This window comes from Osmerus mordax, chromosome 25, assembly GCF_038355195.1.
Source record: "Osmerus mordax isolate fOsmMor3 chromosome 25, fOsmMor3.pri, whole genome shotgun sequence".
NCBI classification, from domain to species: domain Eukaryota; kingdom Metazoa; phylum Chordata; class Actinopteri; order Osmeriformes; family Osmeridae; genus Osmerus; species Osmerus mordax.
Window position 1 is genome coordinate 7,139,329 of NC_090074.1, and position 68,890 is coordinate 7,208,218.

General features: G+C 43.7%; 3 non-coding genes across 3 annotated transcripts; all 3 read right to left on the bottom strand.

Moving 5' to 3' along the window:
• Positions 1–28,085: 28,085 nt before the first annotated feature.
• On the bottom strand, positions 28,086–28,157 carry trnap-ugg (transfer RNA proline (anticodon UGG)). The gene has a single exon. It is a non-coding gene; the product is annotated as a tRNA-Pro (tRNA).
• A 1,112-nt stretch (positions 28,158–29,269) lies between these two features.
• Positions 29,270–29,341, bottom strand: trnap-ugg (transfer RNA proline (anticodon UGG)). The gene has a single exon. It is a non-coding gene; the product is annotated as a tRNA-Pro (tRNA).
• A 16,434-nt stretch (positions 29,342–45,775) lies between these two features.
• Positions 45,776–45,847, bottom strand: trnap-ugg (transfer RNA proline (anticodon UGG)). The gene has a single exon. It is a non-coding gene; the product is annotated as a tRNA-Pro (tRNA).
• Between the last annotated feature and the right edge of the window lie 23,043 nt (positions 45,848–68,890).

The window sequence follows — 68,890 nt, forward strand, 5'->3', positions numbered from 1 at the left end:
TTTATATCTTATCTGAGACCAGTCTGATAGATCTGACCTGAGACCAGCCTGATAGATCCGACCTGACACCAGCCTTGTAGATCTTATCTGAGACCAGACTGATAGATCTGACCTGAGACCAGCCTGAAAGACCAGCCTTTTATATCTTATCTGAGACAAGTCTGATAGATCTGACTTGAGACCAGCCTGATAGATCTTATCTGAGACAAGTCTGAAAGATCTGACCTGAGACCAGCCTGAAAGACCAGCCTTTTATATCTTATCTGATACCAGTCTGATAGATCTGACCTGAGACCAGCCTGCTAGATCTGACCTGCAACCAGCCTGAAAGACCAGCTTTTTATATCTTATCTGAGACCAGTCTGATAGATCTGTCCTGAGACCAGCCTTTTAGATCTGATCTGAGACCAGCCTGATAGATTTGACCTGAGACAAGCCTGAAAGACCAGCCTTTTTGTATCTTATCTGAGACCAGTCTGATATATCTGAGCTGAGACCAGCCTGATAGATCTGATCTGAGACCAGCCTGAAAGAACCGCATTTTATATCTTATCTGAGTCCAGTCCGATAGATCTGACCTGAGACCAGCCTTTTAGATCTGATCTGAGATCAGCCTGAAAGACAAACATTTTATATCTTATCTGAGACAAGTCTTAAAGATCTGACCTGAGAACAGCCTGATAGATCTGACCTGAGACCAGCCTGAAAGACCAGCAATTTATATCTTATCTGAGACCAGTCTGATAGATCTGACCTGAGACCAGCCTGATAGATCTGATCTGAGACCAGCCTGAAAGACCAGCAATTTATATCTTATCTGAGACCAGTCTGATAGATCTGACCTGAGACCAGCCTGATAGATCCGACCTGAGACCAGCCTTGTAGATCTTATCTGAGACCAGACTGATAGATCTGACCTGAGACCAGCCTGAAAGACCAGCCTTTTATATCTTATCTGAGACAAGTCTGATAGATCTGACTTGAGACCAGCCTGATAGATCTTATCTGAGACAAGTCTGATAGATCTGACCTGAGACCAGCCTGAAAGACCAGCCTTTTATATCTTATCTGATACCAGTCTGATAGATCTGACCTGAGACCAGCCTGCTAGATCTGACCTGCGACCAGCCTGAAAGACCAGCTTTTTATATCTTATCTGAGACCAGTCTGATAGATCTGTCCTGAGACCAGCCTTTTAGATCTGACCTGAGACCAGCCTGATATATCTGACCTGCGACCAGCCTGAAAGACCAGCTTTTTATATCTTATCTGAGACCAGTCTGATAGATCTGTCCTGAGACCAGCCTTTTAGATCTGATCTGAGACCAGCCTTTTATATCTTACCTGAGACCAGCCTGATAGATTTGACCTGAGACAAGCCTGAAAGACCAGCCTTTTTGTATCTTATCTGAGACCAGTCTGATATATCCGACCTGAGACCAGCCTGATAGATCTGATCTGAGACCAGCCTGAAAGAACCGCATTTTATATCTTATCTGAGTCCAGTCCGATAGATCTGACCTGAGACCAGCCTTTTAGATCTGATCTGAGATCAGCCTGAAAGACAACCATTTTATATCTTATCTGAGACAAGTCTTAAAGATCTGACCTGAGAACAGCCTGATAGATCTGACCTGAGACTAGCCTTGTAGATCTTATCTGAGACCAGTCTGATAAATCTGAAATGAGACCAGCCTTTTAGATCTGATCTGAGACCAGTCTGATAGATCTGACTTGAGACCAGCCTGAAAGACCAGCCTGTTTGATCTGATCTGAGACCTGACTGATAGACCAGCGTTTTAGATCTGACCTGAGACCAGCCTGAAAGACCAGCAATTTATATCTTATCTGAGACCAGTCTGATAGATCTGACCTGAGACCAGCCTGATAGATCTGACCTGAGACCAGCCTGAAAGACCAGCTTTTTATATCTTATCTGAGACCAGTCTGATAGATCTGTCCTGAGACCAGCCTTTTAGATCTGACCTGAGACCAGCCTGATATATCTGACCTGCGACCAGCCTGAAAGACCAGCTTTTTATATCTTATCTGAGACCAGTCTGATAGATCTGTCCTGAGACCAGCCTTTTAGATTTGATCTGAGACCAGCCTTTTATATCTTACCTGAGACCAGCCTGATAGATTTGACCTGAGACAAGCCTGAAAGACCAGCCTTTTTGTATCTTATCTGAGACCAGTCTGATATATCTGACCTGAGACCAGCCTGATAGATCTGATCTGAGACCAGCCTGAAAGAACCGCATTTTATATCTTATCTGAGTCCAGTCCGATAGATCTGACCTGAGACCAGCCTTTTAGATCTGATCTGAGATCAGCCTGAAAGACAACCATTTTATATCTTATCTGAGACAAGTCTTAAAGATCTGACCTGAGAACAGCCTGATAGATCTGACCTGAGACTAGCCTTGTAGATCTTACCTGAGACCAGTCTGATAAATCTGAAAAGAGACCAGCCTTTTAGATCTGATCTGAGACCAGTCTGATAGATCTGACTTGAGACCAGCCTGAAAGACCAGCCTGTTTGATCTGATCTGAGACCTGACTGATAGACCAGCGTTTTAGATCTGACCTGAGACCAGCCTGAAAGACCAGCAATTTATATCTTATCTGAGACCAGTCTGATAGATCTGACCTGAGACCAGCCTGATAGATCTGACCTGAGACCAGCCTGAAAGACCAGCTTTTTATATCTTATCTGAGACCAGTCTGATAGATCTGTCCTGAGACCAGCCTTTTAGATCTGATCTGAGACCAGCCTGAAAGACCAGCAATTTATATCTTATCTGAGAACAGTCTGATAGATCTGACCTGAGACCAGCCTGATATTCTGACCTGAACCAGCCTGATAGATCTGACCTGAGACCAGCCTTTTAGATTTGACCTGAGACCAGCCTGCAAGACCAGCCTTTTTGTATCTTATCTGAGACCAGTCTGATAGATCTGACCTAAGACCAGCCTGATAGATCTGATCTGAGACCAGCCTGAAAGACCAGCATTTTATATCGTATCTTAGTCCAGTCCGATAGATCTGACCTGAGACCAGCCTTTTAGATCTGATCTGAGATCAGCCTGAAAGACCACCATTTTATATCTTATCTGAGACCAGTCTGATAGATTGGACCTGAGACCAGCTTGATTGATTTGACCTGAGACCAGCCTTTTAGATCTGACCTGAACCAGCCTGATAGATCTGAAATGAGACCAGCCTTTTAGATCTGATCTGAGACCAGCCTGAAAGACCAGCAATTTATATCTTATCTGAGACCAGTCTGATAGATCTGACCTGAGACAAGCCTGATAGATCTGACCTGAACCAGCCTGATAGATCTGATCTGAGACCAGCCTGAAAGACCAGCAATTTATATCTTATCTGAGAACAGTCTGATAGATCTGACCTGAGACCAGCCTTATAGATCTGACCTGAGACCAGCCTTTTAGATCTGATCTGAGACCAGTCTGATAGATCTGATCTGAGACCAGCCTGATAGATCTGACCTGAGACCAGCCTGAAAGACCAGCAATTTATATCTTATCTGAGACCAGTCTGATAGATCTGACCTGAGACCAGCCTGATAGATCTGATCTGAGACCAGCCTGAAAGACCAGCAATTTATATCTTATCTGAGACCAGTCTGATAGATCTGACCTGAGACCAGCCTGATAGATCCGACCTGAGACCAGCCTTGTAGATCTTATCTGAGACCAGACTGATAGATCTGACCTGAGACCAGCCTGAAAGACCAGCCTTTTATATCTTATCTGAGACAAGTCTGATAGATCTGACTTGAGACCAGCCTGATAGATCTTATCTGAGACAAGTCTGATAGATCTGACCTGAGACCAGCCTGAAAGACCAGCCTTTTATATCTTATCTGATACCAGTCTGATAGATCTGACCTGAGACCAGCCTGCTAGATCTGACCTGCGACCATCCTGAAAGACCAGCTTTTTATATCTTATCTGAGACCAGTCTGATAGATCTGTCCTGAGACCAGACTTTTAGATCTGATCTGAGACCAGCCTGATAGATTTGACCTGAGACAAGCCTGAAAGACCAGCCTTTTTGTATCTTATCTGAGACCAGTCTGATATATCTGACCTGAGACCAGCCTGATAGATCTGATCTGAGACCAGCCTGAAAGAACCGCATTTTATATCTTATCTGAGTCCAGTCCGATAGATCTGACCTGAGACCAGCCTTTTAGATCTGATCTGAGTTCAGCCTGAAAGACAACCATTTTATATCTTATCTGAGACAAGTCTTAAAGATCTGACCTGAGAACAGCCTGATAGATCTGACCTGAGACTAGCCTTGTAGATCTTACCTGAGACCAGTCTGATAAATCTGAAATGAGACCAGCCTTTTAGATCTGATCTGAGACCAGTCTGATAGATCTGACTTGAGACCAGCCTGAAAGACCAGCCTGTTTGATCTGATCTGAGACCTGACTGATAGACCAGCGTTTTAGATCTGACCTGAGACCAGCCTGAAAGACCAGCAATTTATATCTTATCTGAGACCAGTCTGATAGATCTGACCTGAGACCAGCCTGATAGATCTGACCTGAGACCAGCCTGAAAGACCAGCTTTTTATATCTTATCTGAGACCAGTCTGATAGATCTGTCCTGAGACCAGCCTTTTAGATCTGATCTGAGACCAGCCTGAAAGACCAGCAATTTATATCTTATCTGAGAACAGTCTGATAGATCTGACCTGAGACCAGCCTGATATTCTGACCTGAACCAGCCTGATAGATCTGACCTGAGACCAGCCTTTTAGATTTGACCTGAGACCAGCCTGCAAGACCAGCCTTTTTGTATCTTATCTGAGACCAGTCTGATAGATCTGACCTAAGACCAGCCTGATAGATCTGATCTGAGACCAGCCTGAAAGACCAGCATTTTATATCGTATCTTAGTCCAGTCCGATAGATCTGACCTGAGACCAGCCTTTTAGATCTGATCTGAGATCAGCCTGAAAGACCACCATTTTATATCTTATCTGAGACCAGTCTGATAGATTGGACCTGAGACCAGCTTGATTGATTTGACCTGAGACCAGCCTTTTAGATCTGACCTGAACCAGCCTGATAGATCTGAAATGAGACCAGCCTTTTAGATCTGATCTGAGACCAGCCTGAAAGACCAGCAATTTATATCTTATCTGAGACCAGTCTGATAGATCTGACCTGAGACAAGCCTGATAGATCTGACCTGAACCAGCCTGATAGATCTGATCTGAGACCAGCCTGAAAGACCAGCAATTTATATCTTATCTGAGAACAGTCTGATAGATCTGACCTGAGACCAGCCTTATAGATCTGACATGAGACCAGCCTTTTAGATCTGATCTGAGACCAGTCTGATAGATCTGATCTGAGACCAGCCTGATAGATCTGACCTGAGACCAGCCTGAAAGACCAGCAATTTATATCTTATCTGAGACCAGTCTGATAGATCTGACCTGAGACCAGCCTGATAGATCTGATCTGAGACCAGCCTGAAAGACCAGCAATGTATATCTTATCTGAGACCAGTCTGATAGATCTGACCTGAGACCAGCCTGATAGATCCGACCTGAGACCAGCCTTGTAGATCTTATCTGAGACCAGACTGATAGATCTGACCTGAGACCAGCCTGAAAGACCAGCCTTTTATATCTTATCTGAGACAAGTCTGATAGATCTGACTTGAGACCAGCCTGATAGATCTTATCTGAGACAAGTCTGATAGATCTGACCTGAGACCAGCCTGAAAGACCAGCCTTTTATATCTTATCTGATACCAGTCTGATAGATCTGACCTGAGACCAGCCTGCTAGATCTGACCTGCGACCATCCTGAAAGACCAGCTTTTTATATCTTATCTGAGACCAGTCTGATAGATCTGTCCTGAGACCAGACTTTTAGATCTGATCTGAGACCAGCCTGATAGATTTGACCTGAGACAAGCCTGAAAGACCAGCCTTTTTGTATCTTATCTGAGACCAGTCTGATATATCTGACCTGAGACCAGCCTGATAGATCTGATCTGAGACCAGCCTGAAAGAACCGCATTTTATATCTTATCTGAGTCCAGTCCGATAGATCTGACCTGAGACCAGCCTTTTAGATCTGATCTGAGATCAGCCTGAAAGACAACCATTTTATATCTTATCTGAGACAAGTCTTAAAGATCTGACCTGAGAACAGCCTGATAGATCTGACCTGAGACCAGCCTGAAAGACCAGCAATTTATATCTTATCTGAGACCAGTCTGATAGATCTGACCTGAGACCAGCCTGATAGATCTGATCTGAGACCAGCCTGAAAGACGAGCAATTTATATCTTATCTGAGACCAGTCTGATAGATCTGACCTGAGACCAGCCTGATAGATCCGACCTGAGACCAGCCTTGTAGATCTTATCTGAGACCAGTCTGATAGATCTGACCTGAGACCAGCCTGAAAGACCAGCCTTTTATATCTTATCTGAGACAAGTCTGATAGATCTGACTTGAGACCAGCCTGATAGATCTTATCTGAGACAAGTCTGATAGATCTGACCTGAGACCAGCCTGAAAGACCAGCCTTTTATATCTTATCTGATACCAGTCTGATAGATCTGACCTGAGACCAGCCTGCTAGATCTGACCTGCGACCAGCCTGAAAGACCAGCTTTTTATATCTTATCTGAGACCAGTCTGATAGATCTGTCCTGAGACCAGCCTTTTAGATCTGACCTGAGACCAGCCTGATATATCTGACCTGCGACCAGCCTGAAAGACCAGCTTTTTATATCTTATCTGAGACCAGTCTGATAGATCTGTCCTGAGACCAGCCTTTTAGATCTGATCTGAGACCAGCCTTTTATATCTTACCTGAGACCAGCCTGATAGATTTGACCTGAGACAAGCCTGAAAGACCAGCCTTTTTGTATCTTATCTGAGACCAGTCTGATATATCTGACCTGAGACCAGCCTGATAGATCTGATCTGAGACCAGCCTGAAAGAACCGCATTTTATATCTTATCTGAGTCCAGTCCGATAGATCTGACCTGAGACCAGCCTTTTAGATCTGATCTGAGATCAGCCTGAAAGACAACCATTTTATATCTTATCTGAGACAAGTCTTAAAGATCTGACCTGAGAACAGCCTGATAGATCTGACCTGAGACTAGCCTTGTAGATCTTATCTGAGACCAGTCTGATAAATCTGAAATGAGACCAGCCTTTTAGATCTGATCTGAGACCAGTCTGATAGATCTGACTTGAGACCAGCCTGAAAGACCAGCCTGTTTGATCTGATCTGAGACCTGACTGATAGACCAGCGTTTTAGATCTGACCTGAGACCAGCCTGAAAGACCAGCAATTTATATCTTATCTGAGACCAGTCTGATAGATCTGACCTGAGACCAGCCTGATAGATCTGACCTGAGACCAGCCTGAAAGACCAGCTTTTTATATCTTATCTGAGACCAGTCTGATAGATCTATCCTGAGACCAGCCTTTTAGATCTGATCTGAGACCAGCCTGAAAGACCAGCAATTTATATCTTATCTGAGAACAGTCTGATAGATCTGACCTGAGACCAGCCTGATATTCTGACCTGAACCAGCCTGATAGATCTGACCTGAGACCAGCCTTTTAGATTTGACCTGAGACCAGCCTGCAAGACCAGCCTTTTTGTATCTTATCTGAGACCAGTCTGATAGATCTGACCTAAGACCAGCCTGATAGATCTGATCTGAGACCAGCCTGAAAGACCAGCATTTTATATCGTATCTTAGTCCAGTCCGATAGATCTGACCTGAGACCAGCCTTTTAGATCTGATCTGAGATCAGCCTGAAAGACCACCATTTTATATCTTATCTGAGACCAGTCTGATAGATTGGACCTGAGACCAGCTTGATTGATTTGACCTGAGACCAGCCTTTTAGATCTGACCTGAACCAGCCTGATAGATCTGAAATGAGACCAGCCTTTTAGATCTGATCTGAGACCAGCCTGAAAGACCAGCAATTTATATCTTATCTGAGACCAGTCTGATAGATCTGACCTGAGACAAGCCTGATAGATCTGACCTGAACCAGCCTGATAGATCTGATCTGAGACCAGCCTGAAAGACCAGCAATTTATATCTTATCTGAGAACAGTCTGATAGATCTGACCTGAGACCAGCCTTATAGATCTGACATGAGACCAGCCTTTTAGATCTGATCTGAGACCAGTCTGATAGATCTGATCTGAGACCAGCCTGATAGATCTGACCTGAGACCAGCCTGAAAGACCAGCAATTTATATCTTATCTGAGACCAGTCTGATAGATCTGACCTGAGACCAGCCTGATAGATCTGATCTGAGACCAGCCTGAAAGACCAGCAATGTATATCTTATCTGAGACCAGTCTGATAGATCTGACCTGAGACCAGCCTGATAGATCCGACCTGAGACCAGCCTTGTAGATCTTATCTGAGACCAGACTGATAGATCTGACCTGAGACCAGCCTGAAAGACCAGCCTTTTATATCTTATCTGAGACAAGTCTGATAGATCTGACTTGAGACCAGCCTGATAGATCTTATCTGAGACAAGTCTGATAGATCTGACCTGAGACCAGCCTGAAAGACCAGCCTTTTATATCTTATCTGATACCAGTCTGATAGATCTGACCTGAGACCAGCCTGCTAGATCTGACCTGCGACCATCCTGAAAGACCAGCTTTTTATATCTTATCTGAGACCAGTCTGATAGATCTGTCCTGAGACCAGACTTTTAGATCTGATCTGAGACCAGCCTGATAGATTTGACCTGAGACAAGCCTGAAAGACCAGCCTTTTTGTATCTTATCTGAGACCAGTCTGATATATCTGACCTGAGACCAGCCTGATAGATCTGATCTGAGACCAGCCTGAAAGAACCGCATTTTATATCTTATCTGAGTCCAGTCCGATAGATCTGACCTGAGACCAGCCTTTTAGATCTGATCTGAGATCAGCCTGAAAGACAACCATTTTATATCTTATCTGAGACAAGTCTTAAAGATCTGACCTGAGAACAGCCTGATAGATCTGACCTGAGACCAGCCTGAAAGACCAGCAATTTATATCTTATCTGAGACCAGTCTGATAGATCTGACCTGAGACCAGCCTGATAGATCTGATCTGAGACCAGCCTGAAAGACGAGCAATTTATATCTTATCTGAGACCAGTCTGATAGATCTGACCTGAGACCAGCCTGATAGATCCGACCTGAGACCAGCCTTGTAGATCTTATCTGAGACCAGTCTGATAGATCTGACCTGAGACCAGCCTGAAAGACCAGCCTTTTATATCTTATCTGAGACAAGTCTGATAGATCTGACTTGAGACCAGCCTGATAGATCTTATCTGAGACAAGTCTGATAGATCTGACCTGAGACCAGCCTGAAAGACCAGCCTTTTATATCTTATCTGATACCAGTCTGATAGATCTGACCTGAGACCAGCCTGCTAGATCTGACCTGCGACCAGCCTGAAAGACCAGCTTTTTATATCTTATCTGAGACCAGTCTGATAGATCTGTCCTGAGACCAGCCTTTTAGATCTGACCTGAGACCAGCCTGATATATCTGACCTGCGACCAGCCTGAAAGACCAGCTTTTTATATCTTATCTGAGACCAGTCTGATAGATCTGTCCTGAGACCAGCCTTTTAGATCTGATCTGAGACCAGCCTTTTATATCTTACCTGAGACCAGCCTGATAGATTTGACCTGAGACAAGCCTGAAAGACCAGCCTTTTTGTATCTTATCTGAGACCAGTCTGATATATCTGACCTGAGACCAGCCTGATAGATCTGATCTGAGACCAGCCTGAAAGAACCGCATTTTATATCTTATCTGAGTCCAGTCCGATAGATCTGACCTGAGACCAGCCTTTTAGATCTGATCTGAGATCAGCCTGAAAGACAACCATTTTATATCTTATCTGAGACAAGTCTTAAAGATCTGACCTGAGAACAGCCTGATAGATCTGACCTGAGACTAGCCTTGTAGATCTTATCTGAGACCAGTCTGATAAATCTGAAATGAGACCAGCCTTTTAGATCTGATCTGAGACCAGTCTGATAGATCTGACTTGAGACCAGCCTGAAAGACCAGCCTGTTTGATCTGATCTGAGACCTGACTGATAGACCAGCGTTTTAGATCTGACCTGAGACCAGCCTGAAAGACCAGCAATTTATATCTTATCTGAGACCAGTCTGATAGATCTGACCTGAGACCAGCCTGATAGATCTGACCTGAGACCAGCCTGAAAGACCAGCTTTTTATATCTTATCTGAGACCAGTCTGATAGATCTATCCTGAGACCAGCCTTTTAGATCTGATCTGAGACCAGCCTGAAAGACCAGCAATTTATATCTTATCTGAGAACAGTCTGATAGATCTGACCTGAGACCAGCCTGATATTCTGACCTGAACCAGCCTGATAGATCTGACCTGAGACCAGCCTTTTAGATTTGACCTGAGACCAGCCTGCAAGACCAGCCTTTTTGTATCTTATCTGAGACCAGTCTGATAGATCTGACCTAAGACCAGCCTGATAGATCTGATCTGAGACCAGCCTGAAAGACCAGCATTTTATATCGTATCTTAGTCCAGTCCGATAGATCTGACCTGAGACCAGCCTTTTAGATCTGATCTGAGATCAGCCTGAAAGACCACCATTTTATATCTTATCTGAGACCAGTCTGATAGATTGGACCTGAGACCAGCTTGATTGATTTGACCTGAGACCAGCCTTTTAGATCTGACCTGAACCAGCCTGATAGATCTGAAATGAGACCAGCCTTTTAGATCTGATCTGAGACCAGCCTGAAAGACCAGCAATTTATATCTTATCTGAGACCAGTCTGATAGATCTGACCTGAGACAAGCCTGATAGATCTGACCTGAACCAGCCTGATAGATCTGATCTGAGACCAGCCTGAAAGACCAGCAATTTATATCTTATCTGAGAACAGTCTGATAGATCTGACCTGAGACCAGCCTTTATAGATCTGACCTGAGACCAGCCTTTTAGATCTGATCTGAGACCAGTCTGATAGATCTGATCTGAGACCAGCCTGATAAATCTGACCTGAGACCAGCCTGAAAGACCAGCAATTTATATCTTATCTGAGACCAGTCTGATAGATCTGACCTGAGACCAGCCTGATAGATCTGATCTGAGACCAGCCTGAAAGACCAGCAATTTATATCTTATCTGAGACCAGTCTGATAGATCTGACCTGAGACCAGCCTGATAGATCCGACCTGACACCAGCCTTGTAGATCTTATCTGAGACCAGACTGATAGATCTGACCTGAGACCAGCCTGAAAGACCAGCCTTTTATATCTTATCTGAGACAAGTCTGATAGATCTGACTTGAGACCAGCCTGATAGATCTTATCTGAGACAAGTCTGAAAGATCTGACCTGAGACCAGCCTGAAAGACCAGCCTTTTATATCTTATCTGATACCAGTCTGATAGATCTGACCTGAGACCAGCCTGCTAGATCTGACCTGCAACCAGCCTGAAAGACCAGCTTTTTATATCTTATCTGAGACCAGTCTGATAGATCTGTCCTGAGACCAGCCTTTTAGATCTGATCTGAGACCAGCCTGATAGATTTGACCTGAGACTAGCCTGAAAGACCAGCCTTTTTGTATCTTATCTGAGACCAGTCTGATATATCTGAGCTGAGACCAGCCTGATAGATCTGATCTGAGACCAGCCTGAAAGAACCGCATTTTATATCTTATCTGAGTCCAGTCCGATAGATCTGACCTGAGACCAGCCTTTTAGATCTGATCTGAGATCAGCCTGAAAGACAACCATTTTATATCTTATCTGAGACAAGTCTTAAAGATCTGACCTGAGAACAGCCTGATAGATCTGACCTGAGACCAGCCTGAAAGACCAGCAATTTATATCTTATCTGAGACCAGTCTGATAGATCTGACCTGAGACCAGCCTGATAGATCTGATCTGAGACCAGCCTGAAAGACCAGCAATTTATATCTTATCTGAGACCAGTCTGATAGATCTGACCTGAGACCAGCCTGATAGATCCGACCTGAGACCAGCCTTGTAGATCTTATCTGAGACCAGACTGATAGATCTGACCTGAGACCAGCCTGAAAGACCAGCCTTTTATATCTTATCTGAGACAAGTCTGATAGATCTGACTTGAGACCAGCCTGATAGATCTTATCTGAGACAAGTCTGATAGATCTGACCTGAGACCAGCCTGAAAGACCAGCCTTTTATATCTTATCTGATACCAGTCTGATAGATCTGACCTGAGACCAGCCTGCTAGATCTGACCTGCGACCAGCCTGAAAGACCAGCTTTTTATATCTTATCTGAGACCAGTCTGATAGATCTGTCCTGAGACCAGCCTTTTAGATCTGACCTGAGACCAGCCTGATATATCTGACCTGCGACCAGCCTGAAAGACCAGCTTTTTATATCTTATCTGAGACCAGTCTGATAGATCTGTCCTGAGACCAGCCTTTTAGATCTGATCTGAGACCAGCCTTTTATATCTTACCTGAGACCAGCCTGATAGATTTGACCTGAGACAAGCCTGAAAGACCAGCCTTTTTGTATCTTATCTGAGACCAGTCTGATATATCTGACCTGAGACCAGCCTGATAGATCTGATCTGAGACCAGCCTGAAAGAACCGCATTTTATATCTTATCTGAGTCCAGTCCGATAGATCTGACCTGAGACCAGCCTTTTAGATCTGATCTGAGATCAGCCTGAAAGACAACCATTTTATATCTTATCTGAGACAAGTCTTAAAGATCTGACCTGAGAACAGCCTGATAGATCTGACCTGAGACTAGCCTTGTAGATCTTATCTGAGACTAGTCTGATAAATCTGAAATGATACCAGCCTTTTAGATCTGATCTGAGACCAGTCTGATAGATCTGACTTGAGACCAGCCTGAAAGACCAGCCTGTTTGATCTGATCTGAGACCTGACTGATAGACCAGCGTTTTAGATCTGACCTGAGACCAGCCTGAAAGACCAGCAATTTATATCTTATCTGAGACCAGTCTGATAGATCTGACCTGAGACCAGCCTGATAGATCTGACCTGAGACCAGCCTGAAAGACCAGCTTTTTATATCTTATCTGAGACCAGTCTGATAGATCTGTCCTGAGACCAGCCTTTTAGATCTGACCTGAGACCAGCCTGATATATCTGACCTGCGACCAGCCTGAAAGACCAGCTTTTTATATCTTATCTGAGACCAGTCTGATAGATCTGTCCTGAGACCAGCCTTTTAGATCTGATCTGAGACCAGCCTTTTATATCTTACCTGAGACCAGCCTGATAGATTTGACCTGAGACAAGCCTGAAAGACCAGCCTTTTTGTATCTTATCTGAGACCAGTCTGATATATCTGACCTGAGACCAGCCTGATAGATCTGATCTGAGACCAGCCTGAAAGAACCGCATTTTATATCTTATCTGAGTCCAGTCCGATAGATCTGACCTGAGACCAGCCTTTTAGATCTGATCTGAGATCAGCCTGAAAGACAACCATTTTATATCTTATCTGAGACAAGTCTTAAAGATCTGACCTGAGAACAGCCTGATAGATCTGACCTGAGACCAGCCTGAAAGACCAGCAATTTATATCTTATCTGAGACCAGTCTGATAGATCTGACCTGAGACCAGCCTGATAGATCTGATCTGAGACCAGCCTGAAAGACCAGCAATTTATATCTTATCTGAGACCAGTCTGATAGATCTGACCTGAGACCAGCCTGATAGATCCGACCTGAGACCAGCCTTGTAGATCTTATCTGAGACCAGACTGATAGATCTGACCTGAGACCAGCCTGAAAGACCAGCCTTTTATATCTTATCTGAGACAAGTCTGATAGATCTGACTTGAGACCAGCCTGATAGATCTTATCTGAGACAAGTCTGATAGATCTGACCTGAGACCAGCCTGAAAGACCAGCCTTTTATATCTTATCTGATACCAGTCTGATAGATCTGACCTGAGACCAGCCTGCTAGATCTGACCTGCGACCAGCCTGAAAGACCAGCTTTTTATATCTTATCTGAGACCAGTCTGATACATCTGTCCTGAGACCAGCCTTTTAGATCTGACCTGAGACCAGCCTGATATATCTGACCTGCGACCAGCCTGAAAGACCAGCTTTTTATATCTTATCTGAGACCAGTCTGATAGATCTGTCCTGAGACCAGCCTTTTAGATCTGATCTGAGACCAGCCTTTTATATCTTACCTGAGACCAGCCTGATAGATTTGACCTGAGACAAGCCTGAAAGACCAGCCTTTTTGTATCTTATCTGAGACCAGTCTGATATATCTGACCTGAGACCAGCCTGATAGATCTGATCTGAGACCAGCCTGAAAGAACCGCATTTTATATCTTATCTGAGTCCAGTCCGATAGATCTGACCTGAGACCAGCCTTTTAGATCTGATCTGAGATCAGCCTGAAAGACAACCATTTTATATCTTATCTGAGACAAGTCTTAAAGATCTGACCTGAGAACAGCCTGATAGATCTGACCTGAGACTAGCCTTGTAGATCTTATCTGAGACCAGTCTGATAAATCTGAAATGAGACCAGCCTTTTAGATCTGATCTGAGACCAGTCTGATAGATCTGACTTGAGACCAGCCTGAAAGACCAGCCTGTTTGATCTGATCTGAGACCTGACTGATAGACCAGCGTTTTAGATCTGACCTGAGACCAGCCTGAAAGACCAGCAATTTATATCTTATCTGAGACCAGTCTGATAGATCTGACCTGAGACCAGCCTGATAGATCTGACCTGAGACCAGCCTGAAAGACCAGCTTTTTATATCTTATCTGAGACCAGTCTGATAGATCTGTCCTGAGACCAGCCTTTTAGATCTGATCTGAGACCAGCCTGAAAGACCAGCAATTTATATCTTATCTGAGAACAGTCTGATAGATCTGACCTGAGACCAGCCTGATATTCTGACCTGAACCAGCCTGATAGATCTGACCTGAGACCAGCCTTTTAGATTTGACCTGAGACCAGCCTGCAAGACCAGCCTTTTTGTATCTTATCTGAGACCAGTCTGATAGATCTGACCTAAGACCAGCCTGATAGATCTGATCTGAGACCAGCCTGAAAGACCAGCATTTTTGTATCTTATCTGAGACCAGTCTGATATATCTGAGCTGAGACCAGCCTGATAGATCTGATCTGAGACCAGCCTGAAAGAACCGCATTTTATATCTTATCTGAGTCCAGTCCGATAGATCTGACCTGAGACCAGCCTTTTAGATCTGATCTGAGATCAGCCTGAAAGACAACCATTTTATATCTTATCTGAGACAAGTCTTAAAGATCTGACCTGAGAACAGCCTGATAGATCTGACCTGAGACCAGCCTGAAAGACCAGCAATTTATATCTTATCTGAGACCAGTCTGATAGATCTGACCTGAGACCAGCCTGATAGATCTGATCTGAGACCAGCCTGAAAGACCAGCAATTTATATCTTATCTGAGACCAGTCTGATAGATCTGACCTGAGACCAGCCTGATAGATCCGACCTGAGACCAGCCTTGTAGATCTTATCTGAGACCAGACTGATAGATCTGACCTGAGACCAGCCTGAAAGACCAGCCTTTTATATCTTATCTGAGACAAGTCTGATAGATCTGACTTGAGACCAGCCTGATAGATCTTATCTGAGACAAGTCTGATAGATCTGACCTGAGACCAGCCTGAAAGACCAGCCTTTTATATCTTATCTGATACCAGTCTGATAGATCTGACCTGAGACCAGCCTGCTAGATCTGACCTGCGACCAGCCTGAAAGACCAGCTTTTTATATCTTATCTGAGACCAGTCTGATAGATCTGTCCTGAGACCAGCCTTTTAGATCTGACCTGAGACCAGCCTGATATATCTGACCTGCGACCAGCCTGAAAGACCAGCTTTTTATATCTTATCTGAGACCAGTCTGATAGATCTGTCCTGAGACCAGCCTTTTAGATCTGATCTGAGACCAGCCTTTTATATCTTACCTGAGACCAGCCTGATAGATTTGACCTGAGACAAGCCTGAAAGACCAGCCTTTTTGTATCTTATCTGAGACCAGTCTGATATATCTGACCTGAGACCAGCCTGATAGATCTGATCTGAGACCAGCCTGAAAGAACCGCATTTTATATCTTATCTGAGTCCAGTCCGATAGATCTGACCTGAGACCAGCCTTTTAGATCTGATCTGAGATCAGCCTGAAAGACAACCATTTTATATCTTATCTGAGACAAGTCTTAAAGATCTGACCTGAGAACAGCCTGATAGATCTGACCTGAGACTAGCCTTGTAGATCTTATCTGAGACTAGTCTGATAAATCTGAAATGATACCAGCCTTTTAGATCTGATCTGAGACCAGTCTGATAGATCTGACTTGAGACCAGCCTGAAAGACCAGCCTGTTTGATCTGATCTGAGACCTGACTGATAGACCAGCGTTTTAGATCTGACCTGAGACCAGCCTGAAAGACCAGCAATTTATATCTTATCTGAGACCAGTCTGATAGATCTGACCTGAGACCAGCCTGATAGATCTGACCTGAGACCAGCCTGAAAGACCAGCTTTTTATATCTTATCTGAGACCAGTCTGATAGATCTGTCCTGAGACCAGCCTTTTAGATCTGACCTGAGACCAGCCTGATATATCTGACCTGCGACCAGCCTGAAAGACCAGCTTTTTATATCTTATCTGAGACCAGTCTGATAGATCTGTCCTGAGACCAGCCTTTTAGATCTGATCTGAGACCAGCCTTTTATATCTTACCTGAGACCAGCCTGATAGATTTGACCTGAGACAAGCCTGAAAGACCAGCCTTTTTGTATCTTATCTGAGACCAGTCTGATATATCTGACCTGAGACCAGCCTGATAGATCTGATCTGAGACCAGCCTGAAAGAACCGCATTTTATATCTTATCTGAGTCCAGTCCGATAGATCTGACCTGAGACCAGCCTTTTAGATCTGATCTGAGATCAGCCTGAAAGACAACCATTTTATATCTTATCTGAGACAAGTCTTAAAGATCTGACCTGAGAACAGCCTGATAGATCTGACCTGAGACCAGCCTGAAAGACCAGCAATTTATATCTTATCTGAGACCAGTCTGATAGATCTGACCTGAGACCAGCCTGATAGATCTGATCTGAGACCAGCCTGAAAGACCAGCAATTTATATCTTATCTGAGACCAGTCTGATAGATCTGACCTGAGACCAGCCTGATAGATCCGACCTGAGACCAGCCTTGTAGATCTTATCTGAGACCAGACTGATAGATCTGACCTGAGACCAGCCTGAAAGACCAGCCTTTTATATCTTATCTGAGACAAGTCTGATAGATCTGACTTGAGACCAGCCTGATAGATCTTATCTGAGACAAGTCTGATAGATCTGACCTGAGACCAGCCTGAAAGACCAGCCTTTTATATCTTATCTGATACCAGTCTGATAGATCTGACCTGAGACCAGCCTGCTAGATCTGACCTGCGACCAGCCTGAAAGACCAGCTTTTTATATCTTATCTGAGACCAGTCTGATACATCTGTCCTGAGACCAGCCTTTTAGATCTGACCTGAGACCAGCCTGATATATCTGACCTGCGACCAGCCTGAAAGACCAGCTTTTTATATCTTATCTGAGACCAGTCTGATAGATCTGTCCTGAGACCAGCCTTTTAGATCTGATCTGAGACCAGCCTTTTATATCTTACCTGAGACCAGCCTGATAGATTTGACCTGAGACAAGCCTGAAAGACCAGCCTTTTTGTATCTTATCTGAGACCAGTCTGATATATCTGACCTGAGACCAGCCTGATAGATCTGATCTGAGACCAGCCTGAAAGAACCGCATTTTATATCTTATCTGAGTCCAGTCCGATAGATCTGACCTGAGACCAGCCTTTTAGATCTGATCTGAGATCAGCCTGAAAGACAACCATTTTATATCTTATCTGAGACAAGTCTTAAAGATCTGACCTGAGAACAGCCTGATAGATCTGACCTGAGACTAGCCTTGTAGATCTTATCTGAGACCAGTCTGATAAATCTGAAATGAGACCAGCCTTTTAGATCTGATCTGAGACCAGTCTGATAGATCTGACTTGAGACCAGCCTGAAAGACCAGCCTGTTTGATCTGATCTGAGACCTGACTGATAGACCAGCGTTTTAGATCTGACCTGAGACCAGCCTGAAAGACCAGCAATTTATATCTTATCTGAGACCAGTCTGATAGATCTGACCTGAGACCAGCCTGATAGATCTGACCTGAGACCAGCCTGAAAGACCAGCTTTTTATATCTTATCTGAGACCAGTCTGATAGATCTGTCCTGAGACCAGCCTTTTAGATCTGATCTGAGACCAGCCTGAAAGACCAGCAATTTATATCTTATCTGAGAACAGTCTGATAGATCTGACCTGAGACCAGCCTGATATTCTGACCTGAACCAGCCTGATAGATCTGACCTGAGACCAGCCTTTTAGATTTGACCTGAGACCAGCCTGCAAGACCAGCCTTTTTGTATCTTATCTGAGACCAGTCTGATAGATCTGACCTAAGACCAGCCTGATAGATCTGATCTGAGACCAGCCTGAAAGACCAGCATTTTATATCGTATCTTAGTCCAGTCCGATAGATCTGACCTGAGACCAGCCTTTTAGATCTGATCTGAGATCAGCCTGAAAGACCACCATTTTATATCTTATCTGAGACCAGTCTGATAGATTGGACCTGAGACCAGCTTGATTGATTTGACCTGAGACCAGACTTTTAGATCTGACCTGAACCAGCCTGATAGATCTGAAATGAGACCAGCCTTTTAGATCTGATCTGAGACCAGCCTGAAAGACCAGCAATTTATATCTTATCTGAGACCAGTCTGATAGATCTGACCTGACACAAGCCTGATAGATCTGACCTGAACCAGCCTGATAGATCTGATCTGAGACCAGCCTGAAAGACCAGCAATTTATATCTTATCTGAGAACAGTCTGATAGATCTGACCTGAGACCAGCCTTATAGATCTGACCTGAGACCAGCCTTTTAGATCTGATCTGAGACCAGTCTGATAGATCTGATCTGAGACCAGCCTGATAGATCTGACCTGAGACCAGCCTGAAAGACCAGCAATTTATATCTTATCTGAGACCAGTCTGATAGATCTGACCTGAGACCAGCCTGATAGATCTGATCTGAGACCAGCCTGAAAGACCAGCAATTTATATCTTATCTGAGACCAGTCTGATAGATCTGACCTGAGACCAGCCTGATAGATCCGACCTGAGACCAGCCTTGTAGATCTTATCTGAGACCAGACTGATAGATCTGACCTGAGACCAGCCTGAAAGACCAGCCTTTTATATCTTATCTGAGACAAGTCTGATAGATCTGACTTGAGACCAGCCTGATAGATCTTATCTGAGACAAGTCTGATAGATCTGACCTGAGACCAGCCTGAAAGACCAGCCTTTTATATCTTATCTGATACCAGTCTGATAGATCTGACCTGAGACCAGCCTGCTAGATCTGACCTGCGACCAGCCTGAAAGACCAGCTTTTTATATCTTATCTGAGACCAGTCTGATACATCTGTCCTGAGACCAGCCTTTTAGATCTGACCTGAGACCAGCCTGATATATCTGACCTGCGACCAGCCTGAAAGACCAGCTTTTTATATCTTATCTGAGACCAGTCTGATAGATCTGTCCTGAGACCAGCCTTTTAGATCTGATCTGAGACCAGCCTTTTATATCTTACCTGAGACCAGCCTGATAGATTTGACCTGAGACAAGCCTGAAAGACCAGCCTTTTTGTATCTTATCTGAGACCAGTCTGATATATCTGACCTGAGACCAGCCTGATAGATCTGATCTGAGACCAGCCTGAAAGAACCGCATTTTATATCTTATCTGAGTCCAGTCCGATAGATCTGACCTGAGACCAGCCTTTTAGATCTGATCTGAGATCAGCCTGAAAGACAACCATTTTATATCTTATCTGAGACAAGTCTTAAAGATCTGACCTGAGAACAGCCTGATAGATCTGACCTGAGACCAGCCTGAAAGACCAGCAATTTATATCTTATCTGAGACCAGTCTGATAGATCTGACCTGAGACCAGCCTGATAGATCTGATCTGAGACCAGCCTGAAAGACCAGCAATTTATATCTTATCTGAGACCAGTCTGATAGATCTGACCTGAGACCAGCCTGATAGATCCGACCTGAGACCAGCCTTGTAGATCTTATCTGAGACCAGACTGATAGATCTGACCTGAGACCAGCCTGAAAGACCAGCCTTTTATATCTTATCTGAGACAAGTCTGATAGATCTGACTTGAGACCAGCCTGATAGATCTTATCTGAGACAAGTCTGATAGATCTGACCTGAGACCAGCCTGAAAGACCAGCCTTTTATATCTTATCTGATACCAGTCTGATAGATCTGACCTGAGACCAGCCTGCTAGATCTGACCTGCGACCAGCCTGAAAGACCAGCTTTTTATATCTTATCTGAGACCAGTCTGATAGATCTGTCCTGAGACCAGACTTTTAGATCTGATCTGAGACCAGCCTGATAGATTTGACCTGAGACAAGCCTGAAAGTCCAGCCTTTTTGTATCTTATCTGAGACCAGTCTGATATATCTGACCTGAGACCAGCCTGATAGATCTGATCTGAGACCAGCCTGAAAGAACCGCATTTTATATCTTATCTGAGTCCAGTCCGATAGATCTGACCTGAGACCAGCCTTTTAGATCTGATCTGAGATCAGCCTGAAAGACAACCATTTTATTTCTTATCTGAGACAAGTCTTAAAGATCTGACCTGAGAACAGCCTGATAGATCTGACCTGAGACCAGCCTGAAAGACCAGCAATTTATATCTTATCTGAGACCAGTCTGATAGATCTGACCTGAGACCAGCCTGATAGATCTGATCTGAGACCAGCCTTTTAGATCTGATCTGAGACCAGTCTGATAGATCTGATCTGAGACCAGCCTGATAGATCTGACCTGAGACCAGCCTGAAAGACCAGCAATTTATATCTTATCTGAGACCAGTCTGATAGATCTGACCTGAGACCAGCCTGATAGATCTGATCTGAGACCAGCCTGAAAGACCAGCAATTTATATCTTATCTGAGACCAGTCTGATAGATCTGACCTGAGACCAGCCTGATAGATCCGACCTGAGACCAGCCTTGTAGATCTTATCTGAGACCAGACTGATAGATCTGACCTGAGACCAGCCTGAAAGACCAGCCTTTTATATCTTATCTGAGACAAGTCTGATAGATCTGACTTGAGACCAGCCTGATAGATCTTATCTGAGACAAGTCTGATAGATCTGACCTGAGACCAGCCTGAAAGACCAGCCTTTTATATCTTATCTGATACCAGTCTGATAGATCTGACCTGAGACCAGCCTGCTAGATCTGACCTGCGACCAGCCTGAAAGACCAGCTTTTTATATCTTATCTGAGACCAGTCTGATACATCTGTCCTGAGACCAGCCTTTTAGATCTGACCTGAGACCAGCCTGATATATCTGACCTGCGACCAGCCTGAAAGACCAGCTTTTTATATCTTATCTGAGACCAGTCTGATAGATCTGTCCTGAGACCAGCCTTTTAGATCTGATCTGAGACCAGCCTTTTATATCTTACCTGAGACCAGCCTGATAGATTTGACCTGAGACAAGCCTGAAAGACCAGCCTTTTTGTATCTTATCTGAGACCAGTCTGATATATCTGACCTGAGACCAGCCTGATAGATCTGATCTGAGACCAGCCTGAAAGAACCGCATTTTATATCTTATCTGAGTCCAGTCCGATAGATCTGACCTGAGACCAGCCTTTTAGATCTGATCTGAGATCAGCCTGAAAGACAACCATTTTATATCTTATCTGAGACAAGTCTTAAAGATCTGACCTGAGAACAGCCTGATAGATCTGACCTGAGACTAGCCTTGTAGATCTTATCTGAGACCAGTCTGATAAATCTGAAATGAGACCAGCCTTTTAGATCTGATCTGAGACCAGTCTGATAGATCTGACTTGAGACCAGCCTGAAAGACCAGCCTGTTTGATCTGATCTGAGACCTGACTGATAGACCAGCGTTTTAGATCTGACCTGAGACCAGCCTGAAAGACCAGCAATTTATATCTTATCTGAGACCAGTCTGATAGATCTGACCTGAGACCAGCCTGATAGATCTGACCTGAGACCAGCCTGAAAGACCAGCTTTTTATATCTTATCTGAGACCAGTCTGATAGATCTGTCCTGAGACCAGCCTTTTAGATCTGATCTGAGACCAGCCTGAAAGACCAGCAATTTATATCTTATCTGAGAACAGTCTGATAGATCTGACCTGAGACCAGCCTGATATTCTGACCTGAACCAGCCTGATAGATCTGACCTGAGACCAGCCTTTTAGATTTGACCTGAGACCAGCCTGCAAGACCAGCCTTTTTGTATCTTATCTGAGACCAGTCTGATAGATCTGACCTAAGACCAGCCTGATAGATCTGATCTGAGACCAGCCTGAAAGACCAGCATTTTATATCGTATCTTAGTCCAGTCCGATAGATCTGACCTGAGACCAGCCTTTTAGATCTGATCTGAGATCAGCCTGAAAGACCACCATTTTATATCTTATCTGAGACCAGTCTGATAGATTGGACCTGAGACCAGCTTGATTGATTTGACCTGAGACCAGACTTTTAGATCTGACCTGAACCAGCCTGATAGATCTGAAATGAGACCAGCCTTTTAGATCTGATCTGAGACCAGCCTGAAAGACCAGCAATTTATATCTTATCTGAGACCAGTCTGATAGATCTGACCTGACACAAGCCTGATAGATCTGACCTGAACCAGCCTGATAGATCTGATCTGAGACCAGCCTGAAAGACCAGCAATTTATATCTTATCTGAGAACAGTCTGATAGATCTGACCTGAGACCAGCCTTATAGATCTGACCTGAGACCAGCCTTTTAGATCTGATCTGAGACCAGTCTGATAGATCTGATCTGAGACCAGCCTGATAGATCTGACCTGAGACCAGCCTGAAAGACCAGCAATTTATATCTTATCTGAGACCAGTCTGATAGATCTGACCTGAGACCAGCCTGATAGATCCGACCTGAGACCAGCCTTGTAGATCTTATCTGAGACCAGACTGATAGATCTGACCTGAGACCAGCCTGAAAGACCAGCCTTTTATATCTTATCTGAGACAAGTCTGATAGATCTGACTTGAGACCAGCCTGATAGATCTTATCTGAGACAAGTCTGATAGATCTGACCTGAGACCAGCCTGAAAGACCAGCCTTTTATATCTTATCTGATACCAGTCTGATAGATCTGACCTGAGACCAGCCTGCTAGATCTGACCTGCGACCAGCCTGAAAGACCAGCTTTTTATATCTTATCTGAGACCAGTCTGATAGATCTGTCCTGAGACCAGCCTTTTAGATCTGATCTGAGACCAGCCTGATAGATTTGACCTGAGACAAGCCTGAAAGACCAGCCTTTTTGTATCTTATCTGAGACCAGTCTGATATATCTGACCTGAGACCAGCCTGATAGATCTGATCTGAGACCAGCCTGAAAGAACCGCATTTTATATCTTATCTGAGTCCAGTCCGATAGATCTGACCTGAGACCAGCCTTTTAGATCTGATCTGAGATCAGCCTGAAAGACAACCATTTTATTTCTTATCTGAGACAAGTCTTAAAGATCTGACCTGAGAACAGCCTGATAGATCTGACCTGAGACCAGCCTGAAAGACCAGCAATTTATATCTTATCTGAGACCAGTCTGATAGATCTGACCTGAGACCAGCCTGATAGATCTGATCTGAGACCAGCCTGAAAGACCAGCAATTTATATCTTATCTGAGACCAGTCTGATAGATCTGACCTGAGACCAGCCTGATAGATCCGACCTGAGACCAGCCTTGTAGATCTTATCTGAGACCAGACTGATAGATCTGACCTGAGACCAGCCTGAAAGACCAGCCTTTTATATCTTATCTGAGACAAGTCTGATAGATCTGACTTGAGACCAGCCTGATAGATCTTATCTGAGACAAGTCTGATAGATCTGACCTGAGACCAGCCTGAAAGACCAGCCTTTTATATCTTATCTGATACCAGTCTGATAGATCTGACCTGAGACCAGCCTGCTAGATCTGACCTGCGACCAGCCTGAAAGACCAGCTTTTTATATCTTATCTGAGACCAGTCTGATAGATCTGTCCTGAGACCAGCCTTTTAGATCTGATCTGAGACCAGCCTGAAAGACCAGCAATTTATATCTTATCTGAGAACAGTCTGATAGATCTGACCTGAGACCAGCCTGATATTCTGACCTGAACCAGCCTGATAGATCTGACCTGAGACCAGCCTTTTAGATTTGACCTGAGACCAGCCTGCAAGACCAGCCTTTTTGTATCTTATCTGAGACCAGTCTGATAGATCTGACCTAAGACCAGCCTGATAGATCTGATCTGAGACCAGCCTGAAAGACCAGCATTTTATATCGTATCTTAATCCAGTCCGATAGATCTGACCTGAGACCAGCCTTTTAGATCTGATCTGAGATCAGCCTGAAAGACCACCATTTTATATCTTATCTGAGACCAGTCTGATAGATCGGACCTGAGACCAGCTTGATTGATTTGACCTGAGACCAGCCTTTTAGATCTGACCTGAACCAGCCTGATAGATCTGAAATGAGAGCAGCCTTTTAGATCTGATCTGAGACCAGCCTGAAAGACCAGCAATTTATATCTTATCTGAGACCAGTCTGATAGATCTGACCTGAGACAAGCCTGATAGATCTGACCTGAACCAGCCTGATAGATCTGATCTGAGACCAGCCTGAAGACCAGCATTTTATATCTTATCTGAGTCCAGTCCGATAGATCTAACCTGAGAACAGCCTTTTAGATCCGATCTGAGATCAGCCTGAAAGACCACCATTTTATATCTTATCAGAGACCTGTCTGATAGATCTGACCTGAGACCAGCTTGATAGATTTGACCTGAGACCAGCCTTTTATATCTGACTCTAACCAGCCTGATAGATCTGAAATGAGACCAGCCTTTTAGATCTGATCTGAGACCAGCCTGAAAGACCAGCAATTGATATCTTATCTGAGAACAGTCTGATAGATCTGACCTGAGACCAGCCTTATAGATCTGACCTGAGACCAGTCTGATAGATCTGACCTGAGACCAGCCTTATAGATCTGACCTGAGACCAGCCTTTTAGATCTGATCTGAGACCAGTCTGATAGATCTGACCTGAGACCAGCCTGATAGATCTGACCTGAGACCAGCCTGAAAGACCAGCAATTTATATCTTATCTGAGACCAGTCTGATAGATCTGACCTGAGACCAGCCTGATAGATCTGATCTGAGACCAGCCTTTTATATCTTACCTGAGACCAGCCTGATAGATCTGATCTGAGACCAGTCTGATAGATCTGACCTGAGACCAGCCTGATAGATCTGACCTGAGACCAGCCTGAAAGACCAGCAATTTATATCTTATCTGAGACCAGTCTGATAGATCTGACCTGAGACCAGCCTGATAGATCTGATCTGAAACCAGCCTGAAAGACCAGCAATTTATATCTTATCTGAGACCAGTCTGATAGATCTGACCTGAGACCAGCCTGATAGATCCGACCTGAGACCAGCCTTGTAGATCTTATCTGAGACCAGACTGATAGATCTGACCTGAGACCAGCCTGAAAGACCAGCCTTTTATATCTTATCTGAGACAAGTCTGATAGATCTGACTTGAGACCAGCCTGATAGATCTTATCTGAGACAAGTCTGATAGATCTGACCTGAGACCAGCCTGAAAGACCAGTCTTTTAGATCTGATCTGAGACCAGCCTTTTATATCTTATCTGAGACAAGTCTTAAAGATCTGACCTGAGACCAGCCTGATAGATTTGACTTGAGACCAGCCTGATAGATCTGACCTGAGACCAGCCTGTTAGATCTGACCTGAGACCAGCCTTTTAGATCTGATCTGAGACCAGTCTGATAGATCTGACCTGAGACCAGCCTGAAAGACGAGCTTTTTATATCTTATCTGAGACCAGTCTGATAGATCTGTCCTGAGACCAGCCTTTTTGATCTGATCTGAGACCAGCCTTTTATATCTTACCTGAGACCAGCCTGATAGATTTGACCTGAGACCAGCCTGAAAGACCAGCCTTTTTGTATCTTATCTGAGACCAGTCTGATATATCTGACCTGAGACCAGCCTGATAGATCTGATCTGAGACCAGCCTGAAAGAACCGCATTTTATATCTTATCTGAGTCCAGTCCGATAGATCTGACCTGAGACCAGCCTTGTAGATCTGATCTGAGACCAGACTGATAGATCTGACCTGAGACCAGCCTGAAAGACCAGCCTTTTATATCTTATCTGAGACCAGTCTGATAGATCTGACCTGAGACCAGCCTGTTAGATCTGACCTGAGAACAGCCTTTTAGATCTGATCTGAGACCAGTCTCCCTGCAAAGGCTTCCTGCACCCTAAGCGAGAATCATACCACGAGACCAAGGAGCCATGCTCTGGTTGCTGCTTTGATCGATTTGTTGTTACAAAACATGCTTAGACAAAGGCTCCCAGCACCCAAAGCGAGAATCATACCCCTTGACCAACGAGCCATGTTCTAGTTGCTGCTTCGATTGATCGAGTTTTTGTCACAAAACGTGCTTAAACAAAGGCTCCCTGCACCCTAAGCGAGAATCATACCCCTAGACCACGAGCCATGCTCTGGTTGCTGCTTTGATGGATTTGTTGTCACAAACTATGCTTAGACAGAAAGAAAAACTTATGCAGCAAATCGCCCCGATCTATGTTGGGTAAAGGACTGATTTGGGAATAGAACAGCAGCCCTCTTTGCCAGTTTACCTCCTTCTACAGCATACTGTACAGGGCTCTTCCGGGATTTGAACCCGGGACCTCTCTCACACTAAGCGAGAATCATACCCCTAGACCAACGAGCCATGTTCTAGTTTATGCTTCGATTGATCGATTTGTTGACACAAAACATGCTTAGACAAAGGCTCCCTGCACCCTAAGCGAGAATCATACCACAAGACCAACGAGCCATGCTCTGGTTGCTGCTTTGATCGATTTGTTGTCACAAAACATGCTAAGACAAAAAGAGAAACTTATGCAGCAAATCACCCCGATCGACGTTGGGTAAAGGACTGATTTGGGAATAGAACAGGAGCCCTCCTAGCCAGGTTACCTCCTTCAACAGCATACTGTAATGGGCTCGTCCGGGATTTAAACCCGCCACTTCTCGCACCCTAAGCGAGAATCATACCCCTTGACCAACGAGCCATGTTCTAGTTGCTGCTTCGATTGATCGAGTTTTTGTCACAAAACATGCTTAAACAAAGGCTCCCTGCACCCTAAGCGAGAATCATACCCCTAGACCAACGAGCCATGCTCTGGTTGCTGCTTTGATGGATTTGTTGTCACAAACTATGCTTAGACAGAAAGAAAAACGAATGCAGCAAATCGCCCCGATCTATGTTGGGTAAAGGACTGATTTGGGAATAGAACAGGAGCCATCTTTGCCAGGTTACCTCATTCTACAGCATACTGTACAGGTCTCTTCCGGGATTTGAACCCGGGACCTCTCGCACCCAAAGCGAGAATCATACCCCTAGACCAATGAGCCATCTTCTAGTTGCTGCTTCGATTGATCGATTTGTTGTCACAAAACATGCTTAGACAAAGGCTCCCTGCACCCTAAGCGAGAATCATACCCCTTGACCAACGAGCCATGCTCTGGTTGCTGCTTTGATCGATTTGTTGAGCTGGAGAAACTTCTGCAGCAAATCACCCCGATCGACGTTGGGTGAAAGACAGATTTGGGAATAAAACAAGAGCCCTCTTTGCCATGTTACCCCCTTCAACAGGATACTGTAATGGGCTCGTCCGGGATTTGAACCCAGGACCTCTCGCACCCAAAGCGAGAATCATACCACTAGACCAACGAGCCATGTTCTAGTTGCTGCTTCGATTGATCGATTTGTTGTCACAAATTATGCGTAGACAAAACAAGCTGGAGAAACTTCTGCAGCAAATCACCCCGATATACGTTGGGTAAAGGACTGATTTGGGAATAGAACAGGAGCCCTCTTTGCCATGTTACCTCCTTCAACAACATACTGTAATGGGTTCATCTGGTATTTGAACCCGGGACCTCTCGCACCCAAAGCGAGAATCATACCCCTAGACCAACGAGCCATGTTCTGAAGACTGTTTTGACAGATTTGCTGTCACAAAACATGCTTAGACAAAGGCTCCCTGCACCCGAAGCGAGAATCATACCCCTTGACCAACGAGCCATGTTCTAGTTGTTGCTTCGATTGATCGATTTGTTGTCACCAAACATGCTTAAACAAAGGCTCCCTGCACCCTAAGCGAGAATCATACCACGAGACCAACGAGCCATGTTCTGGTTGCTGCTTTGATCGATTTGTTGTCAGAAAAAATGCGTAGACAAAACGAGCTGGAGGAACTCCTGCAGCAAAACACCCCGATCTACGTTGGGTAAAGGACTGATCTGGGATTAGAACAGGAGCCCTCTTCACTAAATAACCTCCTTCAACAACCTACTTTAAAGGGCTCGTCCAGGATTTGAACCCTGGACCTCTTGCACCCGAAGCGAGAATCATACCCCTAGACCAACAAGCCATGTTCTGGATACTGCTTTGATTGATTTGTTGTCACAAAAAATGTGTACACAAAAAGAGCTGGAAAAACTTCTGCAGCAAATCACCCCGAACTACGTTGGGTAAAGGACTGATTTGGGAATAGAACAGGAGCCCTCTTTGCCATGTTACCTCCTGCAACAGCATATTGTAAAGTGCTCGTCCGGGATTTGAACCCAGGACCACTCTCGCCCTAAGCGAGAATCATTTCCCTAGACCAAGGAGCCATGTTCTAGTTGCTGCTTCGATTGATCGATTTATTGTCACAAAACATGCTTAGACAAATAGAGAAACTTCTACAGCAAATCACGCCAATCTACATTGGGTAAAGTGCTGATCTGGGATTAGAACAGGAACCATCTTCACTAAATAACCTCCTTCAACAACCTACTGTGAAAGGCTCGTCCGGGATTTGAACCCAGGACCTCTCGCACCCAAAGCGAGAATCATACCCCTAGACCAACGAGCCATGTTCTGGATACTGCTTTGACCGATTTGTTGTCACAAAACATGCTTACACAAAGGCTCCCTGCAACTTAAGCGATAATCATACCCCTAGACCAACGAGCCATGTTCTGGATACTGCTTTGACCGATTTGTTGCCAAAAAACATGCTTAGACAAAAAGAGAAACTTCTGCAGCAAATCACCCCGATCTACGTTGGGTAAAGGACTGATTCAGGATTAGAACAGGAGCCCTCCTTGCCAGGTTACCTCCTTCAACGACATACTGAAATGGGCTGAAATGGGACGTTTCGCACCCTAAGCGAGAATCATACCCCTAGACCAACGAGCCATGTTCTAGTGGCTGCTTCGATTGATCGTTTTGTTGTCACAAAAAATGCGTAGACAAAAAGAGCTGGAAAAACTTCTGCAGCAAATCACCCCGATCTTTGTTGGGTAAAGGAGTGATTTGGGAATAGAACAGGAGCCCTCCTTGCCAGGTTACCTCCTTCTACAGCATACTGTAATGGGCTTATCCGGGATTTGAACCCCGGACTTCTAGCACCCTAAGCGAGAATCATACCCCTAGACCAACGAGCCATGTTCTAGTTGCTGCTTCGATTGATCGATTTGTTTGTTGTCACAAAACATGCTTCAAAAAAATCTATTTTTTTGACAAAATAAATCAACACTGAAAAATTAAACAAAATAAATCAAAAACTCTTGAAAAATTTCTTAGCCCACAATTTAACAAGTTGTTCTTATCGTAGTGACTTTCCTCCAAGACCGGGTATAGCATGGCCTGGAGTCAAGCTTATTCGTTGTGGTCCTCTCCCGTGACCCATTCAGGTATTGGGTACAAGTCCGGACCGGGGAGTCCTTCTGCAGGCAAAAGAGAGGTTGGCATGTTACTCTTTGCGCGTACAACCGCCATAGGGGAGGCAAGGCTAGAAACAACTAGAGACCGGAGAATTGGCACACAACAGCATATGACACTCGCTAGGATTATGATAGTCAGGAGGATAGTTATCCCCATTTTTGCAAAACCAAAACCCCAGTTTCCTAAGTGTAAGTTTAAAACTCTGCGCTGCTGACCTCGATGGGGGACGTCCTGGATCGGTGGAAGGAATACTTTGAAGACCTCCTTAATCCCACCAACACGCGTTCCGACGTGGAGGCAGAGTCTGGGGACATTGGGGGGGGCCCTTCTATCTCTGGGGCTGAGGTCGCCGAGGTGGTTGAAAAGCTCCGCGGTGGCAGGGCCTCTGGGATGGATGAGGTCCGCCCGGAGTTCCTTAAGGCTCTGGATGTTGTAGGGCTGTCTTGGTTGGCACGACTCTGCAACATTACGTGGACATCGGGGACAGTGCCTCTGGACTGGCAGACCGGGGTGGTGGTTCCCCTCTTTAAAAAGGGGGACCGGAGGGTGTGCTCCAACTTTAGGGGGATCACACTCCTCAGCCTCCCTGGGAAAGTCTATTCAGGGGTGCTGGAGAGGAGGGTCCGTCGGATTGTCGAACCTCGGATTCAGGAGGAGCAATGTGGTTTTCGTCCTGGAACTGTGGACCAGCTCTATACCCTCGGTTGGGCGAAGGTCCATGGGAGTTCGCCCAACCAGATGATGATGGATGGATGGAAGTTCAAAAATCCAAACCAATCTGTCCCCTGTCCCGCATGTGCTTTCACCTCTTCCCTCAGGGACCTTAGGTCAGTCATGGCCTGGGAAAACCTTCCTGCTGGGGCAGTATTATTTGGGATGAACGTACAACATACATCACCAATTTTAGTACACACCCCTCCATCCTCAGCCAGGAGCCAATCCAGCACCTGTCGGTTCTGCCAGGTCATGGCTGAGGTGGAAGACAGTTGTTCTCCCAGAGCTGCGAGTGCAGTTTCAGTGTAATTTATAAACCTTTGCTGATTATAATAAATATAGTTGATCCATTCAGTATTTTTGTTAGTCGTTATCCATGGTAAAATAGATTCAAACCCTTATGCTACCTCGTCTCTGGCTTTGAACTCACTGGGCACTCCTCTTGGCTGACCTATGGCGTCGATAGTAACGTTGGAAGAGTAGGCTTGTTTAGAGCGGACCCGGTTCTCCAGTTTGTCTGCCTCAATCAATCGAAAATGGACCACGTGAGTGACCCCGTGGACTCTAGCACATCTCCCGTTCCAATCGATGGGCAGTGTAGACCTTAGACCTTTTGCATAATCACAGAGCCAAAATACATCAGCCACAATTTGAGTTTGAAAATGATAAGGGCAGGCTGGGGAAATAGGACGTCTTGGCTGGGCTCCCTTAATCTGTCTTGCTTGCCCATCGATTAGTTTGGTGCATTGCCCACTTACTTCCCAGATGTAACTACAGTCCTGGTCTGGTACGGTCCCTATGTCTGCATTGCCTGTTTTTTGATAACATTCGAAAGATTTCTCTAGCGTTAGTTACCCCTTTCGGAATGGCCACCTCCTCCTCTAAACGTGGCAGCATTCCTTCTAGGTATTGGCAGTTAATCTTAATGTCCCTTCGGACCGCCTCTTCCGGGTCCCCCCGGAAACTTAGAGTATACTCACGAGATCCTAGATATGCGAGGCAGCATGCCTCGCACATGGGGATATTCTGTTTTATCATGTTCTCAGGTACGGTCAGCCACCGGTTGGTTTCCTCCTCGCATTCTTCCCAACCTAGGTGTGTAGAAGTGACATACAACTCCTCGGTCCTGGCCTTGGAGCATACATAACAGTCTGACAACCCGTTAGCTTGTGCTGTGAACTCAGTCCACAGATACCTTTGAAGTGGGCTGGAGCAACTTTTATTTTGACTGCAGGCCTTGCCTGAGCCAGTACTTGGGCTACACATTCTACGTTAAAGTCATTGCTGTACATGCCTTCTCCTAAAACATCTCTAGAGTTTAGCCTTTACCTCTACCCCCCCTTCACTGGGCAACTTGCTCAGTGAAGGGTTTTGCGGTGCTAGTGTGGGATCTGCCAGGGGCGCCTTGTCCTCGCTTGGCCTCCTGTAGCTTGGAGGCTGCTCGGGTAGTGACGCTGTCAGGTTGTTTGGCGGGTTTGGCCCTGGTCCGGGAACCTCGGCTTCCAGCCTTCCTTGGGATCCTGACCCTGGCACGTCCCTTGGATCTGGTTCACTTTCTCCCTCCTGGAATTGGATACACACCAGGAACAGGATAGCTTTGGTGACCAGGAAAACGCCAATTCGTTAGATGATCTTGGTGCATTAGTTTGCACTCTGTCATCATAGTGGAGGTGAGTTTATAGAAACCGGGACAGGGAGATAGGTATGCAGCAATAGCAACTTAGCCCTCCAATTTGGAGTTTTCAGTTTAGTGATACCTTTTGTGAAACTTCATCGGGAACAATGTGGTGGGTGTTGAATATACATCACCCATCCCTGCTTTGTTCTGCCAACCGCCAGTCGGTTCTCCATGCCATGACAGTAGTAGCTGGGAGTTTGTTAGCTCAGAGCCAACAGAACATTGTTATTGTCATCAACAAACCCCTGGTTCTATCACCTTAACCCCCGAGGCATATTTGTTAATAATTACTTTGGTTTCACATTTCAAATGTCAAAATTGCTGTGCATCCTTCTTTCCCCCGTGTCTCCCTGCGTTTCACTCACCCCCCTTCTTCCCAGTTGGAACGCAACCAGGGAAGGGATTGTTTGTTGTCCCGGCGGTTGAGTTTCATTTTCTGATCCCTTTCTTGGGAGCAGGTTTGAGTGACTGTTCGCCGTTGTCCAGGGTGGCTTGGTAAGACTTTCAAGCCCTGGATATGGTCCTTGGTCTTAAGCAACGACCACGCCCAGTCCTAGGATTGAGATTTAAACAACGTTATTTGTGTGCTTTGCTTTAAGACAGCACAGTCCTGTACTGTCACAGGGAGATCAGAGTCAATAGGTGTTATCAAGTCTGATCCGGGATTTTTAACAGTGATTTCAGATGAAACCACATGGTTGACCCTTCACACTGTACTGTTAGTCACAGTCGCTTGTGTCCCTGTGCACAGTTTCTACGCGGAGTGTTCCACTTTCTCCGGTAGATTTTAAGAAGGAACCGGTCACCAGGCTGGATAGTGACTGGCTTGGGAGGTCTCTCCTCTCTCTCCTTCTCCTTCTCCCTCTCCTGCTGGAGTATGCCCTGGATCCTGGACACCATGAACTCCTACACAACATCTTCAACAAAAGCTTCGGCATTGTTTAAAGATTAGACTTCCAATTTTATGAATCTTATTACTTTATCATTCATAATGTTTCTTTAGTGTGGCTGTTATTTATCTACTAAACATGGGAGGCACCTTTGGAACAGTGGGCTCGGATGATCTAGCCTTGATACAAGTATATGATTAACCATCCGAGCAACCCCCCTTTCTCCGTTTCTCAGCTATAATGAGATATGAATCAGGTTAAAAACCTCAAGACTATACTCTTAGTTAAATAATGTGTTCATTTATTGCTATATGTGTGTGGCAGAAGTCTTGTTGGACGGGAAAACCTTTTTGCAAATGCAATTTTTGACGCACATATTTTATTTGTTTATTAAACCTCCTCAATGAACAACTCGGGTGTCTAGTTTGTTTGAACACTTCCTCGTGCTTGTGCCAGGCTCACTTGCCCCGCCGTCTGTAATTTCAGAAAAAACAGATGTAAGACAACTTGCATTTAATCATTACTTTAAAAATTCTACATTTACATATTCCGTTTTATAGGACACTTAATAAACAGTTTATTCTATACACATAAAACCTTACATCTCTTTATTTATTCTATAAGTTCTGAATATCGTTTTTATTATTATATCTGACTCCATTCCTTCAATCCCTGCACGTACCTTCATAATGACTTTCCTTGACCTTTCAACATCACTCCTTTTCTTCAATCTAAAGTGGGAGTCAGGTGGCTGAGCGGTGAGGGAATCGGGCTGGTAATCCGAAGGTTGCCAGTTCGATTCCCGGTCATGCCAACTGACGTTGTGTCCTTGGGTAAGGCACTTCACCCTACTTGCCTCGGGGGAATGTCCCTGTACTTACTGTAAGTCGCTCTGGATAAGAGCGTCTGCTAAATGAATAAATGTAAAGTTTACAGCCTCTTTTGTCTCTTTCTACAAACTTGTTTCCATACACGTACCTTCATTTAAAATTTTCTTTCATCCTTTCTTTAATCATCCGTTATTTCTATCAATAGTTTAACAATTCATAAATATCGTTTATTTTATCTGACTCCATTCCCCAAACATTGTGATGCTGTTAGTTTTAGAAAAATATTAACATAAAAGCTATGTGTTTATTTTTAGAAGATATTTTAGGTTCTTTCAGCTCCTGCAAAAATACCACATCATAGACTTTAAAAAAACATGTGTATCATTCTTTAGCCTTTTTCTGTCTGGTGCTGTTGGATATCGTTTCATAAATTCTATTTCACAATGTTTGATACAATTTGTTTTAATCATTTTAATTAGATTTAACCCCATAATTCTTTATTTAAGTTCTTTTCCTGTGTTTTGCTCGGCGCGTCTTAAAAGATACCGGTTCATGACTTCCTGTATTTTAACTTTTTAGACTAAGAATTTAGAGAGCTCCCTTTTTTCTCTGCTTTTACCTTGTTGTTTGGTGCACAAAACCTTTCAGAAATGAACTAGTTAGATTATCTTCATACATAATTGGATGTGCTCAAGCCTTCGGCGAGAGCACAACCTTTGTTCTCTCACATATATATTATTATTTATTTTTTTATTTATTTTTGCCCCCCTAAAACTCAGTCAATATTTGGCCTACATAGACAACGTAGGTGTCAAAAGTTTCGTCTTGGTAGCGATTGAGTTGCTTCTATTGGAATTTACGTTCCGTTGCATGGTTTAGGCTTAAGTTAAGTTTTTGTGGCGAAAAGTGAAGCTAACGGTGGCTAATTTGCTAGCCACAGTCACTGACGTTACTAACGTCACTGCGTCACTAACGTCACGAAAACACGCGTGACTACCTTTGGCAGAACATTCGTTTCGCATCTGTTAACTTGGGGGATAGCTAGGCTAACTATAGCTTTACTGCAAGGCAGCTGCAGAAACGCCACAAGAAAAGAGGCCAGGGTGATAACTATTTACTCATTTTACTTTGTGATATGACACACAATTGTGATGTGTAATGTACAATATAAATTGATATTATTAAGGAAGTACATCTACTTTCGGAAACAGTAGTCTACTATTTCACTGAAGTATTAGCATCACGACATTAGCCTCTGTTGCCCGGGCAACACATACTACAGTGGTCTATGATGCATCTGTTTTCAATCGTTAGATTAAACATTCCTCACAAATAAATTTTCGTTGTAGGATTTATTATGACATTAGATTACAAGTAAACGATTTGTGGGTGAAATTATCATTACCTGTGGTTTCAAACTAGTGTAGCTCACTGCAACGTTGTAGCCTACGCGAGACACTACAAAAACATCTACACAGCTGTTTAGGAAGTAAAACGGCGACAGAACATGTTCGGCACTCCCCTTACTTAAATCAAAAGTCTAACTACTAACCTGAACTTCATTGCCACAGCCTAAACGTTGTCAATCTGTTCATGAAAATTATTAATTTCAGCCTAAACCGTACAACGGAACGTTAATTCAAATTCAACCAACGCAATCGCTACCAAGACGAACACAGCAGTAGTCTAGTACTGTACCGTAGTAGTACAATTTACCGGGGCTTTTCCACACAGGGCTATATCACATTTTGCGTTGTTACTGACAATGATCGCTACCAGTGAGCTTTTATGAATGAGCGATTTTCCACTAAATAAATGTGAAGCTTATTTACGTTTTGGGGGCCATATTTTCAGTTAGCAGATGGTACTGTTTGAATCGCGATTCCATCTTCTACTGCCGGTAACGTCGTAGAATAATCTTCAAAGGGGGTTCTTTATTAATGAATGAATGCAATGAGTAGGCTAAATGCCTGAAAATATCACGAGAAAGGAAAAACATAAAAGGACGTTTAAGTCATAGAGATTAGGTCAATTTTTACACCGGTCTGCCAAATGTATTCGTTTTGATTCAACGATGAGGCTGCCTCTTGCAGGGGAAATGAGAAGACATCATATTTCATTCTACACTTCACTCGTATTTTGAGTTGTAAATGAGCAGCAAAAAAAAGATGCTTTTAAATCTATGTGATCTTTATAAATAATAAGTAGGCCCTATGCATTTTTATATAAAATATACAGACCCCTGTGCAACCGACGCAAGCAAGCACACCCTACAAATTGTACCCTCTCTAGTTACTTCCTATAATACAATTCTTCTAGACTTGTAAGGTTGTTTAGTTGTTTTCCGAAAAACTTGAATGCTGTTGGTGTTTCCCTAATCGTATGGCGTCGAATTAGAACTACAAAGTCAATATTTTAGCCGTATTTTAGATTCGGCAAAATTAGCCTAAATACGTACGCATTTTCATGAATAACATTCCAATTCTATGTGGTTTCCGATACCTTCGTTTTTATCATGCTCCACTCGGTAACAAAGTTAATTTGAAATAGTCCTCCCTACGTCTATTCCAACTAAGATTTGCGTCTTAGGGACAAAATGTGCGTCCATCATAATCCCTCACGTCACAACGCTGCTTTGACAAGATACACGTCTCCGCGACAGTAGAAAGCTTAGCACATATACATTTATTCATCATTCATTCGGGATATTGACGTACATGGGGTTTTGACAAGACAATTTCTGCTTGATGCAACATGGCTTACGTCTTCTGCATCTGAAAACATGTAATACTGCGCCTTCTGTTCATTTAGCCATAGCTACATTTTATAAGTAATTCTCTCACCTTATCAAAGATGTAGGTTTTTGGATCACGTATGGGGGTCGCCAATTGTGGTGGCTAGCTTTTTAGCAAAACAGGTGCAAAAGGATGAACTCAGGGAGTCTGTCCAAGTTTTCAGATGCAACGACAAGCTTTTATTGATCAAAGTCAGAAAGGCAACATACGTTAGGTCTCTCCGAGCACAAGAGAGAGCCTACTTAACAATTGAATACAGACAGCATTTATAGTGCACAGAACGCCCCTGATCTAAATGGCCGTTAGCCGGCCATGGTGTGTTTTATCTCCCAAACCCCTAAAATGTCAGTTTGCCCTGCCCTCTGTTCTTCGTACAAGGTCATATGCATATACAAGGTCATCTTTAATGTCATATGATGTGGTTTAAACAAATGTATTATGTAAATGATACCCTCACAAAAAAATGATAGGCTATCCTCTCAAAAAGTATAGGCTAGCATATCGCACTGTACTTAAGGAGACTATCTATCACGCAATGAGCAATTAATTTGGTTTCATGTTAAATTCTGCTAATTATTCTTGCACCTTCAGCAACAGGTTCCTGTAGTAAAAACAGACAAGACATGTATGTGACAGACTTCCTGTATCACCTCTGCTTGTAAAGCCTCCATCTATTCGTGTTTACATGAAATAAACCTGCTCCCGAGCAGGTTTAAGCTAACGGACCTGTTGCTATGACAGCAAGTCCAGGATGAGCTTCGAAGAACCGAACAATCCAAGATAATGACAAATCGTCAACAATCAAATCCAGCTAACTGAGTTAGCGACGTACGGGGAACGGGCCCCTGGTTGCTGCTTTGATCGATTTGTTGTCACAAAACATGCTTAGACAAAAAGAGCATTAGAAACTTCCGCAGCAAATCACGCCGAGTAAAGTACTGATCTGGGATTAGAACAGGAGCCCTCTTCACTATATAACCTCCTTCAACAACCTACTGTAAAGGGCTCGTCCGGGATTTGAACCCAGGACCTCTCGCACCCTAAGCGAAAATCATACCCCTAGAGCAACGAGCCATGTTCTAGTTGTTGCTTCGATTGATCGATTTGTTGTCACAAAACATGATTAAACAAAGGCTCCCTGCACCCTAAGCAAGAATCATACCACGAGACCAACGAGCCATGTTCTGGTTGCTGCTTTGATCGATTTGTTGTCACAAATCATGCTTTGACAAAAGCTCCCTACACCCTAAGAGAGAATCATACACCTAGACCAACGAGCCATGTTCTGGTTGCTGCTTTGATGGATTTGTTGTCAGAAAACATGTGTAGACAAAAAGAGCTGGAGGAACTTCTGCAGCAAATCACGCCGATCTACGTTGGGTAAAGGACTGATCTGGGATTAGAACAGGAGCCCTCTTTGCCAAATAACCTCCTTCTACAACCTACTGTAAAAGGGCTCGTCCGGTATTTGAACCCCGGACCTCTCTCACCCAAAGCAAGAATCATACCCCTTGACCAACGAGCCATGTTCAGGTTGCAGCTGTGATCGATTTGTTGTAACAAAAAGTACGTAGACAAAAAGAGCTGGAGAAACTTCGGCAGCAAATCAACGCGATCTACGTTGGGTAAAGGACTGATTTGGGAATTGAACAGGAGCCCTCTTTGCCAGGTTACCTCCTTCAACAGCATACTGTAATGGGCTCGTCTGGTATTTGAACCCAGGACCGCTCGCACCCAAAGCGAGAATCATACCACGAGACCAACGAGCTATGTTCTGGTTGCTGCTTTGATCGATCTGTTGTCACAAAACATGCTTAGACAACGGCTCCCTGCACCTTAAGCGAGAATCATACCCCTGACCAACGAGCCATGTTCTAGTTGCTGCTTCGATTGATTGATTTGTTGTCACAAAACATGCTTAGACAAAGGCTCCCTGCACCTTAAGCGAGAATCATACCCCTGACCAATGAGCCATGTTCTAGTTGCTGCTTCGATTGATTGATTTGTTGTCACAGAACATGCTTAGACAAAGGCTCCCTGCACCCTAAGCGAGAAGCATACCAAAAGACCAACGAGCCATGTTTTGGTTGCTGCTCTGATCGATTTGTTGTCACAAAACATGCTTACACAAGGCTCCCTGCACCTTAAGCGAGAATCATACTCTTAGATCAACGAGCCATGTTCTAGTTTATGCTTCGATTGATCGATTTGTTGACACAAAACATGCTTAGACAAAGACTCCCTGCACCTTAAGCGAGAATCATACCCCTGACCAATGAGCCATGTTCTAGTTGCTGCTTCGATTGATTGATTTGTTGTCACAGAACATGCTTAGACAAAGGCTCCCTGCACCCTAAGCGAGAAGCATACCGAAAGACCAACGAGCCATGTTTTGGTTGCTGCTCTGATCGATTTGTTGTCAAAAAACATGCTTACACAAGGCTCCCTGCACCTTAAGCGAGAATCATACTCTTAGATCAACGAGCCATGTTCTAGTTTATGCTTCGATTGATCGATTTGTTGACACAAAACATGCTTAGACAAAGGCTCCCTGCACCCTAAGCGAGAATCATACCACGAGACCAACGAGCTATGTTCTGGTTGCTGCTTTGATCGATCTGTTGTCACAAAACATGCTTAGACAACGGCTCCCTGCACCTTAAGCGAGAATCATACCCCTGACCAACGAGCCATGTTCTAGTTGCTGCTTCGATTGATTGATTTGTTGTCACAAAACATGCTTAGACAAAGGCTCCCTGCACCTTAAGCGAGAATCATACCCCTGACCAATGAGCCATGTTCTAGTTGCTGCTTCGATTGATTGATTTGTTGTCACAGAACATGCTTAGACAAAGGCTCCCTGCACCCTAAGCGAGAAGCATACCAAAAGACCAACGAGCCATGTTTTGGTTGCTGCTCTGATCGATTTGTTGTCACAAAACATGCTTACACAAGGCTCCCTGCACCTTAAGCGAGAATCATACTCTTAGATCAACGAGCCATGTTCTAGTTTATGCTTCGATTGATCGATTTGTTGACACAAAACATGCTTAGACAAAGGCTCCCTGCACCCTAAGCGAGAATCATACCACGAGACCAACGAGCTATGTTCTGGTTGCTTCTTTGATCGATTTGTTGTCACAAAACATGCTTAGACAACGGCTCCCTGCACCTTAAGCGAGAATCATACCCCTTGACCAACAAGCCATGTTCTAGTTTATGCTTCGATTGATCGATTTGTTGACAAAAAACATGCTTAGACAAAGGCTCCCTGCACCCTAAGCGAGAAGCATACCAAAAGACCAACGAGCCATGTTTTGGTTGCTGCTCTGATCGATTTGTTGTCACAAAACATGCTTACACAAGGCTCCCTGCACCTTAAGCGAGAATCATACTCTTAGATCAACGAGCCATGTTCTAGTTTATGCTTCGATTGATCGATTTGTTGACACAAAACATGCTTAGACAAAGGCTCCCTGCACCCTAAGCGAGAATCATACCACGAGACCAACGAGCCATGTTCTGGTTGCTGCTTTGATTGATCGATTTGTTGTCACAAAACATGCTTAGACAAAAAGAGCTGGAGAAACTTCCGCAGCAAATCACGCTGATCGACGTTGGGTAAAAGACAGATTTGGGAATAGAACAGGAGACCTCTTTTCCAGGTTACCTCTTTCGACAGCATACAGTAATAGGCTTGTCTGGGATTTGAACCCGGGACCGCTCGCACCCTAAGCGAGAGTCATACCCCTAGACCAACGAGCCATGTTCTAGATGTTGCTTCGATTGATCGATTTGTTGTCACAAAACATGCTTAGACAAAGGCTCCCTGCACCCTAAGCGAGAATCATACCACGAGACCAACGAGCTATGTTCTGGTTGCTGCTTTGATCGATTTGTTGTCACAAAACATGCTTAGACAACGGCTCCCTGCACCTTAAGCGAGAATCATACCCCTGACCAACGAGCCATGTTCTAGTTGCTGCTTCGATTGATTGATTTGTTGTCACAAAACATGCTTAGACAAAGGCTCCCTGCACCTTAAGCGAGAATCATACCCCTGAACAACGAGCCATGTTCTAGTTGCTGCTTCGATTGATTGATTTGTTGTCACAAAACATGCTTAGACAAAGGCTCCCTGCACCCTAAGCGAGAAGCATACCACAAGACCAACGAGCCATGTTTTGGTTGCTGCTCTGATCGATTTGTTGTCACAAAACATGCTTAGACAAAGGCTCCCTGCACCTTAAGCGAGAATCATACTCCTAGATCAACGAGCCATGTTGTAGTTGCTGCTTTGATTGATTGATTTGTTGTCACAAAACATGCTTAGACAAAGGCTCCCTGTACCCTAAGCGAGAAGCATACCACAAGACCAACGAGCCATGTTTTGGTTGCTGCTCTGATCGATTTGTTGTCACAAAACATGCTTAGACAAAGGCTCCCTGCACCTTAAGCGAGAATCATACTCCTAGATCAACGAGCCATGTTGTAGTTTATGCTTCGATTGATCGATTTGTTGACACAAAACATGCTTAGACAAAGGCTCCCTGCACCCTAAGCGAGAATCATACCCCTTGACCAACAAGCCATGTTCTAGTTGATGCTTCGATTAATCGATTTGTTGTCACAAAACATGCTTAGACAAAAAGAGCTGGAGAAACTTCCGCAGAAAATCACGCCGATCGACGTTGGGTAAAAGACAGATTTGGGAATAGAACAGGAGCCCCCTTTGCCAGGTTACCTCTTTCAACAGCATACTGTAATAGGCTTGTCTGGGATTTGAACCCGGGACCGCTCGCAACCTAAGCGAGAATCATACCCCTAGACCAACGAGCCATGTTCTAGTTGTTGCTTCGATTGATCGATTTGTTGTCACAAAACATGCTTAGACAAAGGCTCCCTGCACCCTAAGCGAGAATCATACCACTAGACTAACGAGCTATGTTCTTGTTGCTGCTTTGATCGATTTGTTGTCACAAAACATGATTAGACAACGGCTCCCTGCACCTTAAGCGAGAATCATACCCCTGACCAACGAGCCATGTTCTAGTTGCTGCTTCGATTGATCGATTTGTTGTCACAAAACATGCTTAGACAAAGGCTCCCTGCACCTTAAGCGAGAATCATACCCCTGACCAACGAGCCATGTTCTAGTTGCTGCTTCGATTGATTGATTTGTTGTCACAGAACATGCTTAGACAAAGGCTCCCTGCACCCTAAGCGAGAAGCATACCAAAAGACCAACGAGCCATGTTTTGGTTGCTGCTCTGATCGATTTGTTGTCACAAAACATGCTTACACAAGGCTCCCTGCACCTTAAGCGAGAATCATACTCTTAGATCAACGAGCCATGTTCTAGTTTATGCTTCGATTGATCGATTTGTTGACACAAAACATGCTTAGACAAAGGCTCCCTGCACCCTAAGCGAGAATCATACCACGAGACCAACGAGCTATGTTCTGGTTGCTTCTTTGATCGATTTGTTGTCACAAAACATGCTTAGACAACGGCTCCCTGCACCTTAAGCGAGAATCATACCCCTGACCAACGAGCCATGTTCTAGTTGCTGCTTCGATTGATCGATTTGTTGTCACAAAACATGCTTAGACAACAGCTCCCTGCACCTTAAGCGAGAATCATACCCCTGACCAACGAGCCATGTTCTAGTTGCTGCTTCGATTGATTGATTTGTTGTCACAAAACATGCTTAGACAAAGGCTCCCTGCACCTTAAGCGAGAATCATACTCTTAGATCAACGAGCCATGTTCTAGTTTATGCTTCGATTGATCGATTTGTTGACACAAAACATGCTTAGACAAAGGCTCCCTGCACCCTAAGCGAGAATCATACCACGAGACCAACGAGCCATATTCTGGTTGCTGCTTTGATCGATTTGTTGTCACAAAACATGCTCAGACAAAGGCTCCCTGCACCTTAAGCGAGAATCATACCCCTGACCAACGAGCCATGTTCTAGTTTATGCTTCGATTTATCGATTTGTTGACACAAAACATGCTTAGACAAAGGCTCCCTGCACCCTAAGCGAGAATCATACCCCTTGACCAACAAGCCATGTTCTAGTTGCTGCTTTGATTGATCGATTTGTTGTCACAAAACATGCTTAGACAAAAAGAGCTGGAGAAACTTCCGCAGCAAATCACGCTGATCGACGTTGGGTAAAAGACAGATTTGGGAATAGAACAGGAGCCCTCTTTGCCAGGTTACCTCTTTCAACAGCATACAGTAATAGGCTCGTCTGGGATTTGAACCCGGAACCGCTCGCACCCTAAGCGAGAATCATACCCCTAGACCAACGAGCCATGTTCTAGATGTTGCTTCGATTGATCGATTTGTTGTCACAAAACATGCTTAGACAAAGGCTCCCTGCACCCTAAGCGAGAATCATACCACGAGACCAACGAGCTATGTTCTGGTTGCTGCTTTGATCGATTTGTTGTCACAAAACATGCTTAGACAACGGCTCCCTGCACCTTAAGCGAGAATCATACCCCGACCAACGAGCCATGTTCTAGTTGCTGCTTCGATTGATTGATTTGTTGTCACAAAACATGCTTAGACAAAGGCTCCCTGCACCCTAAGCGAAAACATACCAAAAGACCAACGAGCCATGTTTTGGTTGCTGCTCTGATCGATTTGTTGTCACAAAACATGCTTACACAAGGCTCCCTGCACCTTAAGCGAGAATCATACTCTTAGATCAACGAGCCATGTTCTAGTTTATGCTTCGATTGATCGATTTGTTGACACAAAACATGCTTAGACAAAGGCTCCCTGCACCCTAAGCGAGAATCATACCACGAGACCAACGAGCCATGTTCTGGTTGCTGCTTTAATCGATTTGTTGTCACAAAACATGCTTGGACAAAAGGAGCTGGAGAAACTTCCGCAGCAAATCACGCCGATCTATGTTGGGTAAAGTACTTATCTGGGATTAGAACAGGAGCCCTCTTCACTAAATAACCTCCTTCAACAACTTACTGTAAAGGGCTCATCCGGGATTTGTACCCGGGACCTCTCGCACCCAAAGCGAGAATCATACCCCTAGACCAACAAGCCATGCTCTGGTTGCTGCTTTGATCGAGTTGTTGTCACAAAACATGCTTAAACAAAGGCTCCCTGCACCCTAAGCGAGAATTATACCCCTTGACCAACTAGCCATGTTCTAGTTGCTGCTTCGATTGATCGATTTGTTGTCACAAAACATGCTTAAACAAAGGCTCCCTGCACCCTAAGCGAGAATCATACCACGAGACCAACGAGCCATGTTCTGGTTGCTGCTTTGATCAATTTGTTGTCACAAAACATGCTCAGACAAAGGCTCCCTGCACCTTAAGCGAGAATCATACCCCTTGACCAACAAGCCATGTTCTAGTTGCTGCTTTGATTGATCGATTTGTTGCCACAAAACATGCTTAGACAAAAAGAGCTGGAGAAACTTCCGCAGCAAATCATGCCGATCGACGTTGGGTAAAAGACAGATTTGGGAATAGAACAGGAGCCCTCTTTGACAGGTTACCTCTTTCAACAGCATACTGTAATAGGCTTGTATGGGATTTGAACCCGGGACCGCTCGAACCCTAAGCGAGAATCATACCACGAGACCAACGAGCTATGTTCTGGTTGCTTCTTTGATCGATTTGTTGTCACAAAACATGCTTAGACAACGGCTCCCTGCACCTTAAGCGAGAATCATACCCCTGACCAACGAGCCATGTTCTAGTTGCTGCTTCGATTGATTGATTTGTTGTCACAAAACATGCTTAGACAAAGGCTCCCTGCACCGTAAGCGAGAATCATACCCCTGACCAACGAGCCATGTTCTAGTTGCTGCTTCGATTGATTGATTTGTTGTCACAAAACATGCTTAGACAAAGGCTCCCTGTACCCTAAGCGAGAAGCATACCACAAGACCAACGAGCCATGTTTTGGTTGCTGCTCTGATCGATTTGTTGTCACAAAACATGCTTAGACAAAGGCTCCCTGCACCTTAAGCGAGAATCATACCACGAGACCAACGAGCCATGTTGTAGTTTATGCTTCGATTGATCGATTTGTTGACACAAAACATGCTTAGACAAAGGCTCCCTGCACCCTAAGCGAGAATCATACCACGAGACCAACGAGCCATGTTCTGGTTGCTGCTTTGATCAATTTGTTGTCACAAAACATGCTCAGACAAAGACTCCCTGCACCTTAAGCGAGAATCATACCCCTTGACCAACAAGCCATGTTCTAGTTGCTGCTTTGATTGATCGATTTGTTGTCACAAAACATGCTTAGACAAAAAGAGCTGGAGAAACTTCCGCAGCAAATCACGCCGATCGACGTTGGGTAAAAGACAGATTTGGGAATAGAACAGGAGCCCTCTTTGACAGGTTACCTCTTTCAACAGCATACTGTAATAGGCTTGTCTGGGATTTGAACCCGGGACCGCTCGCACCCTAAGCGAGAATCATACCACGAGACCAACGAGCCATGTTCTGGTTGCTGCTTTGATCGATTTGTTGTCACAAAACATGCTTGGACAAAAAGAGCTGGAGAAACTTCCGCAGCAAATCACGCCGATCTACGTTGGGTAAAGTACTTATCTGGGATTAGAACAGGAGCCCTCTTCACTAAATAACCTCCTTCAACAACTTACTGTAAAGGGCTCATCCGGGATTTGAACCCGGGACCTCTCGCACCCAAAGCGAGAATCATACCCCTAGACCAACAAGCCATGCTCTGGTTGCTGCTTTGATCGATTTGTTGTCACAAAACATGCTTAGACAAAGGCTCCCTGCACCCTAAGCGAGAATTATACCACTTGACCAACTAGCCATGTTCTAGTTGCTGCTTCGATTGATCGATTTGTTGTCACAAAACATGCTTAAACAAAGGCTCCCTGCACCCTAAGCGACAATCATACCACGAGACCAACGAGCCATGTTCTGGTTGCTGCTTTGATCGATTTGTTGTCACAAAACATGCTTAGACAAAAAGAGCTGGAGAAACATCCGCAGCAAATCACGCCGATCTACGTTGGGTAAAGTACTGATCTGGGATTAGAACAGGAGCCCTCTTCACTAAATAACCTCCTTCAACAACCTACTGTGGTATTTGAGACTGGTATTTGAGACTGGAAGAACTCCTACAGTAAAATAATTCCGCATAGCACAACGTGCAAACAACCTTAGTCTTGTCGAGGTTTCCATTGGGAAGTTTCTTAAAAATAAAATGTTCCTGTAGCAAACCAGGCGGCTTCATAGCTGCATCCATGTTAGCACGTTACGTTTGATGTGATAATTTTATACACAAGGCATACACACAGGTTCGAAGACTTGTTCTCGCCCTCTACAGTGAAATTCGGCTAGGTATACATCCGCGCTAAAATATCAAGGTGAAAGTCATCATAGCTTGCGTAGTATAGACCCAGCTCCCAACCCAACTTTGAGAATAGATTAATGGCAATATTTTTTTTATCGCCCGATAACGGCCCACCACTAGTTATTAACTACCCATCAAAATTCGAATGAAAAAAAAACACAGACAAGTATTTTAAATTAGGCTTTGAAACAGTGGCGGAACCAGACTTTTATATAGGGTGGCCAAGGGGTGGCCAGGGCTACTTCAGGGGGTCCACAGACGAAGACTGAAAATGTGAGTGTAACCTTAGCCTGGCATCTAAGCAATGTAAACTAGAGAGGGTACAATTTCTGGGGAAATTGTAGGGTGTGCTTGCTTGCTTGCGTCGGTTGCACAGGGTTCCGTTTTTTAATGACATTTTTACAACTGATATTTTTGTATATTTTATATAAAAATGTATAGGGCCTACTTATTATTTTTAAAGATTACATAGATTTAAAAGCATCTTTTTTTTGCTGCTCATTTAAAACTCAAAACACGAGTTAAGTGTAGAATGAAATATGACGTCTTCTCATTTCCCCTGCAAGAGGCAGCCTCATAGCTGAATCAACGAATAAACTTGGCAGACCGGTGTAAAAATTGACCTAATCTCTATGACTTAAACGTCCTTTTAAGTTTTCCCTTCTCGTGATATTTTCAGGCATTTAGCCTACTCATATTGCATTCATTCATTAATAAAGAACCCCCTTTGAAGATTATTCTACGACGTTACCGGCAGTAGAAGATGGAATCGCGATTTAAACATTACCATCTGCTAACTGAAAAATGCCCCCAAAAACGTAAATAAGCTTGACATTTATTTAGTGGAAAATCGCTCATTCATAAAAAGCTCACTGGTAGCGATCATTGTCAGTAACAACGCAAAATGCGATATAGCCCTGTGTGTAGAAGCTGCCCCGGTAAATTCTACTACAGTACAGTACTAGACTACTGCTGTGCTGGTCTTGGTAGCGATTGCGTTGGTTGAATTCGATTTAACGTTCCGTTGTACGGTTTAGGCTGAAATTAATTATTTTCATGAACAGATTGACAAAGTTTAGGCTGTGGCAATGAAGTTCAGGTTAGTAGTCAGATAGTTTCACCTATTGAAAGACTTTTGATTTAAGTAAGGGGAGTGCCGAACATGTTCTGTCGCCGTTTGACTTCCTAAACAGCTGTGTAGATGTTTTTGTAGTGTGTCTCGCGTAGGCTACAGACTACAGCGTTGCAGTGAGCAACACTGGTTTGAAACCACAGGTAATGATAATTTCACCAACAAATCGTTTACTTGTAATGTAATGTCATAGTAAATCCTACAAAGAAAATGTATTTGTGAGGAATGTTTATTTTAACGATTGAAAACAGATGCATCATAGACCACTGTGGTATGTGTTGCCCGGGCAACAGAGGCTAATGTCATGCTAATGCTTCAGTGAAATAGTAGACTACCGTTTCCGAAAGTAGATGTGGGCCTTCCTTAATAATATCAGCTAATATTGTACATTACATTTCATAATTGTGTTTCACATCACAAAGTAAAATGAGTAAATAGTTATCACCCTGGCCTCTTTGCTTGTGGCGTTTTCTGCAGCTGCCTTGCAGTAAAGCTATAGTTAGCCTAGCTATCCCTCAAGTTAATAGATGCGAAACGAATGTTCTGCTACAGGTAGTCACGCGTGTTTTCGTGACGTTAGTAACGTAAGTGACTGTGGCTAGCAAATTAGCCACCGTTAGCTTCACTTTCACCACTAAAACGCAATTTCTACTTAAACCATACAACGGAACGTAAATAAAAATACAACCAACGCAATTGCTAACAAGACGAACCTTTTGTCACCGCCGTTGTGTATGTAGTCCAAATATTGACTGATCCTTAGGGGGGCGAAAATAAATAATAATAAAAATAAATAAATATATATGTGAGAGAACAAAGGTTGTGCCCTTGCCGAAGTTAAAGCACACCCAATAAAGAACCCCCTTTGAAGATTATTCTACGACATTACCGGCAGTAGAAGATGGAATCGCGATCCAAACAGTACCATCTGCTAACTTTCATAAAAAGCTCACTGGTAGCGATCATTGTCAGTAACAACGCAAAGTGCGATATAACCCTGTGTGGAGAAGCTGCCCCGGTAAATTGTACTACTACAGTTCGACTTGGTAGCGATTGCGTTGGTTGAATTGGATTTAACGTTCCGTTGTACGTGCTTCACTAAACAGATAAACCAGTATCATGACATGCTTGATGACTGTGGCTGGGTTTAAACCTATGACCTTGCACTTCAGAGGAACCCATCTTATCCCAGTGAGCTATTCTCACTGCAGAGAAATGCTGTGTTCAGTTACTGTATAAAAAAAGTAAGCAGTTTCTCCTGTGGGAAGCGTTGTCAGATTTGACCCAAGTATAAAAAGCTGTAATTCAGTCCTATTTTGACATGTCAAGGTGATTGTGGTCTGAAAATGATTTGATTACATGTCCATGAAAATAGGAGCAACGGCGAACGAGGAGTTTGTTTTTATGAAAATTCCAAATGGCCGACGCTTAAAATGGCAGACACGGGACAGTGTGATATATTTCGACTTAGTATGCCACGTAGAATCAGAAGAGACGAATCTTGTGATTTATGACAAATCTGTTCAGAAGTTATGATGCAAGAAATCCGATGCACTGGCTAGATGTAGCATCACTATATATCGACAAAGCACAATAAATCTGACTCTGAGTATAAATCCCCTGAGAATGAAACATTACCGTGACCATTATGATTACACTGCTCGACAGCTACTGTCGCATACCTGGCATCACTAAACAGATAAACCAGTATCATGACATGCTTGAGAATTTGGCTGGATTCGAACCTACGACCTTGCACTTTAAAGGAGCCCGTCTTATCCCACTGAACCTTTTTAAGCGCTGGGAATTGCTGTGTACAGTTACTGTATACAAAAAGTAAGCCATTTATCCTGTGGCACGCGTGGTCCGATTTGGCCCAAATTGTTGCCCCAACAGCTGTAATTCAGTCCTATTTTGACATGTCAAGGTGATTGTGGTCTGAAGATAATCTGTGCCAAATCTGGTGAATATTGGATACATTGTGTAGGAGTAGGGAAAAAACGTTTTATTCATTCATTCAAAATGGCGGCCTCATCAATTCGTCTGGTATCAGGCATTAACATGCGTCAGACATGGGATCTCCTAAGATATCACGAGACAAAGGAATCACTGAAATACAACAAACAAATCAACAGTTATTGGTCAAAACACAATTTTGCCTATTGTAGCGCCCCCTAGAGCTCAAATGACCCTACCTTTTTTGGACCTCTTAATAACAGGGTCATGAATCCATACACCAAGTTTGGAGTCAATGCATCAAAGATTCACTAAGTTATGACCTCACTTCCCTTTTTCCGGATCAGTTGCTGAATTTGATTGGCTGTAACTAACAAACGGTTGCGAAAATCAAATCCAGGGGATAACTTTTGTGAGGCTTGGTCTGAAGATCATCTGTGGCAATTTTGAAGAAGATTCGACAAGAATTGTAGGAGGAGTAGCGAAAAAACGTTTCTCCTTAACATTCAAAATGGCGGAGAATCTATATGACTGGGTATGACGTCATAGTATGCGTTGAACTTGTCTTGATCCAGGGAATCCAATGATACCTCATTTTGGAAAATGTGGCATATGGTTCAAAGGTAACGTGTGTAAACACACCTTCAACTTTGACCCATTGGTGGCGCTAGAGGGTTGAAATGGGAGACATGAAACTTGGTGAAAGTGATGAGGGGACAGGTCCCAAAGAGTGTGCCAAATTTCACAACTTCTGACCATGTGGTTCTAGGGGCTGCCATAAACTCCCATTGCAGATGTATAATAATAATAACTAGAGAGGGTACAATTTCTGGGGAAATTGTAGGGTGTGCTTGCTTGCGTCGGTTGCACAGGGGTCCGTTTTTGAATGACATTTTTACAACTGATATTACTGTATATTTTATATAAAAATGCATACTTATTATTTATAAAGATTACATAGATTTAAAGCATTTTTTTTGCTGCTCATTTACAACTGAAAATACGAGTGAAGTGTAGAATGAAATAGATGTCTTCTCATTTCCCCTGCAAGAGGCAGCCTCATCGTTGAATCAAAACGAATAAATTTGGCAGACCGGTGTAAAAATTGACCTAATCTCTATGACTTAAGCGTCATTTTAAGTTTTTCCCTTCTCATGATATTTTCAGGCATTTAGCCTACTCATTGCATTCATTCATTAATAAAGAACCCCCTTTGAAGATTATTCTACGACGTTACCCGGCAGTAGAAGATGGAATCGCGATTCAAGCAGTACCATCTGCTAACTGAAAATATGCCCCCCAAAACGTAAATAAGCTTGACATTTATTTAGTGGAAAATCGCTCATTCATAAAAAGCTCACTGGTAGCGATCATTGTCAGTAACAATGCAAAATGCGATATAGCCCTGTGTGGAGAAGCTGCCCCGGTAAATTGTACTACTACGGTACAGTACTAGACTACTGCTGTGTTCGTCTTGGTAGCGATTGCGTTGGTTGAATTGGATTTAACGTTCCATTGTACGGTTTAAGCTGAAATTAATTATTTTCATGAACAGATTGACAACGTTTAGGCTGTGGCAATGAAGTTCAGGTTAGTAGTTAGATAGACTTTTGATTTAAGTAAGGGGAGTGCGGAACATGTTCTGTCGCCGTTTGACTTCCTAAACAGCTGTGTAGTGTAGATGTGTGTCTCGCGTAAGCTACAGCATTGCAGTGAGCTACACTGGTTTGAAACCACAGGTAATGGTAATTTCACCAACAAATCGTTTTCTAATGTCAGAATAAATCCTACAACGAAAATGTATATGTGAGGAATGTTTATTTTAACGATTGAAAACAGATAACGCTACATCATAGACCACTGTAGTATGTGTAGTATGTGTAGCTGCACAGGCTAATGTCATGATGCTAATACTTCAGTGAAATAGTAGACTACTGTTTCCGAAAGTAGATGTACTTCCTTAATAATATCATCTTATATTGTACATTACACATCACAATTGTGTGTCATATCACAAAGTAAAATGAGTAAATAGTTATCACCCTGGCCTCTTTTCTTGTGGCGTTTCTGCAGCTGCCTTGCAGTAAAGCTATAGTTAGCCTAGCTATCCCCCAAGTTAACAGATGCGAAACGAATGTTCTGCCGAAGGTAGTCACGCGTGTTTTCGTGACGCAGTGACGTTAGTAACGTCAGTGACTGTGGCTAGCAAATTAGCCACCGTTAGCTTCACTTTTCGCCACAAAAACTTAACTTAAGCCTAAACCATGCAACGGAACGTAAATTCAAATAGAAGCAACTCAATCGCTACCAAGACGAAACTTTTGACACCTACGTTGTCTATGTAGGCCAAATATTGACTGAGTTTTAGGGGGGCAAAAAAAAAAAAGAAAACAAATAATAATAATATATATGTGAGAGAACAAAGGTTGTGCCCTTGCCGAAGGCAAAGCACACCCAATAATATATCTGTGAGAGAACAAAGGTTGTGCCCTTGCCGAAGGCAAAGCACACCCAATTATTCATATGATTGCTGATGAGAAATAGAAATTCAAATTCACTTAAAGCAATAAAAGAATGAAAGTCTCAAAAACGGAATCTGATGGCTAAATCTTGTCAGTAGGTATGGGATTCAATGATTTACAGCTGATTTGAGTCAGTGTGGCCTGTTTTAGGCTGAAATCTAAGCACTGTCACGTAATGTGAACCAGTACGATGGCAAACATTGTAAATGCATTGAAAATGCTATTCAGGGAGCTGAAAAGCACTTTTAAAGCAATAAAAGAATGAAAGTCTCAAAAACGGAATCTGATGACTAAATCTTGTCAGTAGGTATGGGATTCGATGATTTATAGCTGATTTGAGTCAGTGTGGCCTGTTTTAGGCTGAAATCTAAGCACTGTCATGTAATGTGAACCAGTACGATGGCAAACATTGTAAATGCATTGAAAACGCTATTCAGGGAGCTGAAAAGCACTTTTAAGCTTGAGTTCTTCAGTTTGGCCTAGTATGGTCCACTAGGGTTACTTTAATCAAATTTGACATTTACTATGACTAGACTGTGTCTCTACATCTGAATTGCAACTCATTTCTTTCTTACACAAGCTGTACTGTACTCACAAACTGGAGAGACTTTGGTCACTCTGTTTTCATGAATATATAATCTGTGTCTAACCAGGTTAGAGGTTAGATCCTTTGATTAATCTTTTACATTAAAACATAACTATTAGTGTATACTCACACAAAAAAATGCCACAGCCATCAAAACAATAACACTCATGAATCAACAACCAACATTTTAAAGTTAGGCTTAATTGGAAAAAAGCCTTTTTACATATGGCTTACATATGTGGCCTACAAACACAAGCTACACTTGGCATGTGACTGACTGCCTAGTATGCTCTGACCTTGTGCCTGTAGCCTCTGGGAGGAAGCTGCTCTGAGGTATTAGGGTGGTGCAAGGACTGGGGTATATTTCCACCTGATCCTGTTTGCTCAGCTTTTTGAAGAAGTCTGCTATTTTACCCTTTCTTTTAATGTTTGAAGTGAACCCTAAGCAAAAATAACATGTATAGGCCTACACATCCAATTACCCACATTTGAGTCCAATCTCAATCTTAAACATATCCCCATTATTATCTTCAATCAACTACCAGCCTTCAAGTTACTAGGTCATGGCTAGCCCTACTCTGAAATACTTATTTCAAACAAGCATTATACAATAGCAAACAGGGTAGCTATCTGACTGCAGTGTTAATCTTTTGTAATGTTAATAGATTGATAAGGCATCTCCTTAAGGAATCTTAGCAGTGAAAGTACAAAAATCGTGTAGCGACCCACACAGAAAGACGTGTTGTTTACCACTAGTGTTCGCGGGGTCCGACATGCCAATCAACCTGCTGTCTGCCAATCACGGGAATGCCCGGAATGTTCGTATGCCGGGCATCCTGGTGGTTGGCGAAGGGGCATGGAGTTGGGCAGGGGGGATGGAGCATTCGAAGTTAAGACCAGGTTTAGCGTCTGTTCTTTCTGTTACGTCTGGGTTTCACAAGAGACGGTCACTATTGTTTTGTGGGCTACGTTTCTTTTATTTAGCGTAGGCTACCGCCAAACAGCTGTTTGGCTTACTAGTAGCCTGTGTACCGTGTGGTTAATAAACGTCAATTCGAGAACTTCATCTTATGCCTGGACGATTGTTCCTTTCTGACTTAGTCAGGTCATTACAATAGATTTCAAATGGCTAAATGATACTGTTGTTGTTTTAAAAGTGTGCTATATAAATGAAAATGAAAAAAACCGAAATTGAATCAACAACACCACGGTATGACAACTGCGCTGTTAGCTACTAAGGTAGTGCTAAGTGCTAAACAAAAACAGAGACATTTCTCTTATCTGAATCTGTTATGGAACCAAATTGCCAATACGCAAATTTTCCATGGCTCTGCGGCCCAGCAACTCAACTTTCATAACATCTTGTTCAGGAAGCCTCAACCCCAATGCTAAACCTTAAAACGATAACTGTAATATGATGCTCTTGTCTTCCGTTGCTGGCGCTGTATCAGACGCTGAGGTAGTGATTTGTGACTGACTGGTAAACTGTGGAAATCTGCAATTTGTCATCTACCAGATGACAAAAGAAACGCTTCTTTTAACAAGATAAATTAAATGTCAATCAGCATCCAATTGCCAGGGATATCAAATGACATTTTGGGGTGGCACCTGGGGTGGCCAGCCCGATATCAGGGGGGTCCAGTGCCACCCCGGCCACGATTTCAAAGCAGTCACGGAGCCAGGGGGGTACCCCTCTGGCTCCGTGACTGCTTTGAAATCATAAGACAATCAGCAGTCTTCTCTGTTTGAGACTGGGGGGGGCATGTCGCCTGAAGGAGCTGAAGCTTGGCCCCTTCGCTGGAAGGCCCCACCTCTCTCAAATAAGCTACCTACGACCCAGACAATGGACGCTACGTCATGCCAAACAAAACTGTATAGAATTAGAATTTATTTGTTCAATGAGTGAAACATACAGATGCATATAAATAAAATGTTCCCCTGAGCTGTAACACAGGAGTAAAAATTTACACCAGAGACAGCAGACAGTGAGCTCTCCAACTACTTCTAGCACATTAGCTACCATTTCACCAAAATACCATCATTCTACACCGAGTAGCCTTATATCAAGTTAGCGGTTTGCAATAACTCATAGCAGAGATAGGCTACCTCTGGAAAGGTTATCTAGTATAATTGTAACAAGCACACAGAACTGAGTGATGAACTGCTGGCGGCGGCGGATGCTCCAGGTGCGACCGGAGAATGAACGGCCGGGGGGGGCGATGCTCGGTACGACTCCGCGCTGCAAGAGATGCCGTGTGTTGGTGAACCCCGTCTGTCTCTGGTCCATGTTAAAACTGTCCGCTGTGAAATGGTCAGTGCAGAGGCGGCTGTTGGGTCCGTGTACTTTGCGGCCAATGGATTTTCGTTTTGAAATTAGAAAACCAAAATCGGGAAAAGATTTGTTTCCCGACTACCATTTAGAAATAGGAAAACTAAGAACGGAAAACTACCCATTTTCCGTTTTTTGTTTCGATAATAGAAAACGGAAAACGAAAAAACAACCCGTTATCTGATTTTCTTTGATGTGCTTTAACATGGAAATCGGGAATTAAAATAGTGTGTGGAAATCTCCTTTCTCAATTTTGCATAGAAATGCCTGCAATATGCCAGATTTTTTCCTCTGTTTCGGTGAAGTTCATCTTGGTGAATTCTGCTCAGGTCAAGGAGGACAGCATTTAAGAGAGAACACGATTCCCATTGATCTGTCGCATCAGAATTTTTATTTGGGTCACGAAAGTCTTGCAATTTGAGTGAGAATGCGTCGCCCGCATAGTAGTAGGCGGCAGCCATGCCTTGGTCCCCCGGTTTTGACGTTAGCCTCAGAGTCAGACTCGGGCGCTCACTGGCAGTGTTCACAATGTTGTATTTCACTCCATTCGACACCACAAACATCAGGGAGGACTTTTGGTAGATATGAGCCTACCGAAGATAGCCAGAATATTGGATTTCTTTAACCGAGCCTGTTTCATTCGTCATTTGCCTGAGAAAGCGACCTCCGTTAGCCAGGCTAGTTTTGCCCGTTTCACTAGGTCAAGCTATTTAAAGGTTTTGGACAAATGGCTTTTGTGCATAGAACTTAAGTGCCTCAAAAAGTTAATGTCAAGCCCTGCATCTGACATTAAAGAACATTGTCAAGATTAATGACAGCTAGCCGTGAGCTTCAGTGGCACCAAGATGAGTGCTAGCTAGCTGTTAGCCACTTAGCTAACAACTCGCTACCTAGTCATGATGCTGATGTCGTTTCTCCCATTGAGACGGTGTCGGTCCCCCGCCCTTTCTCTAAATTTCGGCCTTCAAGTATTAGGAATTATACCAATTTACCAATTTAATATGTATTCAGCCTTGTTCCCCCGTTGCACTTCCTACTAAGTTTTCTGATGACAGTGCCACCTTCTCAGAAGAATTATCTACGTCTAAATCTGCCAAAAACCCATACTGGAATGTTGGGCTCCTAAACATCAGATCTCTATCCACAAAGGCCGTTTTGATTAATGATCTAATGTCTGAATACAGCCTGGACTTGATTGGACTCACCGAAACCTTGTTAAAATCTGATGAATATTCCCCCCTGAATGAAGCATCGCCTCCGGATTTTGCGTACTCACACATCCCTCGTGTATCAAAGAAAGGTGGTGGTGTTGCTATGATATATAAAGCTAGCTTCAACCTCAGCCTAAAATCTGTAAATACCTTTAAATCATTTGAAATAATTTGCATGAAACCACCAACTATTTTAAAAAGGAATAATGCTACTACTCCTGGCCCCCCTCCCTCATTTTGTATAGTTACTGTATACCGGCCCCCCGGCCCGTATTCCCTCTTCCTGGAGGAATTTGCAGATTTTAGTGCTGATCTTGTGACATACTGATAACGTCTTGATTATGGGTGATTTTAACATTCATGTGGATGACCCAAAAGATCCTTTAAGTAAGGCCTTTACTGCTCTGATGTATTCCACAGGTCTCACTCAGGTGGTTTCCAAACCTACCCATCTTCACTCGCATACATTGGATTTAGTTCTCACGCGGGGAATTAAGATTAGTGACGTCGTTGTCCACCCCCACAATCCTATATTATCAGACCATTGCCTGGTCACCTTCAAAATGGACCTCTGCCAGAGCCTTGGAGGCACTAAGAATATTTTTACTAGCCGCTGCATAACCCCAAACACAGCTCTGGAACTGGCTATTATTCTACCCACTGAACTAGAAGTCCTTGACGTCCCAAATAAATCATTAAATACTAAAACAAGGGATCTGAATTTGGTTCTTCAGCTATCCCTAGACTCTGTTGCCCCTCTCAAACCAAGGAAAAGAAAGGACAAGAAACTGGCTCCATGGTATTCAGAGGAAACCTGCACTCTTAAGAGGTCCACTAGAAAACTAGAACATAAGTGGCGTACCACTAAATTGGAGGTATTCCACCTGGCCTGGAAGGACAGCCTAATGGAGTACAAGCAAGTCCTCATCAGGTCCAGATCAGATTATTTCTCTAGGTTGATTAGTAAGAACAAACACAACACTAAGTTCCTATTTGATACTGTTGCAAGTCTCACTAAGAAAAGTACACTCTGTGTTAGTTCAGATTTCTCTCCCAATGATTTCTTCGATTTCTTTGACCCAAAAATCTATGCAATAAGGGACAAACTACAGACTAGTCCTGGAGGAGTGGCCATCAACACTGAACTTTCCCCTATACCAAGCATGCTGCATGTTGAGGCTCTCACTCACTTTAACCCTATTTCTATGGAAGCGTTCATCAAGCTGATAGACTCCTCGAAACCCACTAGCTGCCTTCTCGATTCCCTCCCTGCTAAACTCTGTAGGGAACTTCTCCATATTATTGGACCACCCATGCTTAGTATTATTAATGAATCTATTGTAATTGGCCAAGTCCCCAACGATTTCAAACAAGCTATTATTCCCTTCTTAAAAAAACAAACCTGGATCCAGGTTGTCTTAGCAACTACAGGCCAATTTCAAATTTGCCATTTCTCTCCAAAATTTTAGAGAAGGCTGTGGCACAACAGCTCACTGAGCACCTCTCCTCAAATCAGCTTTATGAACCTCTCCAGTCTGGATTTCGTCTCCACCACAGCACTGAAACTGCATTAGCCAGGGTAGTCAATGATCTACTGTTAGCCTCTGACGCGGGTTCTATCTCTGTCCTGGTTCTTCTAGACCTAAGTGCAGCTTTTGACACGGTGGATCATGAGATTCTCTTGGAACGTATGGAGAACTATGTTGGGATTTCTGGTACGTCACTTCAGTGGTTTAGATCGTATCTATCTGATAGATCACAATATGTCCACTATGATGGCTGCTCATCCAGGAGCTCCACTGTAAAATACGGAGTACCACAGGGTTCAGTTCTAGGCCCTCTGTTATTTTCTCTCTATATGCTGCCTTTAGGAAACATAATTAGAAGCTCTGGGGTAAATTTTCACTGTTATGCAGATGATACTCAGCTATATATGTCTATAAAGTCTGGAGAATTTCCACATGCTATGGAAAAATGTGTTTCTAGGTTGAGAGCTTGGATGACTGCAAATTTCCTTCTTCTAAATTCGGATAAAACCGAGGTTCAAATTTTCGGTCCTAAAAAATATAGAAATAATTTTCCCAATCTGACCTTAGACCTAGATGGCGTCAAAGTCTCTCGAAGCCAGCTAGTAAAAAATTTAGGAGTCACAATGGACCCAGACCTTTCGTTTGAGTACCATATTAAGCAAATTACCAGAACTGCATTTTTCCATCTACGTAATATTGCCAAAATACGAACATTTCTCTCAAAGGATGATGCCGAAAAACTAATACATGCATTTGTTACGTCCCGATTGGACTATTGCAATGTGTTGTTCTCTGGCCTCCCAATTACCCACCTAAAAAATTTACAGCGGGTGCAAAATGCTGCTGCTAGACTATTGACCAGATCAAGAAAGTTTGATCACATAACATCTACTCTTGTCTCTCTACACTGGCTCCCTATCCAAGCCAGAGCTGACTTCAAAGTTCTACTACTAACCTACAAATCTCTGCATGGATTGGCACCACTGTACCTCTCCGGTCTCATTGCACCCTATTGCCCCGCAAGGAATCTCAAGATGCCGGCTATCTGGTGGTTCCCAAAGTTAAGAAAAAAACAGCTGGAGGTAGGGCGTTCTCATATAGAGCACCTCTTCTCTGGAACAAATTACCCGTCTCAATTAAGGAGTCTGATACTGTTTCGACATTTAAAATTAGGTTAAAAACGTTATTGTTTTGTCAATTCTACGACTGTTAAAGGTAAGTATGTTACTAGTTGGAGGCAACGGGGGACGGGTTGCTTCCATCCTTATTCTATAAGTATAACTTATTTTAGAGTTCTCTTCCCCTGGAACAGATTTCATGTTCCAAATGGGGACATATCTCTGTCTCACTTTCTCATTGAAATCGGCAGTGTGGGCGGCCATACTGGCCGAGATCGGTAGTGCATATGGCGGCGGTCTGTTTGGAAGTGACGTAGGTGGCATCTATGAATTCAGGATGTCAGCAGAGGGCACGCTGCCATTTGTATGGAAGCAAATCAGTGACAATGTTTTGAATTTTAAAAGGCATTGAATACTTTGAATAATTTAAACAACACCAAATTCACATATTTCAATGAAGAAAAAAAATAATCTGACCCAAAAATTCAAGACTCGGCAGTTCAGGTTGCTCAAATTCGAGCCCCCCCAAAAATTCGACCTTAAAAATTTAGAGCCTATCAGCTTCGAGCCAAAACAATTATATCTTAACAAATTTGAGCCTTATGGAACAATAGGGTCATTGTAATCAATAGGAAATCATTGTTTAAATAGGATTGGTATGAAAAGGGCATTGTGTTTGTGAATGATGTTATAGATGTCTGGTAACCTTTTGTAATATATAGCTTTCTTCGACAAATATAATTTAAACTGTACTTATAGAGAATACAAGATTTACATTTACATTTAGCAGATGCTCTTATCCAGAGCGACTTACAGTAAGTACAGGGACATTCCCCCGAGGCAAGTAGGGTGAAGTGCCTTGCCCAAGGACACAAAGTCATTTGGTTGGCATAGCCGGGAATCGAACTAGAAACCTTCTGATTACTAGCCCGATTCCCTCACCGCTCAGCCACCTGAGAGATCTGCAAAGCAATACCGATACCATTATTACAGTTAGTTCAAAGCATTTACATTTAGTCATTTAGCAGACGCTCTTCTCCAGAGCGACTTACAGTAAGTACAGGGACATTCTCCCCGAGGCAAGTAGGCTGATTACTAGCCTGATTCCTTAACCGCTCAGCCACCTGACTCCCCCAAAGCACATTGTTATATGTAAGAATAAGACCCTTACCAACTTTACCAAATGTTTTTATTAATGATTGTACTTTATTTGACAGTAAATGTAATAATACATATATTAGTGATGCTTTGAAATCTTTTTTTGATAACAGAGGATTGTGTGTACAGGTTCCGAATATGGTTTCATTGTCCATAAAAAAACTAACATTTAAAATTCATTAAATGGCCCATTTCCCCAAAAGTCAAAGAGACTCACTTTAAAATAATTTATAAAATATATCCGGTCGCTGACTTTCTTAGAAAAATATTCAAATTTGGTGTAGAACCTTCTTTATTTAGTGAGGTGGCTGATGAGACTCTGGAACCATGCTTCAGTCCGATGTAATCCAATTTTGCATTGAGGCTCGATTGCTCTGCGAGCAATTTTATCGTTCATCTGCTCTGCGCCCTCTGCTGACATCCTGAATATGTGACTGTCAAGCTCGTGGGAGCAACTTCGGGGTCACAAGACAAAAATCTACGCAAAATTAAGAAAGAAGATTTACACACACTGTTTTAATTCCCGATTTCCATGTTTAAGCACATCAAAGAAAATCAGATAACGGGTTGTTTTTCTGTTTTCCGTTTTCTATTATCAAAACAGAAAATTGAAAATGGGTCGTTTTCCGTTTTTTGTTTTCCTATTTCTAAGTGGTAGTCGGGAAACAGCTCAGCTCGTTTCCCGATTTTGGTTTTCTTATTTCAAAACGAAAATCCATTGGCCGCAAAGTACACGGACCCTGTTGGAGTTTATCCGAAGCTTTTTCACAAAATCTATCGACCTATTTCTCCTTTCATTATTTTCAGGGAGTCAGGTGGCTGAGCGGTGAGGGAATCGGGCTAGTAATCCAAAGGTTGCCAGTTCGATACCCGGTCAAGCCAACTGACGTTGTGTCCTTGGGCAAGGCACTTCACCCTACTTGCCTTGGGGGAATGTCCCTGTACTTACTGTAAGTCGCTCTGGATAAGAGCATCTGCTAAATGACTAAATGTAAAATGTAAATTATCAATAGGGAACTTAAATGGCGTTGCAGCGCAGCAGGAGTTCTTGCATCAGGGAAGATGCAGCTGCGGGTAGTGGGAGACACCCTGAAGCTAGCTAGCTGGTGTAAGCTACAATAACAGTACAGCAGGAGGAACCATTCAATGATCGGACGTAGATAGGTCGAAATGACGTAGATAGGTAGTTTTTTGGCTCCGCCCATTAAAACCTGATCTGAAAACGGAAGAGAAACTGTTCTTCGGTCTAACTCCACATTTCAGTGCGACAACGTTTTAGCACTTAATTTTCACATGCTTTCAGGAACTAATTTCACACGTATATAATTTACTTAGAAGCAAAACATGGAATTTACTTTACAGGATCTTTAATGCGCTATTGAGCGTTCGCAAAAGCCCCGCCCCCTTAGTTACTGTTGCTACGTCTTTTAAACTCGTTCATGCACAACACTGTCTTTCAGTGTTTCTGTTTGGAGTAATATCTCCGCGATATCCTCCAGATCAAGGCAAAATGGACTGCAATATGCAGTGGAAGGATATATCCAAAACAGTAAGATCAACAACGAAGGGGACACAACAATAATCGGTGGACACCGGAGGTGAGGGATGCCGTCAAGCTGAAGAAGGAGACCTATCGGACTTTATTGGCTGGTAGGACTCCAGAGGCAGCTGATGTGTACCGGCAGGCCCAGCGGAAGGCGGTTTTGGCGGTCGCAAAAACCCGGGCGTGGGAGGAGTTTGGCGAGGCCATGGAGAATGACTTCCGAACTGATTCGAAAAGGTTCTGGACCACCATCCGGAGACTCAGGAGGGGGAAGCAGTGCACTGTCAACGCTGTATATGGTGGGGATGGTGCGCTGCTGACCTCGACGGGGGACGTCCTGGAAGGGTGGAAGGAATACTTTGAAGACCTCCTTAATTCCACCAACACGCTTTCCGATGTGGAGGCAGAGTCTGGGGACATCGGGGCCCTTCTATCTCTGGGGCTGAGGTCGCCGAGGTGGTTAAAAAGCTCCGCGGTGGCAGGGCCCCTGGGGTGGATGAGGTCCGCCCGAAGTTCCTTAAGGCTCTGGATGTTGTAGGGCTGTCTTGGTTGACACGACTTTGCAACATCGCGTGGACATCGGGGACAGTGCCTCTGGACTGGCAGACCGGGGTGGTGTTTCCCCTCTTTAAAAAGGGGGACCAGAGGGTATGTTCCAACTTTAGGGGGATCACACTCCTCAGCATCCCTGGGAAAGTCTATTCAGGGGTCCTGGAGAGGAGGGTCCGTCGGATTGTCGAACCTCGGAATCAGGAGGAGCAATGTGGTTTTCGTCCTGGCCGTGGAACTGTGGACCAGCTCTACACCCTCAGCAGGGTCTTGGAGGGTGCTCCGGGAGTACGGGGTACCGGACTCCCTGATCGGGGCTGTTCGGTCCCTGTACGACCGGTGCCAGAGTTTGGTCCGCATTGCCAGTAGTAAGTTGAACTTGTTCCCGGTGACGGTTGGACTCCAGGGCTGCCCTTTGTCACCGATTCTGTTCATAACTTATATGGACAGAATTTCTAGGCTCAGCCAGGGCGTTGAGGGGGTCCGGTTTGGTGACCTCAGGATCGGGTCGCTGCTTTTTGCAGATGATGTGGTCCTGTTGGCTTCATCGGGCCGTGACCTTCAGCTATCACTGGAGCGGTTCGCAACCGAATGCAAAGCGGCTGGGATGGGAATCGGCACCTCCAAATCTGAGGCCATGGTTATCGACCGGAAAAGGGTGGAGTGCAATCTCCGGGTCGGGGAGGAGATCTTGTCCCAAGCGGAGGAGTTCAAGTATCTCGGGGTCTTGTTCACGAGTGAGGGAAGGATGGAGCGCGAGATCGACAGGCGGAGCGGTGCGGCGTCCGCAGTGATGCGGGCTCTGCATCGGTCCGTCGTGGTGAAGAAGGAGCTGAGTCGAAAGCCGAAGCTCTCTATTTACCAGTCGATCTACGTTCCTACCCTCACCTATGGTCACGAACTGTGGGTAGTGACCGAAAGAATGAGCTCGCGAATACAAGCGGCCGAAATGAGTTTTCTCCACAGGGTGTCCAGGCTCTCCCTTAGAGATAGGGTGAGAAGCTCGGTCATCCGGGAGGGGCTCAGAGTAGAACCGCTGCTCCTCCGCGTCGAGAAGGGCCAGTTGAGGTGGCTCGGGCATCTGATAAGGATGCCTCCTGGACGCCTCCCAGGTGATGTGTTCTGGGCACGTCCCACTGGGAAGAGGCCCCGGGGAAGACCCAGGACACGCTGGAGGGACTATGTCTCTTGGCTGGCCTGGGAACGCATCGGGGTCCCCCAGGAAGAGCTGGTGGAAGTGGCCGGGGAGAGGGAAGTCTGGGCCTCCCTGCTTAGGTTGCTGCCCCCGCGACCCGACCCCCGGAAAAGCGGCAGATGATGGATGGATGGACTATTATTATTCTTTATTCCATCTCTGGTGAGGTATTTAGCTAGCTAGCTCGCTAGGAGTACAGTACAGTAACGTAGCAGGAGCAAGATAGCTGCTAGTAACGTTATTGTTCAAGGGATGTGTGTGCATGTTTCTGAAAGTATTTCACAGTCACTGTACTGATCAAATCAACAAATCAAATCAACATTTATTTGTATAGCCCTTTTAACACGCAAGCATGTCACAGAGGGCTACTGATAACTTGATTGTAAAACTGATGATCCTGATTTAATGCTATGGCTTTATATCAGATCGCCAGGTTATTTGCGAGGGAGTCAGGTGGCTGAGCGGTTAAGGAATAGGGCTAGTAGTCAGAAGGTTGCTGGTTCGATACCTGGTTCTGCCAAATGATGTTGTGCCCTTGGGCAAGGCACTTCACCCTACTTTCCTCGGGGGAGTGTCCCTGTACTTACTTTAAGTCGCTCTGGATAAGAGCGTCTGCTAAATGTAATTGTATTGCTCTCAGGTTGTGCCTTAGGCATACCTTGGGATACTCAGGAGGTTGCCCATTCATTTGGTGCTGCTTTAGTATTGCCTATTGTGTTACAATTGTGTTCAAATAAGGCCCAGTTTATAAGTATGCTCATTCTAGTCGGAATAAACTTCATAATTCTCAAAATTCTGACCCTTTGCTTTTTTATTAACAGCATTTACTTGTACTTTTACTTTCAATACTTAAGTACATTTAATATCAGAAAATTACTTTTGATCCTTAAGTACAGTAAAGATCAGATACTTTTACTCAAGTAGTATTCTAAAAGGTTACTTTTACTTGAGTCATTTTCCAATAAGGTATCTGTACTTTTACTCAAGTATGGCTTTTGGGTACTTTATACACCACTGCGTATATGTTTGTACAATTACAAATCGTTTTTTCCTCCACATAATAATAATAGTACATATTTAAAATGAGAAATGCTGTTTTTTTACAGAGAAGTTCAATTAATAAACGTCATTTACCGGCAAAGAACAGCCTGTAATGTAATATTACAGATATATCTTGTAAATTTGGTACAGGAAAATTACAATTATTTTACGGTTAATTAATGTTAATTAAAAAAAATGTTTTACTGTAATTTAATGGGTTTAATCTGGCGTCCCAGCTGCCAGATTATAGCTGTTTTTTTTACTTGTTTTTTTTTTTACTGTGTAATACTCGAATACAGTCCCTGGGATATTGCATACTGTACCATCTAGTGAGGGGAAGTTCAGATCATTTTACTGACCAGTGTCAGGGTTTGAGGGGTAACCTAGTGGTCACTGTGTTTCATGGCAGCTTTTTCCTTCTCCCCACCTGTTTCCTGTTGTGCGCTGATTACACCCCTTATAAATACCCTCTGTTTTCCCTCCTTCTTTGCCAAAGAGTTTTCTGATGTTTGAGACCAGTTCCATATCTTTTGTTCCAGCCACGTTGAGCTGCTGCCCTAACCTTCCCTGGACACACTGGACTGCCTTCCCGATCTCGGACCCTGCCTTCTTGACTACGTTTTTTCGGATCACCGCTTTTTTGAGTAACCTTCTACGGCTTGCTTCTGTTTTGTTTCCAGAGCTTTGCTTGTAAGATTTCAGTTGTCCTTTAATAAACTTTCCGTTCCGCACTCCGCTTTTGGGTCCTCCTTGCAGCCAGCCGTGACAGACCAGGATCTTCGGATCTCTCTGTGAAAATTTGCCACAGCACATATTTTGACAAACTAGTTGTGATAACCAGTTTTCTAAAAATACAGTTTATTTACATTATTTGGGCATGGGCCAACTGTCTAACTTTCCAATTCCAAGTCGCAAAATAAGCAGTGGTGGGTTCAAAGCAGAAGTTACAATATCAATTGGATACTATTTAAGTAGAGATGCATATCGTTTTATTTACATGTTAGTATATATGTGTTTACTGTTAATCCACACATGTGTATATGCAGTCATATCTCTGTGCCAATATTACAATTGTGGAGAGGTTTTCAAATGTGAAGTTTATTGCCATTTATAACAAGAATAGGTACAGGTACATTGGAATTATTGGTCCTACTCCTCTTAACAATCCCTAGCAGCCTATAGTATCTAAACCTCTAATAAATAATCTAAACCTGTAATAATAACTCATAACCTATATAAGTTTCCATGCCTTTCGACAATAATGTAAATAAAAAATGAGTAATCCAATACCATGGTTGTCAGCCACTCAGAAGGTCAAAACCAGCTGTATACTATATAATATATATACATCCCAAAGAATATATATATTCTTTGGGATGAAAGCATCTGCTAAATGGAGATAAACTACACTACTTGTCCAGACACACACTAATACTTATAGCATACTTATAGCAGCACAATACAAATAGCATACTTGTAATGACCACTACACCACTGTGTTCCCATTATCCAGCCTCTCCTTTCTTTGTCCTGGTCCTGCAGTCAGCTGAGGGACGAGACGACAAAGACCCCCCCCCCCCCCCCCCCCAATCCACAGACACACACACCATGTCGTCCTCTGCCAACTCCCAAAGGTTGGTCTACTGTAATGTCATTACACACAGGATAACACGATGCATAATGCATGTTATACATTCTCTCTATCTCAATCTCTCTTTCTATCTATCTCTCACTCTTTCTCTGTCTCTCTCTTTCTGTTGGTCTCTCTCTCTCTCTTGGTCCCTCTATCAGTCAATGGGAACTATTCATAGTTAATAAGAACATTGAATAATTAGCCTTTTTTTCAGACATTCTTCATCCAAGCATGTTCACATCTCTTTCCCTTTGACAACACCTAATATAATACCAGACAGCAGAGTAGCTACTGACCACAGCCCAGAAAGTAGCTACTGACCAGAGAATGGTTACTGACCAGAAAGTAGCTACAGACCAGAGAGTAGTTACTGACCAGAATGTAGCTACTGACCAGAGAGTAGCTACTGACCAGAGAGCCAAGAGTAGCTACTGACCAGAGAGCAGAAAGTAGTTACTGACCAGAGAGCAGAAAGTAGCTACTGACCAAAGAATAGCTACTGACCAGAGATTAGCTACTAACCATAGAGCAGCAAGTCACCAAAGAACAGAAAGTAGTTACTGACCAGAGAGTAGCTACTGATCAGAGAGCAGAAAGTAGCTACTGACCAGAGAGTAGTTACTGACCAGAGAGTAGCTACTGACCCGAGAGTAGTTACTGACCAGAGAGTAGCTAATGACCAAAAGTGAGACATTGAACTTTCGTGCTCTCTATCTTTCTCTTTTTTTATTATTACTCTGCTTCCTCTCCTCTTTCGTAATCTCTCTCTGTCTTTCTCTCTCCCTCTTTGCTTCCCTCTCATCCTCTCCCTCTATCTCTGTAATGGTGAGTGGTCCTAGCATGCTAATGGAGATTTTATATTCATGCTGCTTACTAACCCCCCCCCCCCACACACACACACACACACACACACACACAAAACATACACGTGCACATGCATGCACACACACACCTAGTCATCATCAGACTAAACAACTTGTCCGGTGAATAAAATTGTGTGATGTCTGGAGAAAAGGCGGTTTAGTCTACTGGTTGTTTTCTCTCTCTCCCTCCCCTCCTTCCAGTGTGACATGAATCCGAAACCCCCCCAAAAAAGCTCATTTTGCAGAATGTTCTTCTCGCCAGCATGGACCGAAGGTTCCTGACTAGAACATTCGCTTCACCTGGACTCTGACACATCTCTGTGATGCCCCTACAGTTTGTTTGTGTGGATGTATGTGTGTGTCCATGTGCAGGGCTGGACTGGCTATCTGGCATACCGGGCATTTGCCCGGTGGGCCGACGCAGTTTTGAGCCGAATCGCTGATATATAAAAATTATATATATATATATTATTTTTTTTGTCGGGCCAGCCCATAAAGAACTGACAGCGGCCCATTAGGTGCGTTCGACATGGACTGCAGCTGCATGAAACGACCAGCGAGAGTAGCCGCTTGCAGTCGGTGAGGAGTTCAAAACGGCTCTGTGAAGTCGGACATTCATGCTTCTCGTGGTTTGCTGCGTTGACGTCAGTCATGACCGTTCAAGCGCTGTTTGCTTACTTTACTTTAGTTATAATTAAACTTAGTTTTTCCGTTAGTGAAGAGGCGTACTAAAACCCTTTCTTCAACACATTTTTTATACAATTAAACTGTTTGGTCCAGATTTGAGCATTGGCGAAACTGAAGGTGTCAGAATATTTACAAAACACGCGTCAAAGTTGTCGTGTGTAAATCTGGCCAATCATGAAATAGCTGTGTCGTCATTAGAACCCGTGCAGTTGCTCTTGAGAAAAATCTACAGGCGGATGCCTGCATTAATAATCCAGTGTTGTTCAAAGGCCATGCAGCTTTCCACTGTTACTTGCACTTGAATATGGACATTGTGTACTATATGGCCTCCAAATCGTCAATAAAAAGTGAGTGAGTACACTGCTTCTCTTGTATTGGTGCTCTTTTCCATGGCATATACTACTCTCAGCTTTATTGTAGCTTTTGGGAAGGGTTGTGGTTATTGTATTTAGCAGACACTTTTGTCCAAAGCGACAAAATATGAATCTTACAATAGTTAAAATTAACAGTAAACAGTTTTAAAAAGTTGCTAAGCCAATATTAAGCAAAATTGTGATAATAACAATAATGGCAATACAATATCAAATATCAATAATACTAAAAAACACCATAAAATACCATAAATATACAAATCATAACTCTAAGAATTAATTAAGATCAAGGGGGCGTCATGGGTGAACTTCGGCCCCAAAAATGGCAGGGATGATTTTTTGTCCCAGTCCAGCCCTGTCCATGTGTGTGTATTTGTGCACCTTACCGGGAGAGAACCAAGGCTGTTTACACTATAAAACTGTCATCGCCACGGTTACATATGTTCCAATCAGTCTATATGTAAATACAGCTCAGCAGGTTAAAAAAGCAACTAGCCCCTCCCCTTCTCCCCACCCCTTGCTGGAAATAAGCGTGCCTTGCTGCTGGACAGGTGACTCATAGTAGAGTTCTAATAAGTAACCTGTCAACAGGCACAAACAGTGAGACGCAAACGGTCACGTCCTAAGTTTTGGTCCAGGTTGCAGTTCTGGTACAGATTCTCCTGTTTGTGTTCAGCTTCTGATTCCAGGTGGAGTGGTCCAGGACATTCATTGGGTGTGCTCAAGCCTTCGGCGAGAGCACAACCTTTGTTCTCTCACATATATATTTATTTATTGGGTGTGCTTTGCCTTCGGCAAGGGCACAACCTTTGTTCTCTCACATATATATTATTGGGTGTGCTCAAGCCTTCGGCGAGAGCACAACCTTTGTTCTCTCACATATATATTATTATTTTTATTTATTTTTGCCCCCCTAAAACTCAGTCAATATTTGGCCTACATAGACAACGTAGGTGTCAAAAGTTTCGTCTTG